Source organism: Neoarius graeffei, chromosome 22, assembly GCF_027579695.1.
Source record: "Neoarius graeffei isolate fNeoGra1 chromosome 22, fNeoGra1.pri, whole genome shotgun sequence".
NCBI classification, from domain to species: Eukaryota; Metazoa; Chordata; class Actinopteri; order Siluriformes; family Ariidae; genus Neoarius; species Neoarius graeffei.
Window position 1 is genome coordinate 3,047,498 of NC_083590.1, and position 72,089 is coordinate 3,119,586.

The 72,089-nt window shown below is 40.4% G+C and overlaps 1 protein-coding gene across 1 annotated transcript; it reads left to right on the plus strand.

The window, feature by feature from the left end:
* The first annotated feature begins 28,286 nt into the window (after positions 1–28,286).
* On the plus strand, positions 28,287–46,279 carry LOC132870535 (GTPase IMAP family member 8-like). Its single transcript, XM_060904209.1, has 6 exons — positions 28,287–28,509; positions 38,065–38,115; positions 38,464–39,072; positions 41,127–41,876; positions 42,809–43,441; positions 43,733–46,279. Coding segments are annotated over exons 2-6 (3,753 nt in total). The 5' UTR covers positions 28,287–28,509; positions 38,065–38,114; the 3' UTR covers positions 45,493–46,279.
* Positions 46,280–72,089: the final 25,810 nt, after the last annotated feature.

Here is a 72,089-nt window from a genome sequence, read left to right on the forward strand (position 1 = left end):
CGCTTTATTTTAGTTCTGGTGGACTATGCAACGCGATATCCAGAAGCAGTGCCTCTTCGCAATATCTCAGCACACAGTATTGCGGAAGTGCTCTTCCGCTTTATTTCTCGGGTCGGGATTCCGAAAGAAATCCTGGCAGACCAAAGCACTACATTAATGTCACACACACTGCGCGAACTGTATGCGTTACTGGGGATTAAGCCTATCCGCACCAGTGTCTATCACCCACAAACGGAGGGCTTAGCCGGGCGATGGGGGTATGTGGTAGTGGGGGCGTGGCCAAGCAGCAGTCTGTGAATGGAGGGTGGGGTCGGGGAAGGTAAGTGGCTAAGTCATTCCATCTGCTGTCAATTATTGTGTGTGTGTTTGTTACAGGGATGGAGCATAAAAGGAGAGAGTGCAGAGAAAAGGGGTCTCTCCCCGACCACAACGCATGAGTGAGTGAGAGAGAGAAAGAAAGCAAGCAAGCAAGCTGAAAAGCTCAATAAAGAGTGTGTGTAAACACCAACTCTCGCCTGCCGTGCTTTTGTGCTCCACCCACATCAGGAACTGTTACACTGACTTTGATTGTCGTTTCTACTGTGCAGACTCTGGCTCCAAACGTGACGACATGGTGAAGGAATTTTCAGTTCAGTTCTATCGAATGGGAGGCAATAGAGCCACACCATCCATGTTTTCTACAGTTGATGGATGATACCATCAGGAGGTCATTTTACATGAATACAAAAATAACATGGCCACAATGAGTGTAATAACCATAAATTTAGCATTCAGAAGTAAATGCTCATCCAGGACAGATGGAGGAATCTCGCTCTTAAATAGTAAATCACACAAGAAATTATTTTTGGCGATTAAAAACTCACACTCGGCGGCACGGTGGTGTAGTGGTTAGCGCTGTCGCCTCACAGCAAGAAGGTCCTGGGTTCGAGCCCCGGGGCCGGTGAGGGCTTTTCTGTGCGGAGTTTGCATGTTCTCCCCGTGTCCGCGTGGGTTTCCTCCGGGTGTTCCGGTTTCCCCCACAGTCCAAAGACATGCAGGTTAGGTTAACTGGTGACTCTAAATTGAGCGTAGGTGTGAATGTGAGTGTGAATGGTTGTCTGTGTCTATGTGTCAGCCCTGTGATGACCTGGCGACTTGTCCAGGGTGTACCCCGCCTTTCGCCCGTAGTCAGCTGGGATAGGCTCCAGCTTGCCTGCGACCCTGTAGAAGGATAAAGCGGCTAGAGATAATGAGATGAGATGAGAAAAACTCGCACTCCATTTTCATGTAATTATTCAACCTGAACAGACTTACATAATGTTTTTTTCTAATGTTAGATTTGTGTAAGACTGATTTGACATTTTGAACTCTGTGGAATGTGTACGTTAGGAAATGGAATCAATTACCAAGAATTGATTACATCAGCCACATCTGACCCGAACTCTCATTTAGAGGGGAAGTTACAAGTCGTTTTCCATGACTACAAATACCATGCCATCCCCCCAGGATTCCGCGGGCCTTTTTTGTGATTGTTGTGGGCTAAAATGTCTGAATATTGCGGGGGGGGTTCCAAAAAATTGTGATGAAAGTTGCGGTGTTTTTTAGGTTTTTGTTGCGATTACATTGCGGGAGGAAGTGAAAGTTGTGAGAAATTGTTGATTTTCTCTTTTTGTGATTAAAATTGAGTGATATGTTAAATATTAAGTTATTACTGAAAAACTATTGATTAAAAAAACAAAGACACTGAGAAATGGTCCTATAAACATCTTTACCAATATAAAAGATTACCAGGACTACAAAAATGCAGAAAAATAGGCTTTACTTATCCAAATGCACCTGTTGGTTCAAAAGTTAAAGTGCATAGAACTAAGATAAACTTATGTACTAATATAAACTTATAAACTAATAAAATAAATACCTCAGGCTTCATAGAAGAAAAAAACAATTTGAACAGAATCTCACAGTATGATGCTGAAGCTGCCTAAACAATGGAAAATAAAATACCATTTTGGCAAAAATGTTGGCATCCATTAATTTCTTGTATTAAGTAAAAAATAATGTAAAGTGCACACAGTCCTTCACTGTAAACATAACACACTTTCAGTAACAGAATTTAAGCCTATATAAACACTGACTCGCACATGCTGCTTCTGTTGAACGGAAACACGGAAGTAAGGCGGAAGGTAGTTTGTCGACGTCACCTCAAGACAACGCCAACGATTGGTCAAATTTGCGGGAAAGTTGCGGTGATTGGATATAATTGCAACACCGCCCTGAATTTGCGGGGATTGGTTGAATTTGCGTTGAAGTTGCAAATCGCAACATCACGAAATTCTGGAGGGTCTGACCATGCATGTATTAACCAGAGATTTAATCCAAGAGTAATTAATTAAATCATCAGCTCTAACCTGGATATTGTTAATGAGTGATCATCCCTGAGAGTTTGGCTGTACGTCAGCAGGGCTGCAATCAGGACCAATAATTTAGTGAGATCCATACTGCAGAAATCCCACCACTTCTACAGCAGATGACTACATCAGGAGAAATATATATTAATCGTCATTAATCACCAAACACAGATCAGCGCCTGCTGCGTGGAGATGCCAATCTAAGAGCCGAGTTATAGACGAAGAACCAGATATGAAAAAAAAATTGTAAGAAGTTTCTGGTTTTATCAGTTCATTCTGTATCAGAACTTTGTGCTGGATTAAGTGTAAAGCATAATTAATTATAATGTCTTATTGTGCAGACTGAGCTATACCTAATTATCTAATGAGGATAATGCTAACTAGACTGCATTTCTGCAGAGAAAATGCAAAGTGTGCTTGCTGAGCTGTGGCAGAACAGCTATCATGCTAGCATGCTAAAAGCTAGCATGCCAATATGCTAATTCCAACATGCTAACAACTAGCATGCTAATAGTTAGCATATTAACATGCTAACAGCATACTAACATGCTAAAAGCTACCATGTTAACATGTTAATGCTAACATGCTAATAGATAACATGTTAACAGCTAGCATACTAACATGCTAATGATTAACATGCTATTTGCTAAAATTCTAACACTTTAAGGCTAATATGCTGATAGCTATCATGCTAACAGCTTAACATACTAATAGCTAGTATGCTAACTTTTAGCATGCGAACACACTGAGGGTGACATGCTAACAGCTAACATGCTAATAGTTAGCATGCTAACATGCTCAGGCGAACTCGCTAACAGCAAACATGCGAACTCTGCATGCTACCATGCTAATCCTAACATGTTAACAGCTCTCATGATAACATGCTAATAGTGAACATGCTAACAACTCGCGAGCTAACAGCAGGCATGAGATCGTAATGGGTAGCATGCTAACAGCTAGAATGGTAACACGTGAATGCTTATATGCTAATTGCTATCATGTGTGCGTGTACATATTCCTAATAAAGTGGCCATTGAGTTGAAGTTGATTTGCTGTCAAAGTCTCAAATGAGCAGATCCTTGCCAAATGCATCATCACCTATGGGGGAAGGGAGGAATGACTCAGTCAAGCTTCCATTGATTAGCGGCAAAATGGAGAAAAACTGGATGGATGAAAGGCGAGAGAAAGCCGAGTGTGGGTCAGAACCGATATCATGTGTGTGATGGTGATTTGGCCTGAGGTGCCGTATGAAGTTTGGTGGATGTGTGGTGAAGTGTTACTGAGCAAAACTCCATTCATTTGAATGGGGCCAAAAATCAATGGAAGCCTATGGAGGTAAAAAGGGATGCGTGAAAACCAAGGAAAAGACGAGTGCAGGTCTGAGATGAGGGGATGGATCTGTGCGGGGACTTGGCCTGAGGCATCAAGTGAAGTTTCTTGAAGTTTGGTCACTTGGTTAAAAAAATTGAATGAGAGTGAAAGTTTTTCTCCTGCAACTCCATTCATTTTCAATGGGGCCAAAAATCAATGCAAGCCTATGGAGGAAAAAGGGATGAGCAAAAAGAAAGGAAAAATATGAGTGCGGGTCATAACCGATTGCATGTATGTGTCGGGGGAGTTGGCCTGAAGTATCACATGAGGTTTGGTGCATCTGCGATGGAGCGTGTCCGAGTAGGACGATTCGATTCATGAGCCCTATTCATTCTCTATGGGAAAAAACCAAAAGAAAAACGACAAGAACAAGAGAACGGGCATGTTGATCCAAAAGCTGTATACAAGCACACTACACCACTTTGGGCCAGATGTCTCAGAATTGGAACGGTGTCTCTATCTCAAACGCCCTAGGAGGAGTAGTGGATCCAAAAAACGTGTCGGAATAAGGCAGAATAAATACACTTAAGAAGAACAATAGTGTGCTTGCCTTTGAGCAAGCACACGAATTAGATAATAAGCAAAACCAAACCTTAACATTCAAATGTTGAACCCATGCACTTAACTGCCAGAGATGAAATCTGGGGGGGAGACCAGTCTTACCAAATGCTCCTTTAACTTACTTCCACAGTCTGAAGTTATCTCAGATCATTATCTCATCTCATTCAAACTATGTCTGAGTAATAATATATGCACCTCACCACGCTACTGTATTAAACGTACATTCACGTCAACCACTGCACAGAGCTTTATAAATGATCTCCCAGAGCTGTCAACTTTGATTGGGTCACTGTCAGCCCCTGCAGAACTTGATCAGGCAACTGAATGCTTAGAGTCAACATTCCGCCATACCTTAGATAATGTAGCTCCTCTAAAAAGGAAAATGGTCAGAGACAAAAAATTGGCACCCTGGTATAATGATGACACTCGCACATTAAAACAGACCACTCGAAAATTGGAACATAAATGGCGTCAAACAAAATTGGTAGTGTTCAAATTAGTGTGGAAGGAGAGCTTCCTGAAGTATAGAAAAGCTCTAAGTGCTGCGAGATCAACATATCTCTCCTCCATAATAGAAGATAACAAAAATAATCCTAGATTCCTATTTAATATTGTAGCAAAATTAACCAGGAATAAGTCCACTATAGACACATGCACACCTGCAGTATGTAGTAGCAACGACTTCATGAAATTTTTTAATGACAAAATTGAGAATATCCGACAAAAAATTCAAACTACTAATTTAAGGTCAGACAATGAAAGTGACCTTGTAGTTAACTATATAACTGTATCAGATCATCAGTTAGAATGTTTTACTCCCCTTAAAGAAACTGAATTACTTTCATTAATCTCGGCATCAAAAGCCTCAACTTGTGTACTAGATCCCTTACCGACATCTATTCAAACAGATAATGCCTGGAGTAATTGAACCGCTTCTAAAAATAATAAATTCTTCTCTTATGATTGGCTATGTACCCAAATCCTTTAAACTAGCAGTTATCAAACCCCTGATTAAAAAACCTGACCTTGATCCCTGTCAGCTGTCCAATTATTGGCCAATATCAAACCTCCCCTTTATCTCCAAGATCCTTGAAAAAGCTGTGGCACAGCAGTTATGCTCATATTTACATAGGAATAACATCCATGAAATGTATCAGTCAGGATTTAGACCTCATCATAGCACAGAGACAGCTCTGGTTAAAGTAGTAAACGACCTACTGTTGGCGTCTGATCAGGGCTGTGTCTCGCTACTTGTGTTGCTTGACCTTAGTGCAGCATTTGATACCATTGATCATTCCATTCTTCTGGATAGACTAGAAAATGTTGTGGGAGTTAAGGGAACGGCCCTCTCCTGGCTCAGGTCTTATTTAACTGATCGTTATCAGTATGTTGATATAAATGGTGATATTTCTAGACGTACTGAGGTAAAGTTTGGTGTTCCACAAGGTTCTGCCTTGGGTCCACTGCTTTTTTCTCTATATATGTTACCTCTGGGTGATATTATTCATAAACATTGTATTAGTTTCCACTGTTATGCTGATGACACACAGTTGTATGTCTCTGCAAAACCTGATGAGAGACACCAGCTTTATAGAATTGAGGAATGTGTTCAGGACATTAGACACTGGATGCTTATTAATTTCCTTCTGCTTAACTCTGACAAGACTGAAGTACTTGTACTCGGACCACATACAGCTAGAAGTAAGTTTTCTGATTACACAGTGACTCTGGATGGCCTTTCTGTTTCTTCATGTGCAGCAGTAAAAGACCTCGGAGTGATTATTGACCCCAGTCTTTCATTCGAAACTCACATTGATAACATCACCCGGATAGCTTTCTTTCATCTCAGAAATATTGCAAAGATAAGAAATTTAATGTCATTACATGATGCGGAAAAACTAGCTCATGCTTTCGTTACCTCCAGGTTGGATTATCGTAATGCCTTACTGTCTGGATGTTCCAATAAGTGCATAAACAAGCTCCAGTTAGTTCACAATGCAGCAGCAAGAGTCCTTACTAGAACTAGAAAATAAGACAACATCACGCCTGTCTTATCCACACTGCATTGGCTCCCAATCAAATTTCATATTGATTATAAAATACTACTATTGACCTTTAAAGCACTGAATGGTCTCGCACCACAGTACCTGAGTGAACTTCTGCTCCTCTATGACCCGCCACGCCTACTTAGATCAAAAGGTGCAGGCTATCTGCTGGTACCTCGTATAGTGAAGGCTACATCAGGGGGCTGAGCCTTTTCTTACAAAGCTCCACAGTTATGGAACAGCCTTCCAAGTAGTGTTTGGGAATTAGACACAGTCTCAGCGTTTAAGTCTCGGCTGAAAACATATCTGTTTAGTCAAGCCTTTTGTTAATGGTGTTTATGAGGTAAAGGTGTAGATCTAGAGGGTCCTCAGACATAGAGTGTTTTGGTAAACTGGGATGTATGGATGCTGTCAGTCCCCACTCGCTTGCTCACTCGAGTTTGTTGATGGTGTAGTGGCTGGCTGCTTTATGTCCCAGGACTCCCTCATGCCTGTGTTACCTTCTGGTTCTCCCCTTTTAGTTATGCTGTCATAGTTAGTTGCCGGAGTCCCTGCTTGTGCTCAGTGCAACATGTATACTGTTCCTACTTATTCAGGTGACATTGGGCATACCTAACAACCTGCGTTTTCTTCCCCTCCCCCCCACCCCAAATCTGTCCCTCTGAGTTACATGGAGTCAACAGGAAATCCTTTGGTGGAGAGGGTGGAGACCTCGACTGGCTATCGTAGCCTGCAGGGAATCGGCTGTCAGACATTCTGTCGCATGTCCCAGACCCAGTGAAATGTAACTGAATTGTCTTGGCCAGCCCTAAGGGTCCCATCTGCATCTCATCATTGCTGAGGAGTGTGCTCCCATCACCCAATGAAGCATCCAGCCAGAGCAGGTCATGATATTTTTTAACCATATTAACATGCCATTGTTGTGTATTATGCCTGATGTCAAGACTCTCGTCTCTGCGAGCCTACCACACAGATTTAATACTTGTGTCATTTTTAGGGCATACCTAACAACCTGTGTTTTCTCTCCCCCCCCCCCCCCCCCCAATCTGTCCCTCTGAGTTACATGTTGGTCCTGGGATTGAGATGCTGGTCTCTTCTGCCCCTTGGACCTGCTTGATCCATCCTGGTGCCCTGTGTCTGGTCGGAGTTTTATTGCATCGCTCCTGTGAAGGACGGCCCCATGAGGACAGTTGAGGGTTATACCTGGAGGATGCTCTGGACTCTTACAGTAATGCTTTTATGGCTGAGGACTACAGTTGGCTTGCTAACTTTAGGACTGCAGTTGTCATGAACAGTTTTGCACTCAAGTTTCCATCAATGAAGAGTTATAACATCAACGAAACTGTCTTCATGTTAAAACTGTTAATGTTATAGTCATGCTGTCTGTTGTTGTCCAAATGAGGATGGGTTCCCTTTTGAGTCTGGTTCCTCTCGAGGTTTCTTCCTCATGTCATCTGAGGGAGTTTTTCCTTGCCACCATCGCCACAGGCTTGCTCATTGGGGATAGATTAGGGACAAAATTAGCTCATGTTTTAAGTCGTTCAAATTGTGTAAAGCTGCTTTGCGACAATGTTTATTGTGAAAAGTGCTATACAAATAAACTTGACTTGACTTGACTTGACTTAACCATGGCAATACTGAACATTTTGTCCATTTCTGTCATTGGGCATTTTGGAAGTACGTTGATTGAATAAGTTGAGTAACTTTGTTTTTGTCCCCTGCCATTTTGAATTCTGTTTTCAGAAAGTGTTCAGATTCATGCTTCCAGTTCGAATTCAACTCCAGCACTGTATAACAACTGTCATATTCCTAATATCAGGCCACTGCCGACCCAGAGACAACATCAGAAGCGTCTTACCTGGGCTAAGGAGAGAAAGAACTGGACTGTTGCGCAGTGGTCCAAAGTCCTCTTTTCACATGAAGGTAAATTTTGCATTTAATTTGGAACTCAAGGTCCTGTGATCTGGAGGAAGAACGGAGAGGCACAGAATCCAAAGTGCTTGAAGTCCATACTTGCCAACCCTCCCAATTTTGTCAGGAGGCTCCCGATTTTAGCCTCTGTCTCCCGCCTCCCGATTGTATTTGTTAAAAACTGGATAATCTCCTGGTTTTGGGAAATCCCTACTGCCAAGTTAAAAATACTCCCGATTATGTCTAATCAGAATCGTATGAGAAACACTGCTGACATCAACTGGTTTTTAACCAATCAAGGAACAGTCACTTCCGTAATGTAGGATTTACCCAGGCTGTCTGACATTTTTTACAAGCAGTCATTCATCATGGCCACTAAACCCAATACTACACGACAAAAGTCTCATCTCATCTCATTATCTCTAGCCGCTTTATCCTGTTCTACAGGGTCGCAGGCAAGCTGGAGCCTATCCCAGCTGACTACGGGTGAAAGGCGGGGTAAACCCTGGACAAGTCGCCAGGTCATCACAGGGCTGACACATAGACACAGACAACCATTCACACTCACATTCACACCTACGCTCAATTTAGAGTCACCAGTTAACCTAACCTGCATGTCTTTGGACTGTGGGGGAAACCGGAGCACCCGGAGGAAACCCACGCAGACATGGGGAGAACATGCAAACTCCACACAGAAAGGCCCTCGCCGGCCACGGGGCTCGAACCCGGACCTTCTTGCTGTGAGGCGACAGCGCTAACCACTACACCACCGTGCCGCCCCACAACAAAAATATGAATGCAAATACCAGGTTGCATGGGAGAATTAATTTCCATGGATAAGCAAATGTTCGACCAGCCAGTTACACATTTTAAGGTAAAGATACCTTAAATCAGAATATAATGGACATTTGAGTGTGAAATTAAACTCACCTTCCATACCATTTCAGAAACAAACTGTACAACTTCTAAAGTGTTTAGTGAAATTTTGCAGGACAGAGAATGTGTTTGGTGAGTGTATTTGAATAGTGCGGTCATGCCTTGGTGCTATTTTGAATTTATGTTTGAAAGTTTTAAGTGAAAGTTTACAAGTGAATTATCTGGAAAGTGACTGATTTTGATCGAGTTTTGAGGTTTTAAGTGAAAGATTGCTAGTGAGTGTGTTTTGGTCGTACTAAAATTTTGCATTCGAGTGAATTTCTTTGTGGAGTATATTTTGATAGTATGGTAGTATTTATAGTGCCATTTTTAAATTATGTTTGAAAACTTTCAAAGTTTGCAAATGAGCAAATTCCTTTGCTGCATTCCGATCGGATTTTGATCGGATTTCTAGTGCTTTTTTTAAATTTTGTTGGAAAGTGTTTAGTGAGAGAGATGCATTTTAGTCGTACTAAGACAGTGCAGTATTTATTTAATTGAGTTGTTACTATTTTGGTTAAATCTTAATAAAATTTTATTTAATTTATATATGATATTATAATTCTCTGTATTTTTACATGAGCTTACAGAAGGAAAACACATTTGATGCAATCCAATAATACTTTCAGTCACTGTGACTATTTTAAGAAATGATAAACATTCTTCTAAAGCATCACTTGTGTTATTTTCTGTGGGTCTCTGTATGTATACAATATTCAGGCATGAGATTTTTCAGCTCAGAATATGATTTAAGACTTCCCTTTCATTGTTATTATATTAAAATTCAAGACGAGTATTATTTCAGATTTTTCACTCTGAGCTCTCTCATGCCTGATACATGAATCCCATAACCTATAGTAATTGATAGAACAATATCAACAATTCAAAAACTCTTTAATTGTATAAATTTCAAATGGTTTGCAATTAATTCGGATTCACTGTTTTTATCGTTTCAACCGCACATCAGATCCTCGTCCAATTGAAAATGTCGTTCATGCACTTTTCTCCCCATGAGAATTTTGAAAGTTGGCAAGTATGGAAGTCCAGTGTGATGTTTCAAATGAAATGCAAAATGTTTCAAGTGAAATACAAAATTCAGCATCATCTGAAAAGAGGACTTTGGACCACTGACCAACAGTGCAGTTTTTTCTCTCCCTCACCCAGGTAAGACGCTTCCGATGTTATCTTTGGTTTGGGAGGGACTTGATTTAGGAATGTGACAGTTGTAGCCCCTTTCCTGAAGATGTCTGTGTGTGGTGGCTCTTGGTGCACTGACCTGAGCCTCAGTCCACCCCTTATGAAGCTCTTCCAAGTTCTTGAATCAGCTTTTCTTGATGATCCTCTCAAGGCTGCGCTCATCCCTGCTGCTTGTGCACCTTTTCCAGCCAGCCTTTTCAGCAATGACCTTCTGTGGCTTTCCCTCTTTGTGGAGGGTGTCGATGATCATCTTCTGGACATTTTTTTTTTTTAGATATTTTGACACATTTTGAGATGCACATATGTATAATGGGAAAGAAAGTACACAGTTCTTCACTTCTAGATTTTTATTTATAAGGGCTTCAACTTTTCACCAGCATTCAGAAAACAGGTGGGAAAAAATAAGTACACAATCATTCAGAGAGTAATGAGTAGCCAGGTTTTACTCACAAAATTCATAAGATGATTTAATCAACAAGAAGTGTGGCCATGGGCGTAGCGGATGTGAGGTATGTGGGTACATGTCCCCCGCACTTCCTGTATTTGTGCCCTCTGTCCCCCGCACTTTTTACAGCCATTACAGCCACTCAATTCATTTTTAACATGTGGAAACGTGTTTTTCCAAGCCGCCTCTAAACGCATCATGAGCAGGCGGAGCTGAGGTGGCAAACAAACCCTGCTGTGGTGATCAGAGACGCTTTAGAAAATATTGTACCATCTAAAAAATAATGGGGCCAGTACCGGTTCTTCAGGGCGATGCCATAGAAGAACCTTTTTCAGGGCTTCAAAGAACCGTTCATGTAACAGTTCTTTAAAGAACCATTTATTGAATGGTTATTCAAAGACCTTGTTTTAGTTCCATGAAGCACCTTTTCAAAAGGTTCTTCCAAGAACCTATTCTTAGAAGGATCTTCAAAGAACCCTCAAACAAGGATCTTCAAAGAACCAGTGAATCTAGTTCATCAAAGAACCACTTAAGGTTCATTTTATACAGCACTTGATTTTATGTTAGTTACTTTTTTTTTTTTTACACAATCAATCTATGCTTTTGGAGAAAGAAGACTGACAATGCTTAACACTTTGTCATTTTTATGTTTATTTAAAATTATGCTTAGTTCATCACAGTGATCACCTATATAGATGGGCACAGCCAAAATAGCAATTTTATTATTTCGATACAAACAGGTGTGAACACACACATACAGCAAGTTTTATGAGCAACTGATCCAAGTGTTATTAACTCAATGAACTGATTACAACATACACACCTGCACTACCACACTGACCAGTCAATTGTATTTTACACACAGATGCGAACACACACACACACACACACACACACACACACACACACACACACACACACACACACACACACACAAATCCAACCCTAATCTGAAGTCACAACAAGACATTAACAGTCCACCAGTCACAAGACCTCCTTAAACTACACTCCTACTTAATTTAATGTAGAAGATCCAGAAATGTTGAACTAGTGTGAATATATTTTTTAATTTTTTAATCACATTTTTTAAATATATTTTAAAATAACTTCAATGTCTTCTAAACTTCTAAATGCCAAAGATTGTCCAGATAATTATGTAAAGCAAAGTAGCCTAGGCTATTAGCATCAGGTCAGTTCAGAAGAAACTGCAAGACATTGGAAAAGTATGTGGCAGCATAACAATATCTACATAGTATATTTAAGGAAGAAATACAGATTAATGTAACTTTATCCAAATGATGTATGTAAGCCCTTGGCCCTAACTTGTCAGCCTGAACGATTAGCTCTATACAAAGGCAGTCTGCCTGTGGCGCCAGTTGCCTCACACCAAATCACATTTTTACTGTAGTTAATAAATTGCAATATTTTAGACATGAAAAGCCTCCTGTTTTCCTGCCATACATGTTTGAAATTATGTGGCCTTCCTTCAACCAGAGCATAGCAAGTTGCTTGCACAAGGGCTTATTTGACAAGGGCTATTTGACATGCTTTGCTTAGATAAACTCTTCCCTGCTAGGACCAATGTTGTATCAAGTACCTAGATGCTCATACACACACACACACACACACACACACACACACACACACACACACACACACACACACACACACGTACACATGCGCGCACACACACACACACCCAACCCTACTCTGATGCCAAGCTGTCACCCAGAACACACACACAACCACACTCATACACAAACACACACACATATACAGTACACAAATATCACAAAAATCACTCGAGTGAATTGAATAGTTTCTGAACTGTTAGAGGAACACTAGTTTTCATCAGAAAGATGAAGGCCTCGAGAAAGGCCATTGTCTTTCTGATTTGTTTTGGATAATGGACTTGGTAGACATGGAAAATAGTAAAAGAAATGGCCAAGGCCAAACTGACATCAATGCTACCATCATCTAAAATCATCTCAGAGCCATCCATCTTCACTGTTATGTCTATGCTGGTCAGGGGGTTGGTGCCAGTCATCACAATGGTGGGAGTGGGAGAGATGGGTTCCTGTAAAATTAGACTGCATGTTACAAAATATTACAAACAGTTTAACCAAATGCAAGCAGGCAAACCAACAAACAATGAACCAGCTTTCTTGTAATACATTATCAAATTCTATCATGTGCTCTACCAGTTCTACCATGTGTGACCACAGTATCCAGAGTAACGTGAAAGCAAAAGTATTACATGAAAATAGCATATTAAAGCGATAAGGTAACAAAATGCTATGGCCTATTTTTTAAGGAGGCATTACCTGGTCGTTGACAAAAAGGAATGAAGAATGATGGCAGCAAGACAATGGCTGCATTGATCATATGAGCTATAACAAAACAAAATAAAAAACAGACATCCTTTCAATTCCAGAACCCCACACTGTTTAGTCACTACATAGCATTCTGCTAAATAGAACTCACTTTACTTTTAAACATTACATTATCAAGGTTCCTTGATAATTATTGTATACATTTTGCATTAGGTTTCATTTGCATACTTGTACACAACTTTCAGAAAACTGGCAATACAAAAGATGTCAATGTGAATAATCAGATGAGGTTTTGTGTGGATATCTATAAGTTGAATTATAAACTATTCCCCTCTAATATAGCTCTCCATGGATATATATACTGTATTATAGACATAAACCTCCTGATAAAACATTAAAAGTTACGCTAAATGCAATGCAAACATCGAGACTCACTGCTCTTTAGTGGTACAGATGGGCCAAATTTGGGCATCTGGCTCAAGGACTAGAAGTTTCTACAGCGAAAACTGCATAGTGTTCCTTAAATGAAAAACATACACACCTTTTCTTTCCTGCTCATCCTCACATGATTGCAGTGTCTGAAGGCAGGTGTCTTTTAAAGCACCTGTAGAAAATCAGTGATTCAGAAATCAACAATTCTAAATGGTTTGAAAACAAGCACAATTTATATGTCAGTTGCTGAATCCTCTCTAAGACCTGAGCCCTCACAGACTTCACTGGCTCACACTATTGTGATTGAATTTGTGCTCACTGACCACAGTTACATGCAAGGACTATTACGGTTTTAAACGGAATATTGGCGACATTTGGGTTATGCCAGATACCAGAATACGGCCAAACCGTATTCTGGTATTTGTAATTGATTGATGTCAATCAATCAATTGAGTTTACATGACTTCTGTGCAAACCGAATATCACCACTATTAGTTTAGATTCGGAATAATCCCTGCATGTAACTGTGCTCAATGGCTACACGTTTTTTAAGGGAAAAAAAACTGTACCTTTAGGGGCCTTTTCTAACAACTTTGGTGCAAATTCTCCCATTTTGGCTAGGATGGCTTTATCAGCGTCAATCTGGTGGATTCTTTTCATCTCTCCAAGGAGCTGCAGTAGACAGAAGAAAATTGATGATTGTACAAACAAAGTTGGTTGTTCTTGAGCTAGACAAACGGCAGATTTACTGTAGGGAGCAGTGGCAGTGTAGTCTTAGTGTATGGGTTAGCAAGCTGTAGCCAGAAAAGATGTGAAAATTCTCAGCTGCCACCACTTGCCACCCTTGAGCAAGGCACGGCGGAAGTCTCATCTCATCTCATTATCTCTAGCCGCTTTATCCTTCTACAGGGTTGCAGGCAAGCTGGAGCCTATCCCAGCTGACTACGGGAGAAAGGTGGGGTACACCCTGGACAAGTCGCCAGGTCATCACAGGGCTGACACATAGACACAGACAACCATTCACACTCACATTCACACCTACGGTCAATTTAGAGTCACCAGTTAACCTAACCTGCATGTCTTTGGACTGTGGGGGAAACCGGAGCACCCGGAGGAAACCCACGCGGACACGGGGAGAACATGCAAACTCCACACAGAAAGGCCCTCGCCGGCCCCGGGGCTCGAACCCAGGACCTTCTTGCTGTGAGGCGACAGCGCTAACCACTACACCACCGTGCCGCCCACGGCGGAAGTCACTTTGGATAAAATGTCTAAATACATAAGTAAGAGATAACGTTCTGCGAGGCAGTCATTATTGTGGAATAACTCCCAATAGGGTGAAGCAGCGCAGCCCGAGGCCTACCTGTGGCATCACTCTGAAGGGAGATATTCCACGATAATGACCGCCTCGCAGAATGTTATCCCGCTTATTACACGGCTACCTACTGAAGATATCAATAACATGCACTGAAGCATTGTTTATCATTGCTTTCATTGTCATTTTAATGATTAAGATGGATAATAGCTTCTGTCTGTTATACTTAGCAACGGTCCGTTATCAAGAAATATCAGACCGTAGAACGTTGGGAAAGCCCACTGAAGTGAATGGAGCATTCTACAGCATTACAAAGAGCCGTGTAATAAATACTGTAAATAAAAATTTATTTATATTCTCCAATACATATACTTACAAGATTTGGTCTCATGAGACAGGGAAATTCTTTAAGGACTTCTGCAGTGGTGTGGTTTTGAATGTAGTGCTGGCGATAGGTCTTGGTTCTGTCGAGTCTCTGTAGAATTATGTCAAAACTTGGCCTCGCCTTATGATGCTCCTGCTGCAAAACCTCAATGTGCTGCAGGATGGATCTCAAGTCTTCTGCAGAATCCAAGGAAACCTACAGTGCAGAACCAAAAACAAAAAAGCCAAACTGTTACCTTTGTCATCATCAACACTGATTTTACATACCAGAAGAGCAGAGGGAAGCGGTGATCTGAGTTCAATTTATGCATTTAACCTGCCTCAACAAATGCTGGCGCTCCATTTCTTACCTGTTCACAGCTCCTCTTCTGCAGGCAAACCTCCTCAGTCTCACCTCCCCGCTTTCATCCTGAATGGCGTGCCGAGTACTTCTCTTTCATTTTGGAAACTTCTTCAGAGTTGATTAGTGGTCTTCTTTCTTTCTTAAATTTGTTTTGAAGTGATTCGAGCAAGGCATCCTAAGGAAAAGAAAACAGTTTCAGTCATTTTTCTGAAATTATACTATGTGAATGAATCTGGTGTCTCTCTTGCAGCAAAACATTTCCACAACATGATCTTGACACCCTCATGTAACCATTGCTTCAAAACCATAGTTTGCAGCTGTACATGGGAACAGAGGTCCTAACATCTCAAGACAACGGCCAGCAAGTTAAAGCCTGGGTGCAAAGCCCTCATCTCAATCCTATCAAAAAATTGTGGACAATACTGAAAAAGGTAGCTCTTTTTATTCTGAAATTTAACAAATAATAATAATAATAATAATAATAATAATAATAATAATAAACATTTTAATATTAACTGACCTAAAACAGAAATCCTCTACTCTGATTTAATGATTGACAGTCAGGGAAAAAACCTCTGGTTTCCACTGTATTCAGACCTCATAACCCTAAACTAATTTTGTTACTTACATATCCAGAGCCATATTTCTCCCTGAGAAAAGGGAAGCGAATCAATGTTGATCTCAGTGTTAGAACATATTGAGTGTGAGAGGGATACCTAAGGACATTGACAAAACAGTGTTCAGTGTTTCCCACACACTGACTAAACAAACTATGGTAACACTTTAATTGAAGTTTCAACATAAGAGCGGCATGAACTTGCCATAAACATGACATGACGCGTATCATGTAACATGTAATGACACATTCGTTTTTGTAATGTCTGACCCCCAAACAGGGTAGACTTTACATTACAAAAACCGAATGACACTTAATGACAACAGTCATAAACATCCTGAAGTGTCATTACATGTTCATGATATGTGTCATGTCATGTTTATGGCAGGTTCATGTCGCTCTTATGTTCAAACCTCAAGTAAAGTGTAACCCAAACGATTTATCTGGCTTCTTCGGAAGATCGTGTAGGGAAAACAGGCTTCACAGAAACTCTACCTACATAAATAATTTTGTAATTCAAAATATAATGAAGGATGAGTGACACTTACATAGCTTTTTGACAGAGGTGGTCGAACAAAGCCTGAATGAGGGCGTTTTTCAGTTTGTTCTTCCCTGGATATTTGAACTGTGGATCTTGTGAAATTAAAGCACTTTTGAGAAAAGGCGGGAGGATGATATCATAGGAAACTGGCGTCACTGTCATCGCTGACGTCTCATATCTCACTTGAACTTCATGGCTGTTTTCCCTGTCAATTAGAAAAAATATACATTTACAATAAATTTCATATACTGTAACAACACATTGCATTCTGAGACATCAATGGCTTCCTGAGATTACCTAATTCAATGCCTATCCTAAATGTAAATAACTGTACTGTAGCTCACATTGACAACTTGGCAATTAACATATTGAAATTTGTTTAAGATAAGATAGTACTTTATTCATCCTGAAGGAAATTCAAGAATTACTTAATTTTATTTAATTTAATTACTTACAACTTAAGTTTATCTAGAATAGCCATAAATTGAACTTGGTCCTTAATTTTAGGAAACATTCGTTCGCTCATTCGTTCCGTCATTTTAGTAAGGGTGACGCCATTGACTTCATTTTCTGGATAGAGTGAGAAAAAAATTGGGTTTAGTTTACATGACATATAGACATTTTTATTCTCAAAAAAGAAAAAAAAAATTACCTTACCACTAAACAAATGTTTTATGTGGCCGATGGACTAGTGTTATGAACTGCCTGCCAGCTAGTTCATAAAGATCCAACCGGTGATAATCCAACTCTTCACCAGGTTTAAAGAGAATGTGATTAGCTGTTGGGCTTATTTCATAAGCGTGAAAATGGGCATCAAAGGACAAGGTATTGAGAAGTTCAGCGATAATAAACCAATTTGCTCTGGCATTCAAAATCTGTGTGACTTTTATAAAAAGAGGAATTTCATCCTGGAACAAATCCAGGATGAAACAGTCACCAACAGAGTAGGTCACAGTGTCTATATCAACCTCTTTGCAGGTCCAGAATGTTTCCTCTTCTGTCACATTAGCAAGTCTGAGTTTTGTGAGTTTTTCACAACAATGTCAAGTTCATGATACTTCAAAGGTGAGACTGCTGAGCTTCTCTGTCTCTCAGATTTGTTGCCCGACAGCCAGTCCCAACACTGCCTGAATTGGTTTCTTGTAGCGAGAGAGAGACAGATATTCTTGACGTCACAGTTTATTTCAGCAACTTGTTTAAAGTACAGGTGCTTTGCCTCGTAACGCATGCACCAATGTGCTCTAGGTGGACCAAACTCCTCAATCAATCGAGGGTAATGAAGCAAGAAATGTACCTTTGGAGTGATCTTATTAGGAAACAATCTCCTGAAATCAACCAAAAAGGAGGAAATCAAAAAGTCCAAATAATTGATCCAACTAGCACTTATAGTAGGTGCCAAGATTATTTCTCCAATTTCCCTAAGGCACAGAAAAAGTTGCCATGTCTTGTTGTCTTTTGGAATTTTGTCTCCAATAATAAAGGGAAGTGTCCGGAATAATGTCCACTTTTCAATTGCTTTCCCTGCAAGTCTACCATCTAACACAAGTCTTTCAGAAATTGGGGGAGGCTTACTTGAAGCATCATTCTGTCCAAAAGTGAACCCTGCCAGAGCAACAGAAATATCCTGCACACCAACTACTTTTTCTCGGTGAAGACTTCTCACAAGTAATTTTATGACATGAGGAACAACTCCTTCAAGAAAGTCGTGCATAACATCCGGAGGGAATGCATTAGTTACACTGAAGCTTGGTATCTCACTAAAGGCACACGGACCGGTCACTCCATACAATGAGCTTGTATTTGGGTCTTCAGCTACACACTGTAGGTGGTAACTGTGTACATCTGATGTCCATAAAACACATTCATCTTCATTTGTTTTCTGTGAAAGGTCCTTATAGTGACATAAACAATACCGGCAAACACGCCCACTGCTAAAGGAACCACGAAAACCTGCAAGGGAGTGTGCAGAGAGGTTGTCTGCTGATACTGTAACTATTGTGCCCGTAAAGCGAAGGTGTCTTCCTTCATATAGCACTTCAATGCCATCAGTTTGCAACTTCTGTATATCAGAAATAAGGGGCTCCAAAATTCTGGCTGACCCGTACTGTTTCAACAAGCTATTATAAACAAGGATTGAAAGATGGATATGCTTTAAATTACTCCTGTATTTTGGGTGAACGTTTCCCAGAGTAAAGTAAAATGCAGAAATTTTGTGTACTGTTTTCCTAGATCCTAGAGCAGGGGTCACCAAACTACGGCCCGCGGGCCAGATCCGGCCCGCCACCCCCCTTTGACCGGCCCCCCAGCCCCTCTGCCCCCCATCACTTGAACCGGCCCTATGAGGCAATCCCCAAAAGTGGTCATGGCCTATTTTTTTAAATTGCTTTTTGGCAAATAATAACATGTCTGCATCTTGTATTTTGTTGATTTTATCAATTAACTTTAATGCATAAGATGGGTCTAAATAGACCTGGCAGAGTTTTAAATTTTCTATATCTTTATCATAATACATTTTTTTTGCTCAATACTCCATTAATTCCTCAATTGACTTGTTTATGTCCCCTAGAAAACTTCATTTCATTTTTGGCATCATTGCATTTTATGTAAAAATACCTTTTTTGTTAATACCCCTTTAATGCATAACATGGGTCTAAAAAGACCCGTATTCATTTTCTATGCAATTTCACCAAAGGCTTAGTTTTTCTTAGCTATATTGTAAAATAATCTTGATTCCTCATGCAATAATGCATCTTTTTATGATTTATGGAGTATTTATTCCCAGCACCAATACTTAATTTTCATACTTTATGGTTACTCTTTGAAGTAGAAGACATTTTACATAATTATGTATTATTTAGACACATGGATCTAAAAAGACCCGCTTTCATTTTCTATGTAATACTGTTCAAGGATCAGTTCTTTGCAGTATTTTCTTTGGCAAAAATGTATTTAATCATTCAAAATTACAATTATTTCATATCTGACTTATGATATTTAAATTATTTAAAAGTATAAAACAATACATTGATTCGGAGCATTGCATGAAAAGAGTTTATTCAAAGACTTACTGTAACAAGAACTTATTTTCTGAATGACATATTCAGAAATAATTCTGAATGAATATAATTCTGATTCTATAATTCTGAATGAATTCTGAATGAATTCTGAATGTTTTACATAAAACATGTAAAACAGTAAAATGACTGTGACTGAGATTGTAAAATATGAATACTAAACAGTAAATTGATAATGTCAGTGAACCACTATAAAACAGACCTGGTATGTAAATACACTAAGTAAAACTGCATATAATCATGGGAAAAGGTCAGTATTGACCTACATTGTTACAGCTTTCTCAGTTCTTGCACATTTCACAAATCACCTGAGTGAATTTGTGTTCTTTGCACACAGGCCGTGCACATCGGGAGCATGAGTGAGACACTTTTTTTGTCTCGCGCATAGGGACACAGGCTGCACCTCTTTCTCTTACTCTGCAAGACACGGTTTGGCTCCTGTGGCTGGATGAACTGCCTCTGTAAGCCACACATCTCCATTGCCTGAATGACATGCTTCTGCAGATGGAGACTGGTCTCCAGTCGCCTCCTCATGTGAGGCATGATTAGCTCTTGAGCCAATTCCTTGATGAAGAGGCGCTGGGCATTTGGCACACCACCCATATAATCAGGGTGATGTGCTGTAAAAACAGTGAATGCATTCAGAGCAGCAACATCGACCACATTTTGCCAGAGCACCATAGGCCACCTCCTTGTTCGCCACTTTGATGTGTATGTTTGGACCATCTGGTCCATGAGATCCACGCCTCCTTTGGTTTTATTGTAGTACTGTATGACCTCTGGCTTTTTTTTCATGCTTTCATCCACTGCTGTGTCGTCGTGCATGGTGCTGAGAAGAACAACAGCTTTTTTCTTCTTGGGGACGTAACTCACCATGGTCATGTCCCCACAGAAACCAAATGTGGAACTGTAGCGCTCCCTGGAGTCGGATGGCATGTCATTTTGGAGTTTTGAAGTTCTGATTCTTCACAATCAACAGGTCAACAGTGATCAACAGTGGTCCACAGTATTTGGGTTCCTGACTGGAAACAGTTGCAAATATATTTTAGTTCCTAATGTGAGTCACTTTAGATCCATGTCTGCAATAATAGATCAATTATTTGTCTGTGCTTGTTTATAATATATAAAATAAATAATAGTGTTGTACATAGAAAACTACCTAATTTATGACATTTTAATCCATTTCCTATTTAAAATATAATAATTGTGGAAGTTGTAACTGGAAAAAAACAACAACAACTTACATTTCCATTATAAATGAATGCGGGTCTTTTTAGACCCATGTCTAGAAATTAGTGTAGTAATTCCAAATCCATGTAGAAAAATAAAAAATCACTTTCCTTACATTAAGGAGTACCTAAATAATTACTTTTATAAGTATAATGGGATTAATTGTATTGGTTTTAGAAGTTGTGAGAGTGAATATAACATTAATGCTTGGAATTACATTGGAAATGAATGCGGGTCTATTTAGACCCATGTTATGCATTAGTGGGAGTTCGATAGCTTATGCATCAAAGAGTTAAAATTGATATTTAGTTATAAAATGAACTATTCATATTTTCCGAATTTTCGTCATATGCTCGCGATCAAGCAGTGACAGGCAGCGCATGCGCAAAGAACTGTCAGTGTTCAGGACAGCAAAATGGCTAGCGGTAAGCGAAAAGCTGACAGAGAGTGCAGCGTTTTTAAAGAACAGTGAACCACCGATTATTTTTTCGTTCAGTGTAAGGACCGTGCAGTTTATCTTGTATGTAAAGAAAGTGTGCCGGTTTTCAAAGAATATAATCTGCGTCGTCACTATGAAACCCGCCACAAAGCAGGGTTCGAATTATAAATTTGACCCTATGGGGGTCTCTATTTAAAAAAAAAAAGCAATGCATACTCGCTCTCCTGGACCAGCGCACTTTTGCGCACTGCAGTGCACAGCTTTCACACACAGGCGCGCGCATGCACGCACGCACACACACACGCACACACACACACGGTGTTGCATATATACATATATATATATATATATATATAGTTAAACAAATTATATATATATATATATATATATATATATATATATATATATATATATATATATATATATATATATATATATATTGTTAAACAAAGGAAGATCGTTGTGAGCTAGAGGACAAGTCTTCTTCGGACTTAACTTCACATTCGATTTCGCAGGCTGCAAATTTCAGTTTGCGCGCATCCCAGCCGGCACCTAGACGTCGAATATTCCTCTAATGCTCATCTAAACAGTGTCTAAACGTCTATAGTTATTTACTCGACGCCACACAGACGACTATCCATAAACGTTGCATAGAGGTTGCATAGGAGATGGCTAAAAGACGTCGAAAACATATCTAATAACTACGTCACTTACAGCGCATGAGCGGAAATGCAGGCAAACACACGTGAGTGCAGAAATTGAAATACACCAAAGAAAATTACAAGAAGAAGAATCCAGCAAATCCAAGAATAATACAGGTAAACAACCTTCAGTCTCAAAACACATATTAAGCTTAGTATTTAGTTGACTACTTGACAGAGAAAAAAGTTGCCATTACTAAACTGTTTTAGAGATATTTTAGATAAATTAATGATAATGAGTTCAGCAGCAATGTCACATTTTGATTTAGAAAATACAACACCTAATGATCGTTTTCATACATGTATATAAATCATAATTTTATCTGTATGAGAATCTTGCCAAATTACCTCTAGCATGTCAATAGGTAGTAGAACTTATAGAATAAAGATATTGTGATCCGCAAATCGCGTATATATCCCGATTATCGCCTACCTAGAAATTACTATTTATTTGCAATCTGCAGTCCAAATTATCAATCAAAAACTTGTAGAAGCTTCTCCCAATGACATTTAAAGTGCCAGTTCAGACAACTGAGTAGTTAGTATGTGTTAGGAGTGCCAGAAGCTGCTGTAATTAAGGTCTAAGGCCTAACAAACACCTCAGTCAATGCTAACAACCCAAGTTGACACACAGTGAAGTCAGTGCTCTTCAGTAAATACTGCTGGTTATATAAGCATAATAAATTGTAATTAATAAATTCATCAAGACTCGTCTCCATATTTTTGTATTAAGTTGTGTTTTTGCTTGTGAATACATAGAATCTACATGTATACAGTAACTAGATCTACTTTCTTGTTTAAAAAAATTACATAAGACCTTGTATTAAAGTGTAGATCTACATGTAAAACTAATTAAAATTATATAAAATTTGTACTTTATTTTTTAGAGACTGATTTAGTGAGGAATTGGTGCTTTCTTTGATGTAACCAAATATGAAGTAAAATTATGCCTTGTTAGTTTAGATACCCCTTCCCCCCTTGCCTGCATGCACATCCATTCCTTAACAGCATGTTGCCTTTTTTCTTTGAAAAACCAGGTTTGAGCATCAAAACAGCATGTCCAGTTACAAGAAGCTCTGGAGAAAACGAAAAGCACAAATAGATGCATTAGCGTTAAGGATACCTTCTTTTGTTGTAGGTTCTAGTATAGGCTTTTGTTATTAGTTGTTATTGAGATGTGCATTTTGTTTTAATAGTTGTAAGAGTTCTGTTAAAATTGTTGTTCTATAGTATATTTGGTTGAAACCTGCTTTAACTGGTCGAACATTCTAAATTTGAAATTTGACCATTTGGCCTCTAAAAGCTTTCAGTGGATGTAAGAATATTACTTTAGGTTTTGTTATATTTGGTTTAGTTAGCATTATTTTTTACATTTTAATGTACTTTGAATTGGTGCTTCACTGAAATATTTGATATATTGCTATGTAATGATAGCTTGTATGTATGTTTGAAGCACTGAAATATTTGATATATTGCTATGTAATGATAGCTTGTATGTATGTTTTATGTAAGGTTGGCTTTTGATTCTTTGATTAGGAGTATAAATAAAATACTGTTACTTTAACCTGTCGTTCTGTTTCATTTGCTATTTAATGAGATATTTTAAGCCTGAATTAGACGACTAAGCAACGTTCATATTTAGATGTCTAAAACAAGTAAATCGTAGATGTATATTAGACGACCAAACTTAGAGGTTTAATAGAGGACTAAACTTAGACGTATATTAGACGTCTAGTCCTAAACGTATACTAGAATTCCATGGTAGACGTTTACTAGACAACTTTTAGAGGTTTAAGTTAGACGTTTATTAGATGTTGTTTAGAGGTCTTGTGCCCGCTGGGATAGTGGTGTGGTGGTGAAGTACAGCCGTACATGTTGCGGTTTAATAACACGTTCAATACAAAGTTATGGCTGCATGGTGATCGGAAATGAAATGAGTTTTATTTATATTTATATGGTGATATAGGCTATTCAAGCTTATTATGGTGATATATGACGTATTTGAGAGACTTCCACAGAAAATTAAGTTTGCTTCTTTCATGGGAGCCTGAGGGAATGGGAGCTCAGCTCCCATTGGCTCCCACGTAATTCGAACTATGCCACAAAGAGTATGCTAGTTTGCGAGGGCAAACAAGAGAAGACAGGATTCGGAGGATGAAATGCGGACTGGCTGCACAACAGAATGTATTCCTTCACCAAACCCAGATCAACCAGGCTGCTGTCCGAGCTAGCTATAAGGTAGCTCACCTACTAGCTACCCATGGAAAGCCGTTTACTGATGGGGACTTTGTTAAAGTATGCATGCTTGCTGTGGCCGAGGAGGTGTGTCCCGACAAGAAGGATGCGCTCAACGTGGTGAGTCTCTCCGCACCTACTATGACCAGGCGAACCGAAGATTTGGGGGACAACGTGTATGACCAGCTGAATGAGAGAGCGTCAGAATTCGAGTTTTTTGCTTTGGCCATGGATGAGAGCAATGACGTGCAGGACACAGCACAACTGCTGTGATTTATTGATCTATTGCTCATATTATTATAATTTCACTGTTTTTTTTAAATGTATTTATTTTATAGGCCTATTTATTTGACCTTTATTAAGTGCTGCATACAATTATTATTAATATTATTAATAATATCAACAGGCTTACCTACAATTTATAATTTTCCACTCACCTTTGTCAGTGTCAATCACCTCAACTAGGCAGATGTTTCTTACCTTGACAGCTTTGATATTATTTTTATTAGAAAATAAATAAATGCAATATCTGTGGTATTTCAAATTAAAACAAAGTGTGAAGACTTGATTACTACTTTTGCAAACCACTGGTAAAGATAAACAAATATGTGCCAGGAATCAAGTGTTGATATAGTAGTATGGATACAGTAGTGGGGATGGCCGTGCCAGGCTAGTAATCTCTACTACACAATGAGGCCTGCTGGTGGTCATATTTGTCTGGGTTATACAATTCTATGTGATATAGCTGACCCGACCCCGGCCCCCCATCACAGTCAGGAACGACAATGTGGCCCCCAGAGAAAAAAGTTTGGTGACCCCTGTCCTAGAGGGTTAACAATCTCAAATTCATTGTTATAAAAGTGAAGTCTCAAAAAGAAATCACTATCCCAATGAGAATCCTTACATATAGTCCCATCACAGAAATCTTCCAAACATCCATCATCAACTACGGTCCGACTGATTATGTGCTCTAGAGTGGACTTTTCTCCTAGTATTACTTTCAGTGTCTCTAACAAGGGAGCATATTGATAAGTATGCTTTTTACCATTTTCTTCAATATTAAGAGTACATTCAACAGATTCAATCAAATTTAGATGTTCAATGCAGTATTTTTCTAGTTTGTAGGGAGTATTCACTGCGTTAAAACATTGTTCAAATAGAGTATCCTCACTAAACATAGACAGGGGCAAAGTACTAACATCAACTCCACGTTCTTCTAAGAATTTTTCAAATATTTCTGTGAAAGAAACTTGGAAAAAGATTAGCAGTGTTTCAAACCCATAAATAACATCTGTTGGTACACATTTTTGAATAACATATTTTTCCTGAAGATACAAAGCAAATATCGCCAACCGTCTTGTGAGTGTTTCAATTAGTGCATTTAAAAGTTCTGATGTAGATACTTGAGAAGCCTGTTCAATTTCTCCACTGGGAGGAGTCTCTGTTGCTTCCAAATATCCTTGACAGTTTCTGTGTTTTTTGCGGATGTGGTTCTGTAATGATTTCACTCTTGAAAATGTACGTGGGCAGCCATCAAGTCCACAAGTAACTGAAAATGCCTCTAGGTTTTCATGAAAAAGCTTCAGGTGCTTTAAAAGTTTGTTGTGAGTGGGTTTTTTGATTGGACAAAACGTGCACTGAAAAATGTTGTCCATTCATATGGGCCTACCAATGAAACTGTCCTTTGCATGCCCTAGTCCAGCTTCTTCAAGCCATTCACAAACTTGTGACACTGACCATAAATGTGCCATACCTGTTGAAAATATAAACATGAATTAGAAAAATCATTCAATTTACTTATGAATACCAAAAACATGTAAGCAGCAACATAACTTAGAAAAACGTTGCTTGGTTTTGAAATGCAGCTATTCAGCTACTCACAAAATGGCGCCCGACCTGTTTGCTATAGCTAGCGATAGCTAAGAATATTCAACTTTTCATTTTGTAAAATTGGGATATAAACTTCGTTTCGTCACCCCCACAAATGGCTAATGTTTTTGGTTGATAAGGAGATTAAACTGGTGTAGAACAAGCACTCTTACAAACACTTACCGAAAGGTTAATATGTTAATAAAATCTTCTGGCAGCTTCCACAAAACGCGGCCTCCTCCTCCAGCAGAAATTCAGGCGAAAAGGCAGAGTGGAGAGAACATTCCGCGAGACGGCGGTTGCGTGCAAGAATGTTCAGAGCAGATTCTGGAATGTTCGGCTCAGAGAGGCTGCTCTGACACTCAATGTCTTTGAAATAATTTGCCTTTTAGGCATTATTTGTGCAGGAAAAATTATGCACAAACTGTTTTAGAAATACTAAACAACTATTGCTGGTGACCTGATCACAGTATCCCAATGCCTAATTTGTGCGTAGGTGTGTTCAGTGTGCATCATGACACCGCAAGTAGGCGTAGATATATCCAAATAACTAGAAAATTATTGTTGTTTGAGCAGTGAAGACAGATTTGTGTAAAAATAGCCTATGTGCATTGACCAGCAAATGGTAAGAGAATGCCAGGCTCTGAAGAACCATTTCCAATGTGAAGAACCTTTCGCATAATGTAATAGTTCATCACAGAGTTTTGACTCTCCATGGAACCATCCAGAGATTTGAAGAACCACTGAAGCACCTTTATTTTTTAGAGTGTATGAGTATATGTGGTGTGATTCAGATCTGGGCAGCGCTTCTGTATGTTCAGCAAACCAGCCAAGAGGCGAAAGACTTTACACAGTTTTTTCCAAACAAACCGTGTAAGTTGAGTAATGCTGTTGAACGTCGATAATGTTGAGCTAAAAGATGACAAATAGATGTCAGTTTAGTTAGTTAAGCTAGCTAGCTAACTTAGAGGCGGTAGTAACTAGTTACATTTACTTGAGTAACTTTTTGGATAAATTGTACTCTTAAGAGTTGCTTTGTTGCAAAATACGTTTGACTTTTACTTGAGTAATATTATTCTAAAGTAACAATACTCTTACTTGAGTAACGTTACTATTTTGGCTACTCTAAGATTACTCACTTCTGGGTAGAAAATAAGAATATAAATGTATTTGTGTTCCTTTGACTGTTATTTTTGTAAAGATTTAATTCATTTTGTGGTAGTTAAAGTTTAAAGTACATGAATTTGCTGATTATTATTACTGTATTCCTAATTCTATTTCAAAATGTTGCTTTCCACATATTTTTTAATCTTTATTGCCACAACAGAAAGAGCAGGGTGAGAGAGGAGACAGTGGACCAGAGGCCAACAGGGAGGATTATGCAGGGTCACAGGTGAGAAGAGAATATAACTAGCTATGTCACTACTACTATTCTTTATTCTATTTATAATTTTTACTTTATAGGATTTATAGATTTTGACAGTATATCATTTTAAAGAACTAAAGTCGGTTCCCTGGTGCTGTGCTGTTTGTGGTTATGTGGTTCTTTAGCTGCTGAGGTGCAATTGAATGCGAGAGGATGATAAATCACTCAATAGACCTCTGAACAATTTGTCCCCCTCACTTCTAAAATGATGGCCACGCCCCTGAGTGTGACGTTTCCCCGGACAGTTAAAGTTGCTTTCACTTTCCATTTCAGCGCTGTTACGAAATGGCGTCGAGTAAAGGTAAGCAGCAACACATCTTTTATTCAGAGTACTATATCACACGCTTTAAAATGTTAAAAGTTTTCATCATTTGTTAAAACTCGTTTCACTCTTCAGCCATATACGGGTTTTATAGGACTATTTTATAAGATCAGCCATGTCAGTATTTTTCTCCAGACTCCTCTGAGAAAGTTACTGAACCGCTTCCTGTTTTTCACTGAACTCAGAAGAGTCGTCCGAGAATCTTAGTCCTGAGGCCTGTGTCCGGGATTTAAAACAAGAAAAATAATTATGCAGATGTCACCTCGTACTGGGAAAAAAACCCCTCTGATCTGATGCCCTTTGATCAGGAGGACAGAGTGACAAGAGGAGCTTTGTGATCATGCGTCTAACAAGCGAGAGCAGAATGAAAAAACAGGCCGAGGTTCAAGGAGCATTTAGAAACCAGAGTTAAAGCAGGTAATGTGTCAAATTAGAGGAGCGCTGGACTGGAACTGATCTGATACTGAGGGATGGAATTGTCTCTTTTTGCAGTTAATTTTAACTCCCTCTCATATATATACAGTGCTGAGCGTAAATGAGTGCACCCCCTTTGAAAAGTAACATTTTAAACAATATCTCAATGAACACAAACAGTTTCCAAAATGTTGACAAGACAAAGTTTAATATAACATCTGTTTAACTTATAACGGGAAAGTAAGGTTAATAATATAACTTAGATTACACATTTTTCAGTTTTACTCAAATTAGGGTGGTGCAAAAATGAGTACACCCCACAACAAAAACTACTACATCTAGCACTTTGTATGGCCTCCATGATTTTTAATGACAGCACCAAGTGTTCTAGGCATGGAATGAACAAGTTGGTGACAGTTTGCAACATCAATCTTTTTCCATTCTTCAACAATGACCTCTTTTAGTGACTGGGTGCTGGATGGAGAGTGATGCTCAACTTGTCTCTTCAGAATTCCCCATAGGTGTTCGATTGGGTTCAGATCAGGAGACATACTTGGCCACTGAATCACTTTCACCCTGTTCTTCTTCAGAAATCCAACAGTGGCCTTAGATGTGTGTTTAGTCATGTTGGAAAAGTGCACAATGACCAAGGGCACGGAGTGATGGTAGCATCTTCTCTTTCAGTATAGAGCAATACATCTGTGAATTCATGATGCCATCAGTGAAATGCAGCTCCCCGACACCAGCAGCACTCATGCAGCCCCACATAAGGACACTGCCACCACCATGTTTCACTGTAGGCACCATGCAGTTTTCTTTGTATTCCTCACCTTTGCGATGCCATACAGTTTTGAAGCCATCAGTTCCAAAAACATTTATCTTGGTCTCATCATATCAGAGTATAGAGTCCCAGTAGTCTTCATCTTTGTCAGCATGGGCCCTGGAAAACTCTAGGCAGGCTTTTTTTTTGTGCCTGGGCTTTTCGTGGACGGCATCCATGCATGCCATTCCTCTGCAGTGTACGCCATATTGTGTCACAGGAAATAGTCACCCCAGTTTGGCTTTCTACTTCTTTAGATAACTGCAGTGAACTTGCATGCCAATTTTCTTCAGCCCTTCTCATCAGAAGACGCTCCTGTCGAGGTGTTAACTTCCGTGGACGACCTGGACATCTCTGTGAGATGGTTGCAGTTCCATCTTTCTTAAATTTTTGTACCACTTTTGCTACAGTATTCTGACTGATAAGTAAAGCTTTGCTGATCTCCTTGTAGCCTTCACCTTTGTGGTGTAAAGAAATTATTTTCTTTGGGGAATTCTGAAGAGACAAGTTGAGCATCGCTCTCCATCCAGCATCCAGTCACTAAAAGAGGTCGTTGTTGAAGACTGGAAAAAGATTGATGTTGCAAAATGTTGCCAACTTGTTCATTCCATGCCTAGAAGACTTGGTGCTGTCATTAAAAATCATGGAGGCCATGCAAAGTACTAGATGTAGTAGTTTTTGTTGTGGGGTGTACTCATTTTTGCACCACCCTAATTTGAGTAAAACTGAAAAATATGTAATCTAAGTTATATTTGGCATGAAATTTCAAAATGTCTCACTTTCGACATTTGATATGTTGTCTATTTTCTATTGTGAATACAATATCAGTTTTTGAGATTTGTAAATTATTGCATTTCGTTTTTATTTACAATTTGTACTTTGTCCCAACTTTTTTGGAATTGGGGTTGTAGAAGTCATATTTTTAATTTGTAACCTCTTAATACTTAAAACATTATAAGCCCATTTCTTTAATATTAATTTATTTCATAAGTGCTATGACACGTTCATAAAACGCTACCCAGCTTTTTTCAGTAGGATGAGCACACAGAGTTGCATTGATGTAGCTTTATGTAGTTTCTGAGAAAACTTATCCAGATTGAGTCCAATTGTACAAAGTCCAGTAATGAAAATCAAGGGCCATAACTTTGAAAATAATAATTTATTGTAAATGATTTTCAAACACAACTTAAATCATGACCAGTAATATAAGCATATAAAGTTTCATTGATGTAGCTCATGTAGTTTCTGAGAAAACTCATCCATATTGAAACAGACGGATGGACTCCATTCCTACAGTGGGGAAAATAATTATTTGATCCCCTGCTAATTTTGTAAGTTTGCCTGGTTACAAAGAAATGAGCAGTCTATAATTTTTATGGTACTTTTATTTTCACAAGTAGAGACAGAATAGGTGGCACGGTGGTGTAGTGGTTAGCGCTGTTGCCTCACAGCAAGAGGGTCCGGGTTCGAGCCCCGTGGCCGGCGAGGGCCTTTCTGTGCGGAGTTTGCATGTTCTCCCCGTGTCCGCGTGGGTTTCCTCCAGGTGCTCCGGTTTCCCCCACAGTCCAAAGACATGCAGGTTAGGTTAACTGGTGACTCTAAATTGAGCGTAGGTGTGAATGTGAGTGTGAATGGTTGTCTGTGTCTATGTGTCAGCCCTGTGATGACCTGGCGACTTGTCCAGGGTGTACTCCGCCTTTCGCCCGTAGTCAGCTGGGATAGGCTCCAGCTCGCCTGCGACCCTGTAGAACAGGATAAAGCAGCTAGAGATAATTAGATGAGATGAGATGAGACAGAATATCATCAAAAAAGTCCACATATAAAGGTTATAAATTCATTTGTATTTGATTGAACGCAATAAACATTTGATCGCCGACAAACCAGCAAGAATTCTGGCTACCACAGACCAGTTACTGTCTGTGCCCATGAGCCACACAGATTAGTCTGTCACTTTAAGAAAGTACTCCTAAGTTCTACTTGTTATGGTTATAAGACACCTGTCAACAGAATGAACCTCTTCCAACCTCTCCACCACCATGGGCAAGACCAAAGAACTTTCAAAGGACATCAGAAACAAGATTGTAGACCTGCACAAGGCTGGAATGGGCTACAAGACCATCAGCAAGAACCTTGGTGAGAAGGAGACAACTCTTGGTGCAATTATTAGAAAATGGAAGAAATATAAAATGACCAACAATCGCCCTCGGCCTGGCGCTCCATGCAAGCTCTCACCTCATGGGGTAAGGATGATCATGAGAAGAGTGAGGGATCAGCCCAGAACTACATGGGAGGAGCTTGTTAAAGATCTCAAGGCAGCTGGGACCATAGTCACCAAGAAAACCATGGAGCACTTGCATGTGACGTCACAGCTGATCCAGATTGTGACAGACGTCATCGTGTCGGTCAAATGCCATATTCCGCCTTCTACTTCTACTTCTGCTTTTACTTCTACCTTTTCTTCTGGAAAACCCTACTATATACAATTCTACTACAGCGGCTGTGGCTACAAGCTCTCCCTACCTGTGCACATTTTTTATGTTTTTTGTGTGCATTTTTGCGTGTTGTTCGTCTGTACCGGACTTCAATATCCACTACAACCTTATGGACTTACTGGACATTGGTTTCCAGCAGAAAATGATGGTTTGTAGCGATTTCCATCGCATGCACAACATTCCGGACGAGAAAAAAAAAACATTCCGGACGAGATAGCGAGCGAGACCAGCGGGGTCTCCGTGGATTGTTATTGGAAGCAAAGCGAAGGAGGCGGCGCCGGGAGCCGAAGCAAAAGCGAGGCTACAGGCAGAGCCGGCCTGTTGACTAAGCTCAGAAAACAGCTACTCAAACCTCCACTGCCAAGCCTCTACCTCTCCAACGCCAGATCCATGTAAACAAGACGGACGATTTGGAATTACCTTATTCTATTCTATAATCGGCTGGTCAGTGCTATACTCAATACTTAAGTGACTTACCCATACAATGAGGATTATTTTCTTGTTTACAAGATGCCACATCTGAGTCGCTGACAAATCCTGAATTTCTGTAAAGAAAACTGTCCAGAGATTTATAGGCACGCAGTGCTTCACCACTGAACAGCGAGGGAAAGTTAATGAGGTAATCATACACGTCCGGGTATTCCGCTGGCAGTTCAAAATCCGGTCGTGAAAACTCCATCCGGTAAGCCATAAGGGTCACAAATCTGTAGATCGTTTATTTGAGACATATATCTAGTTATCTGTTCATTAGAAAAATGAGCTGTGTAGTCCGTCGGTTGAAATTGATCCATTCTGTACACGAGTGCAGCAGTATTCAGCGGTGTTTTTGACCGACAAGATGGGGGCTGTGTACTTTCCGGTCACGTGACTGCAAGATCTCTATTGGTAACATACTATGCCGTAATGGATTGAAATCCTGCAGTGCCCGCAAGGTCCCTCTACTCAAGAAGGCACATGTACAGCCCCATCTGAAGTTTGCCAGTGAGCACCTAAATGATTCAGAGAAGGCTCGGGAGAAGGTGATGTGGTCAGATGAATCCAAAATTGAACTCTTTGGCATCAACTCAACTCATTATGTTTGGAGGGAGAGAAATGCTGAATACAATCCCAAGAACACCATCCCCACCATCACGCACAAAGGTGGAAACATTATACTTTGGGGCTGTTTCTCTGCTAAGGGTACAGGACGACTTCACTGCATGGAGGGGCTGATGGACGGGGCCATGTACCGTAAGATCTTGGAAGAGAACCTCCTTCCCTCAGTCAGAGCACTGAAGATGGGTCATGGATAGGTCTTTCAGGATGACAGTGACCCAAAACATACAGCCAAAGCAACAACGGAGTGGCTCAAGAAGAAGCACATTAAGGTCGCGGAGTGGCCTAGCCAGTCTCCAGACCTTTAATCCTATAGAAAATTTGTGGAGGGAGCTGAAACTTCGAGTTGCCAAGCGACAGCCTCAAAACCTTCAAAATTTGGAGAGGATCTGTAAAGAGAAGTGGACCAAAATCCCTCCTGAGATGTGTGCAAACCTGGTGACCAACTACAAGAAATTTCTGTGCTTGCCAGCAAGGGTTTCTCCACCAAGTACTAAGTCATGTTTTGTTGAGGGACCAAATACTTATTTCACTCGATCAAATGCAAATTAATTTATAACCTTTAATATGTGTATTTTTTCTGGAATTTTTTCTTGATATTCTCTCTCTATTTGTTAAAATAAAAGTGCCATAAAAATTATAGACCCTTATTTCTTTGTAACCAGGCAAACTTACAAAATCTGCAGGGGATAAAATAATTATTTCCCCACTGTATATCCTTCTGTGCACTTCATGGCGGAGGATAATAACCCAACAATATGACCCATCAGCCTTTACCCAGCGTTTGGGTTGAAAAAACAACCCAGCATTTTCGAGGGTACTGTTCAGTCATGGCTTAAACAATTCAGTAGGGCTCCAGATAAAGCTGTCATCTATAAGAGTGATGTAAAAGGACATTGGCTTGCAGCATTGAGCGATGTAGAAGTCATATTTTTAATTTTGCTGAATGTTTACGGGTATAGCAACAGGGATCAAAAGAAGTTACTGTGAGCAAATATCAATGATGTCAAAGTTTTTAAAGCAAAATATTTAACAGAATTTATTTTTGTTGGAGGAAACGTTAACATCAGTCCTGACTGGCTGGCTGGACTGGTCCTCATCTCATTATATTGATCACCATTTTAATGAAACAGTGGATATAAAAAGTATACACACCCTGTTAAAATGATCGGTTTTTCTGATGTAAAAAAATGAGACCACAATAAATAATTTAAAAAATTTTCCCACCTTTAATGTGACCTATAACCTGTACAAGTCAATTGAAAATCAAACAAATCTATTCGGGGGAAAAACATAAAAAAAAAAAATTTACAATGAGCTGGTTGCATAAATGTACACACCCTTAAACTAATACTTTGTTGAAGCACCTTTTGATTTAATTACAGCATTCAGTCTTTTTGGGTTCACACCTGCCATCGATTAAAATGACTCTGATTAACCCCAAATAAAGATCAGACATTTACTCAGTTGCATCCTCCAGCAAAAGCCAGGGTTCACAGAGAGCTTACAAAGCATCAGAGGGATCTCATTGTTGAAAGGTATCAGTCAGGAGACGGGTACAAAAACATTTCCATGCCATTAGATATACCGTACCATGGAGCACAGTGAGGACTGTCATCAAGAAGTGGAGAAAAGATGGGACAACAGTGACATTACCGAGAACTGGACGTCCCTTCAAAATTGGTGAAAAGACAAGACGAAAACTGGTCAGTGAGGATGATGAGAGGCCTACAGCAACACTGAAGGAGCTGCAGGAATTTCTGGCAAGTACTGGTTGTGAACTACATGTGACAAACAATCTCCCGTATTCTCCATATGTCTGGACTATGAGGTAGGGTCAAAGAAAAACATCCAGGCCCAGCTAAATTTTGCAAAAAAATACATCAACTCTCCCAAAAGCATGTGGGAAAATGTGTTCTGGTCTGTTGAACTTTTTGTCTACAATTCCAAAAGGTACAATGGTGCTTGAAAGTTTGTGAACCCTTTAGAATTTTCTATATTTCAGCATAAATATGACCTAAAACATCATCAGATTTTCACACAAGTCCTAAAAGTAGATAAAGAGAACCCAGTTAAACAAATGAGACAAAAATATTATACTTGGTCATTTATTTATTGTGGAAAGTGATCCAATATTACATATCTGTGAGTGGCAAAAGTATGTGAACCTTTGCTTTCAGTATCTGGTGTGACCCCCTTGTGCAGCAATAACTGAAACTAAACGTTTGCGGTAACTGTTGATCAGTCCTGCACACCAGCTTGGAGGAATTTTAGCCCGTTCCTCCGTACAGAACAGCTTCAACTCTGGGATGTTGGTGGATTTCCTCACATGAACTGCTTGCTTCAGGTCCTTCCACAACATTTCCATTGGATTAAGGTCAGGACTTTGACTTGGCCATTCCAAAACATTAACTTTATTCTTCTTTAACCATTCTTTGGTAGAATGACTTGTGTGCTTAGGGACGTTGTCTTGCTGCATGACCCACCTTCTCTTGAGATTCAGTTCATGGACAGATATCCTGACATTTTCCTTTAGAATTCACTGGTATAAGTCAGAATTCATTGTTCCATCAATGATGGCAAGCCGTCCTGGCCCAGATGCAACAAAACAGGCCCAAACCATGATACTACCACCACCATGTTTCACAGATGGGATAAGGGTCTTATGCTGGAATGCAGTGTTTTCCTTTCTCCAAACATAACGCTTCTCATTTAAACCAAAAAGTTCTATTTTGGTCTCATCCATCCACAAAACATTTTTCCAATAGCCTTCTGGCTTGTCCACATGATCTTTAGCAAAATGTGGATGAGCAGCAATGTTCTTTTTGGAGAGCAGTGGCTTTCTCCTTGCAATCCTGCCATGCACACCATTGTTGTTCAGTGTTCTCCTGATGGTGGACTCATGAACATTAACATTAGCCAATGTGAGAGAGGCCTTCAGTTGCTTAGAAGTTAACCTGGGGTCCTTTGTGATCTCGCCGACTATTACACGCCTTGCTCTTGGAGTGATCTTTGTTGGTCGCCCACTCCTGGGGAGGGTAACAATGGTCTTGAATTTCCTCCATTTGTACACAATCTGTGTGACTGTGGATTGGTGGAGTCCAAACTCTTTAGAGATGGTTTTGTAACCTTTTCCAGCCTGATGAGCATCAACAACGCTTTTTCTGAGGTCCTCAGAAATCTCCTTTGTTCGTGCCATGATACACTTCCACAAACATGTGTTGTGAAGATCAGACTTTGATAGATCCCTGTTCTTTAAATAAAACAGGGTGCCCACCCACTCCTGATTGTCATCCCATTGATTGAAAACACCTGACTCTAATTTCACCTTCAAATTAACTGCTAATCCTAGAGGTTCACATACTTTTGCCACTCACAGATATGTAATATTGGATCATTTTCCTCAATAAATAAATGACCAACTATAATTTTTTTTGTCTCATTTGTTTAACTGGGTTCTCTTTATCTACTTTTAGGACTTGTGTGAAAATCTGATGATGCTTTAGGTCATATTTATGCAGAAATGTAGAAATTCTAAAGGGTTCACAAACTTTCAAGCACCACTGTATGTTTGGCACTGCGCATCACCAAAAGAACACCATACCCACGGTGAAGCATGATGGTGGCAGCATCATGTTTTGGGGTTGTTTTTCTTCAGCTGGAACAGGGGCTTTAGTCAAGGTGGAGGGAATTATGAACAGTTCTAAATACCAGTCAATTTTGACCCAAAACCTTCAGGTGTCTGCTAGAAAACTGAAGATGAAGAGGAATTTCATCTTTCAGCACGACAATGACCCCAAGCATACATCAAAATCAACAAAAGAATGGCTTCACCAGAATAAAATTAAAGTTTTGGAATGGCCTAGCCAGAGCCCAGACCAAAACCCAATTGAAAATCTGTGGGGTGACCTGAAGAGGGCTGTGCACAACAGATGCCCTCGCAATCTGACAGATTTGGAGCGCTTTTGCAAGGAAGAGTGGGCAAATATTGCCAAGTCTAGATGTGGCAGGCTGATAGACTCCGACCTAAAAAGACTGAATGCTGTAATTAAATCAAAAGGTGCTTCAGCAAAGTATTAGTTTAAGGGTGTGCACACTTATGCAACCAACTTATTGTACGTTTTTTACTTTTTATGTTTTCCCCCAACAGATTTGTTTGTTTTTCAGTTGTCCAGGTTATAGGTCACATTTAAGGTGGGAAAAGTTTTGAAATTATTTATCGTGGTCTCATTTTTTTACATCAGAAAAACCAATCATTTTAATGGGGTGTGTATACTTTTTATATCCACTGCAAGTGATTTTTGCCAGTTAAATGCTTTAATAACGGAACTTTTAGATCTAGAATAGAATATAGCTGAAAGCAGTGATGAGGGGACCAAGCATATCAGCAGGCAATAGTTGCCATGGAAACATATGTTGTCAAGGCTGTATGCAATGCAAGGTCAATTGACCAAACCTTGGCTGAGATATGAGCTCACGTCCTGTTTGGTGGCTTTGCTGCTGAATTTGTTCAGCTGTAATGGACGAATGGTTTTGAAAATAAAAACTGAACCTTTGTCTGAAGATGATCTGTGCCACATTTGGTGAAAATTGAACAAAATTTGTGGCCTGTGAATGTTTTTTAAACCTTTAGATACAATCCAATATGGCTCTGCATCAGTTAGGCTGACGAGACAAATTGCTGTATCTACCCCTTGGGATCCCCTACAGTATTACCAGACACAAGGATTATTTTAAAGGCAAATTAAGCAAAATGCATTTTTATTTATTGCAGCGTCTCCTGGTAGTCAAATGACACAATTTTTCTGCTCCTTCAAAATGGGGTCCCAAGTTCATGTACACAGTTTGGCTTTGATACATCAAAGCATTGCTGGGATATGAGCTCACTTCCTGTTTGATGGCTTGACTGCTGATTTTGATTGGCTGTAATGGGAGAACACTTTGGTGAATCAAAAAGCCAACAATTGATGTTTGCGATTCTTGGTCTGAAGATAGTCTCTGCCAAATTTCATAAAGATCGGACAAAATTTGTAACCTGTGGAAACTTAATCATTTTTGATAAAATCCAAAATAATGGAAAATTCCATATGGTGGAAATTGATGTAATGGTGTGTGTTGAACCCAACTTGATAGAATTTTTCTCCCTCACAGGGTTTTTAAGCCCTAAGAGATGTAGAAGCCTGCCGATATTTCCACTCACAAGTGAGTATCATTGACTTCACAATATCAAGAAACAATACTGTCATTTGTCTGATGATTTATAATTCTATGAATGAATAAATGTTATGTTTTACAGAACTATATTTGAACAATGTTGTTCAGAAATGTGCCTTAGTTGTTGGATTGTCAAAATACCAATTCAGTGTTGTCCCTGAAATCAGCTTAATCCCTAATCAATTAGTTTAACCTTGTGTTGTCTTAAGGGTCTCTCTCTCTCTCTCTCACACACACACACACACACACACACACACACACACAGATCAGACATGGCATTAAACCACCTGCTTGATATCGTGATCATTCATATTTTGTTTCCTAATAATGTTTCAGTGTCTGAAGTGAGAATTGTGCTGCTGGGGGAAAACGTTCTCCTGGCCAACAGAGTGGGAAACTTCATCCTGGGCAGATCTGCATTTGAGACTGAACTTCATTTTTCTTCAGTAAAGCTGCACACTGAGAGAGCCAGTGGTCACGTGGCGGGAAGAACCATCATCATCATCAACACGCCTCATCTCTATAATCCACATCTCTCTCAGGAGGAACTGACTCAGAGAGTAAAGGAGTGCATTTCTCTCGCTCATCCTGGACCTCATGTGTTTCTGTTAGTGCTTCAGTCAGAAAAATTCACACATGAGCAACACGACAGAGTCAGAAGCATTTTGGAAACTTACAGCCCACTGTCTTGGAAACGCTCAATAGTGATAACTATCGGTGAAGACCATGGATTCATCAGTGAATGTGAATTTAGACACCACAGAATTCAGAATGTATCTAAATTCAATAAACATCAGGTCCTTCAGCTTTTGTGGAAAATAGATGCAGTGGTGAAGGAGACCGGGGGAAGTGCGCTACAAGAGAAGAAACACTCAGGAACACTGAGAAGACCTCAAGAACATTTAAGTGAAAAAACAGTAAAGGAACAACTGGAGGAGAGTAAAGGTACGTGTAATTTATGGTTTTCAGTCATGACCATGAGATGTTAAAGATCTAGTAAAATCTACAATTAAAGCTAGTTTCCCACACTTCAGTGCATGCTATCTCTTGCAGCTTCCTCAAAAATGTTCTTTATTGATTGGGTCAACTTGTAAATTAATTAAAGAAAGCATTTTATCGCGATACAATTAAATACGTACAGCAGAATGTGGAAGAAGGTTGGAATAGGCAGTAAAAACTCTGATTTAAAACTTTCACAAAGAAGGACATCAGTGGAAGAAATTAACATTCAAGTTGAATAAATCTACAATTTCTTTCCACTTCAGAGTTTCCCCTCAGCAGTGGGGGGAAGAAAATTGGAATTAAGCTCAAGGCTTTGTGAGAATGTAGTAAAGAACATGTAGTGTATTACAGTGTCAGTAAATGTAAGTCCAGAGGGAACTTTGTAGTCCTAATAATAATAGTATTATTATAGTAATGTACTTCTCGGAATAAAAAATGATCAGGTCTGCAAAAAGACCTGATGATCCGTCACCTGTTTCAGTCTATATGAGAGTAACTCCTGATACTGATACTAATGTCTTGTGTAAAGGAGTCTCAGCCACCTTTTTCTAAATTATTAATTAATTCATTTATAATAATAATAATAATAATAATAATAATAATTTTCAGCTATATTACATGTCAGTGTTTCCAAGCAGAGATGATTTGTGTTAAATAAGTGCACACCTCACAATCACAGTGGAGTTCGAGTATCTTCTGTTCAGATCTCTGTACTCTCATACATTATGGTGACACTAAATACTAGGGAAGTAAACAAAGACTTTATTTGGAGTGAACAGATAATGCAGCCTAAATGGATATAGATATGGACATTCAGATGGAGTATATTTTGGGTTAAAAATGCATTGAGATCCTCATCTCATCTCATTATCTGTAGCCGCTTTATCCTGTTCTACAGGGTCGCAGGCGAGCTGGATCCTATCCCAGCTGACTACGGGTGAAAGGCGGGGTACACCCTGGACAAGTCGCCAGGTCATCACAGGGCTGACACATAGACACAGACAACCATTCACACTCACATTCACACCTACGCTCAATTTAGAGTCACCAGTTAACCTAACCTGCATGTCTTTGGACTGTGGGGGAAACCGGAGCACCCGGAGGAAACCCACGCGGACACGGGGAGAACATGCAAACTCCGCACAGAAAGGCCCTCGCCGGCCACGGGGCTCGAACCCGGACCTTCTTGCTGTGAGGCGACAGCGCTAACCACTACACCACCGTGCCACCCCTAAAAGCAAAATCATACATTTCAATTTCTTTTACAAATACATAGAAAATAAAACATTCTCACAATAATTCCAGCTTCTTCAACTTAGTATTTAAAGAAACAAAATACATTTCACATCATGTAAATATCAGGACACATGACCTTGACCCATGAAATTCAAAACCTATTGCATACAGTGCAGTACAAACTCTGAATACTTTTAACACTTTAAAATCCTATTCATTGGTTTAATGAACTTGCTCTATTGATACTATTTATTAATTCCTATTTATGAATCAATCAACTATATGGCCTGTTTCTCAAAGGGCTACAACAATAATAATAATAATAATAATAATAATAATAATAATAATAATAATAATAATAATAATAATGGTTTATTCAGTGACATTTGAAAGAATATATAAAACTTGCCAGAAAGTTCCATAGGACATCTGGTTCAAAAATTAAACAGTTAAATTATATAATAAATTGAATAAATATATTTTTTAAAGTTGTTATAATTTGTGACTAAAATGGATTCCTCTTCCAGAAGTCCTGTTTTGTCCCCCCCCCCCCCCCCCCCACCCCACCCCACTGATTTTCAGTGTTTCCAGGGCAGAGTAATGGGCTTCTCATAAAAACCTTCTGGTACAGACCACGCCCACTTTCAGTGTAAATCCAAATATGAATATTTTTAGCAGTAAACAGATACAGATAAAGATAATGGTATTGGATTACACCCAGTACATGCACTGTAGCTTTGAATGTGTTTTTTCTTTTGCAGTGTCTGATCTGAGGATTATTCTGTTGGGAAAAAGTCTCTCCGACACCGGCAGCGTGGGAAACTACATCCTGGGCAGATCTGCGTTTGGGACTGAAGGGTCTCAACATTCAGTATCACTTCAGTGTGGGAGAGTTAGAGGACATGTGAAGGGAAGAACCATCACCATCGTCAATGCACCTCATCTTTTTCAACAAACCCTCTCGAGTCGTCAGCTCACACAGTGTATTAAAGAGTGTGTGTCTCTGTCGGATCCTGGACCTCATGTGATCATGCTAATTGTACAGCCAGAAGATTTCACTGAAGCAGGCAAAAGAAGAGTGGATCGCATTCTTTCACATCTGTCTGAGGAGGCTCATAATTACACCATGGTGCTAACGACAAAGAACATAGAAATCAGCACCAGTGTAGATCAAGATCAGGAAACTGTCATACAGGAGATCATTGCCAAATGTAATTACAGACATTTAAATTTCAGTGAATGCAGCCAGGATGCTCTTGTGAAGAAGATGGAAGAGATGGTCAAGGTGAATAAAGGAAACCTTATCTGTGAGGTATATGAAGAAGCTGACTCTGCAGTAGGCCAAAAACCATCTGAGCAATTCAGAGGCCAACTGGAAAATCAAGAAACAGTAACACTGGGAGAGTATTTTAAAACAAAAATAAGAGGACTGTTTGGTCAAGCACGCACACATCCCACATGTGATAAAATTAATCAAGGTGGATTCAGTGTGATAAAGAAGGAACACAGTGGTAAGTACCCACCACACAATTACAAATTATCCTTTTTCAGTATTCCAGTATTTTCCAGTAAACTCATAAAAGGTAACATGGTAACAGGAAACTTTTAGCTTATGATCCAGTCAACTTACAAATTACTGACTGCTCACACTCCAGTGTGGAGGAATTGAGGACCCTGGTGATCAGGCCTAGTGATAAATCTAGTGAATTTTTGACCACATGTTAGTGATTAGTGATTGCTCATTTCCAGTATTCCCAATGACCAATCACTGATCAACAGTACACTGATTGGTCAATCACTGATCGACATGGTTCCCACTGACCAATCACTGATCAAAAGCTCTTTTTACCTGTGTTTTTTAAAACACATCTTTCACCTCAGGAAATGAGTAATGAAATTATAAGCTCATTATAAACTAAAGCACATTCTGCACTCAGGTTAAGACTGTAGAATTCTGCTTGCTCTCTTTCTAGCATTCAAGTCAAGTGAAGTTTATTTGTGTAGCACTTTTAAAGCTAGACGGCCTTTCAATTTCATAAAATCGGTGAAATTTAGTTCCCTCTGAAATTTGGTGATTGTGATATCTGTTTATTTCTGTAATATCTCACAAAATATCAGGCCATTCTGTGGCTGGGAAGTTATTTAATTTGAGGGGATTAAAGCAAATAATGTGCATGAAATCGCTCGCTTGGCGCAGTCAAGCAGACAGAGGAAGTCCGTGTGCGCATGCGCAGGTTTACCTTCTTCTTCTTCTTTTGGGTTTTACAGCAGCTGGCATCCACAGTGTTGCATTACTGCCATCTACAGGTTTACCTTTGAGCGTGCACTGACAGTTCCATCATTCTGTTGCTAAACGAACAGCTCCTGATGCTGTTGTAATATTGTAATTGTCAACACAATTAATTTGTTTGTTTGTTTGTTTGTTTGTTTGTTTTAATTGTAGAATTAAAACATTTGAACCTAGTGCTGCTGGGAATGGAAGAATTAACAGCCTCAGTGTCTAAAATATTTTTGGGTAAAAAGTCCTCACTGGTCCAGTCAGAGTCCAGCTCCGAGTGTGTGGTAAGGAAGGGAGAAGTGTGTGGACACCTGATAACGCTGGTGGAGATGCCCGCTCTCTACAACACTCTGCTCTCAGAACAGGAAGTGATGTGTCTGACTCGACACTGTGTCTCTGTCTGTGATCCTGGAGTCCATGTTTTCTTTATCATGGTTCCTGAAGGTCTCACTGATGAAGATAAAGCAGAAATAAAGATGATTCAGAGGGTCTTCGGCTCCAGAATTAATGACCATGTCATATTCCTCATCAACCAGCAGTCGCAGAAGAAACAGATAGATCAGACTCTTCAGTCTGTGATAAAGACACATGGAGGACGATCTAGATTCTACAGCAGCAAAACAAAAGCAGATGATCTATTTATCTGTGTTAAAGATCTTCTTAAAAACAACAACAATCGTCCGTACACGATGGCCATGTACAATGATGCCCAGGTTGAAACACAGCTGCGGTACAAAAGAGAAATTGAAAATCTGCAACAACAAGTGACTGAACTCAAGAGGAGGACTCAAACAGAAGGTAAAGTGATTATCAATTTAAAATAGAGTACTTATCAGTCTGTTTGCTTTTCTCAGAACGAAAAGGACAGCTGTTACTTGCATTTATCAGAAACTGTTTATAAATAAACATTTTGTTGGACAGCATCATCATTAGCATGTCAAAAGGAATTAAATTTGCAGATGTAATTTTACTTTTTGACAGTTCAGATGAGAAAATAAGGACAAAACCCATGACATTATTTTATAATAACTCGAGCAGCTTTATTCATGTTTGTCTCTTTTAAAGATTAATGGCCTTTTTTTTGTACAGATTTATCAAAAAGCCCTGACGCTCTCAGAATTGTGCTGTTGGGGAAGACAGGAGTTGGGAAGAGCGCATCAGGAAACACCATTCTGGGGAAAAACGTATTTAAAGAAATGATGTCATTTCAGTCAGTTACCACTGCGTGCCAGAAAGAGACAGAAGAGCTCGGTGGGAGACGGATTACTGTGATCGACACTCCAGGACTGTTTGACACAAATATCAATAATGAAGAAACCAAGAAAGAGATTGTTAAATGCATATCGATGGCAGCACCTGGTCCTCACGTGTTACTGCTGGTGCTGAAAATTGGACAACGCTACACCCAGGAGGAGAGAGAGGCAGTGAACATCATTGAAAAGACTTTTGATAGAAAATCTAACACATACACCATCGTACTCTTCACCTGGGGTGATGTGCTTAATGAACACCCATTTGAACAGTATATGAAAACTGCTGGGCCAGAATTAAACAAACTTCTGTCAGCCTGTGGTAAACGATATCAGGTGTTCAGCAACCGTGATAAATCCAGCAACACTCAGGTGTCAGAGCTCCTGGATAAAATCGACTCAATGGTGAAGGTAAACGGCGGGGGCTGCTACACTAATGAGATGTTCCAGGAGGTCGAGGAAGCTCTAGAAGAAGAAAAGGAGAGAATACTGAAAGAGAGAGAGGAGCAGATAGAGAGAGAGAAAGAAGAACTGAAGACCAAACATGAAACTGAAATGGAGGACATGAGGAGAGAGATGCAGGAACAAAAAGAAAGACAAAAGGCAGAGGAGAGAAGAAAAGAGGAAGAATTTCAACAGAGAGAAGAGCAAATAAAAAGAGATATGGAAAAAAGGGAACAACAGGTAAGAGAGGACTTTCAGAAGAGAAGAGAAGACGATGACATGAAGATGAAGGAATGGATGCAACAAATAAACAGAGAGAGAGAGGAGAGCAAGAAACAGTGGGAGAGACAAAGACGGGAAGATCAGAAACAGAGAGATCAGGAGGAGGAGGAAAGGAAGAGGAAAGAACAAGAGTGGAAGGAGAAACAGACAGCGGAGAATACAAAGTTTCAAAAAGAAAAAGAAGAGATGAAAATTCAAAAAGAAGAAGAATTAAAGAAACTACAACAGGAGTATGAACAGAAGGCAGCAGAAGAAGACAGGAGAAGAAGGGATTTAGAAGAAAAGATAAAGGATGCAGAGGAAAGTAAAAAGAAGGAACTACGGGATCTTCAGTTATCTCAGCAACGAGAGTGGGAGCAGAGGATGAAGGAGGAGGAGAGGAGAAACAAACAGCAGAAGGTCTGGGAGGAAAGAATTGCTGCTATGGATAAGTGGAGTTTAGAGCAGATTAGGAAGCAGAGGCAATATGAGTGGGAAAGACAGAAAGAAAAGGAGGAGAGAGATTTAAGAGAGAAGGAAAGAAAAGAGAAAGAAGAACAAGAAAGGAAAAGAATAGAAAATGAATTGAATGAAAAGATCAGAAATATGGAGGAACAGCTAAAGGCACAAAGAGAAAAAGATGAGCGAGAAAGAAAGGAAAAGGAGGAAGAACTCAAAAAGGAAATGGAGGAAAAACTACAGAAACAACAGGAAGATTTCAGAAAGGAGAAAGAAGAAGAAGAAAGAAAACACAAGGAAGAGGAGGAGAGAAATCTTGCCTTCATTACAGAGCAACACAAGAAAGAACTGGAGACCCAGAAAGCACAGACAGAAGCAGCAGCCAGGAAACAGGCAGAGGAAGAAATTAAAGCTCAACTTGATGGAAAAAGTTAAAGAGGCAAAGCATGAAGGGTTTGAAGCGGGCTGTGCACACGTCGAGTCAGAAAGAACAACACCAGGCAGAGTTGTGGATTGAATTGTTAATGCTTGTTCCAATAAGAAAAAAAAAAGAAAACTGAATGAAAGCTTGTTTGAAATTCATTCAGACTTGATGTTTTTTAATCTACATTTTTTAGTTAATATCAGTTTATCAGTAGATTAACATGTGATTTATATCAACAGCATTATGCTTTGTTTCAGGCCGGTTTGCCTCTATTTTAATTACATTGTGAGTTTTTGTAACATAAAATTAGATTCTGTATTTTTTAATATAAATATCTTATTTCTGTTTCTGCGGTTACTGATCTACTGGGGTTTAAATCTGAAGCACAACGACACAGTTACACTCCATATTCCTTTATTTTACCTCCAAATGGACCATTAATCAATCAGAGATGCACAACATGGACAAAAGTCCCTGAATATACTGTAATATACAACCCCGATTCCAAAAAAGTTGGGACAAAGTAAAAATTGTAAATAAAAACGGAATGCAATAATTTACAAATCTCAAAAACTGATATTGTATTCACAATAGAACATAGACAACATATCAAATGTCGAAAGTGAGACATTTTGAAATTTCATGCCAAGTATTGGCTCATTTGAAATTTCATGACAGCAACACATCTCAAAAAAGTTGGGACAGGGCAATAAGAGGCTGGAAAAGTTAAAGGTACAAAAAAGGAACAGCTGGAGGACCAAATTGCAACTCATTAGGTCAATTGGCAATAGGTCATTAACATGACTGGGTATAAAAAGAGCATCTTGGAGTGGCAGCGGCTCTCAGAAGTAAAGATGGGAAGAGGATCACCAATCCCCCTAATTCTGCGCCGACAAATAGTGGAGCAATATCAGAAAGGAGTTCGACAGTGTAAAATTGCAAAGAGTTTGAACATATCATCATCTACAGTGCATAATATCATCAAAAGATTCAGAGAATCTGGAAGAATCTCTGTGCGTAAGGGTCAAGGCCGGAAAACCATACTGGGTGCCCGTGATCTTCGGGCCCTTAGACGGCACTGCATCACATACAGGCATGCTTCTGTATTGGAAATCACAAAATGGGCTCAGGAATATTTCCAGAGAACATTATCTGTGAACACAATTCACCGTGCCATCCGCCGTTGCCAGCTAAAACTCTATAGTTCAAAGAAGAAGCCGTATCTAAACATGATCCAGAAGCGCAGACGTCTTCTCTGGGCCAAGGCTCATTTAAAATGGACTGTGGCAAAGTGGAAAACTGTTCTGTGGTCAGACGAATCAAAATGTGAAGTTCTTTATGGAAATCAGGGACGCCGTGTCATTCGGACTAAAGAGGAGAAGGACGACCCAAGTTGTTATCAGCGCTCAGTTCAGAAGCCTGCATCTCTGATGGTATGGGGTTGCATTAGTGCGTGTGGCATGGGCAGCTTACACATCTGGAAAGACACCATCAATGCTGAAAGGTATATCCAGGTTCTAGAGCAACATATGCTCCCATCCAGACGACATCTCTTTCAGGGAAGACCTTGCATTTCCCAACATGACAATGCCAAACCACATACTGCATCAATTACAGCATCATGGCTGCGTAGAAGAAGGGTCCGGGTACTGAACTGGCCAGCCTGCAATCCAGATCTTTCACCCACAGAAAACATTTGGCGCATCATAAAACGGAAGATATGACAAAAAAGACCTAAGACAGTTGAGCAACTTGAATCCTACATTAGACAAGGATGGGTTAACATTCCTATCCCTAAACTTGAGCAACTTGTCTCCTCAGTCCCCAGACGTTTACAGACTGTTGTAAAGAGAAAAGGGGATGTCTCACAGTGGGAAACATGGCCTTGTCCCAACTTTTTTGAGATGTGTTGTTGTCATGAAATTTAAAATCACCTAATTTTTCTCTTTAAATGATGCATTTTCTCAGTTTAAACATTTGATATGTCATCTATGTTCTATTCTGAATAAAATATGGAATTTTGAAACTTCCACATCATTGCATTCCGTTTTTATTTACAATTTGTACTTTGTCCCAACTTTTTTGGAATCGGGGTTGTAGTTGTGTTTGTTGTGTGCATTAATATGGAGTTCACGCACTCTTCACTGCTGTAACAGACCAATTCACAGATACCAACATCACTAACAAGAAATTCACAGCACAGAGAGAAACACAGATTGTTACCACTGATCGTGTATATCAGTGGAGAAAACGGATATTTATCTCCAATTTGCAGAAATGTTTGTATTTAAAAGCAACCAGCTGAATGCATAAACAAATATTATTTGGTTATTATACAACATTTACAGAAGTGTAGTTGCTCTGCAGTGTGCTCCATGTCCATAGAACAACAAACTGCCTTTAAATGCAGTGGAAGAGTTTTATTACCTCCCCGGGGCGGAGTCCACCAGGGGGCGAGGCATTGTTTTCAGTCGGGTTTGTTTGTTTGTTTGTATGTTTCTTTGTTTTTGTTTTTTGTTAATGATACTACAGGAAAACAGCTGGACCAATCTTCATGGTCCCCTCTATACTGAAATATCTTAAATAGCGACTCACACAATACTTTCAGCTCGGTTCTTGTTCTTGTTTGTCACAGATAAAATAATTGCAAATTATGTATGTAAACAAAGTGCTGTAATCTTTGAAATAAACATTTTTAATTGCTATGCTTACTATTACACTGTGTACACAATTATTAGGCAAGTTGTATTCCTGATGATTAATTTTTATCGTTGAACAAATACAGTGCTCTCAGTCAATCCAAATTGTTAATAAACCTAAAACCAGAATGATTAACAAAGGAAAGGGGAGTTTAGGCCTTCTCAGGGGAATATATAAGTGTGCACAATTATTAGGCAACATTTAGTGTGCAGAATTATTATGCAACTAAATGAAAAGCTTAAAGTTTCCCATCTCACTTGTTTATTTTAATTTTCAGTGTAACAAATAAACAACTCAGAATTAACAAATAAACACTTCTAGCATTTCAAAAATATTCAGTGACCAATATAGCCACCCTTCTTTTCAATAACTGCCATGAGCCTTCCATCCAGTCTGTTAGTTTTTTAATTGGTTGACGATCAACTTTTTGTGCAGGAGCAACCACGGCCTCCCAAATGCTATTCAGAGTGGTGTATTGTCTTCCCTCGCTGTAAATCTCATGCTTAAGAAGGGGCCACAAGTACTCAATAGGGTTTAAGTCAGGTGAGGAAGGGGGCCATGTCATTACTTTGTCATCTTTAAGGCCTTTGTGGGCTCGCCAAGCAGTGGAGTACTTGGGTGCATGTGATGGTGCATTGTTCTGCATAACAATCATGGCCTTCTTGAATGATGCAGACTTCTTCCCATACCACTGCTTGAAGAATGTATCTTTTAGAAACTGGCAGTTTGGAAGTTGATGTTAAGTCCATCTTCAACCTGAAATGGTCAAACTAGCTCATCCTTAATAATAGCAGCCCATGCCATTACCCCTCCACCACCTTGCTGGTGTCTGAGTCAAAGTGTCCTGTGTCCATTAGTTATCCAGCTATGGGCCCATCCATCTGGTCTATCCAGAGTCACTCTCATTTCATCCGTCCATAAAACCTTTGGAAAATCTGTCTTCAGATATTTCTTGGCCCAATCTTGACATTTCAACTTGTGAGTCTTGTTTAGTGGTGGTCGCGTTTCAGCCTTCCTTACCTTGGCCATGTCTCTGAGCACCGAACACCTTGTCCTTCTGGACACTCCAGGTCGGTTGCAGTTCTAGAATATTGTGGCACTGGAGGATAATGGGTTCCTGGTAGCTTCATGTTTAATCCTTCTCAAGTCTTTTGCGGTAAATTTGTGTCTTTTCTTCTCCACACATTTTTTGCGACCCTGTTGACTATTTGCAACAAAACGTTTGATTGTTTTGTGCTCACATTTCTATAGCTTAGCTATTTCAAGAGTGCTGCATCCCTCTGATAGGCATTTTACAATTTTTGTCTTTTCAGTGTCTGTTAAATCTCTTTTTTGGCCCATTTTGCCTGAGATAAAGAAGCTGCCTAATAATTATGCACACCTTAATATAGGGTATTAATTACTTTAGGTCACACCCTCCCTCATTACACAAATAAATACCACCTGAGAATGCTTAAATCCAATTAGCATTCAAGTGTATCTAGCTTGCGGTTGGAAAACATGCATAGAAATAATGGTAGGGTCAGAGTACTCACTTGCCTAATAATTGTGCACACAGTGTATTATAAATATTAATTTTATACATTTTAAAATTATTCATATTCAAATCTCCAAATTTGATAATGTCATCACATTTAAAATGTTGTTATGAATGATTTCATTCCTGGCCATCTGAAAGACACACAGAGACACATTAATAAACAGCCAGTAATTAGATGCAGGTGTTACATGTTTATTCCATGTTCCCTGTTGGTTCAGCCTGACTCCTTGCTGTTAACAGCTGACGCTCGGCCACGCCCTCACTGCCACAATCTCGTTATAACTGTATTCCAAAACTTTGGTTCCCTATAAAAAAAAAAATAAATTAAAAAATTAACTTCAACTTACATTCACACCTACGGTCAATTTAGAGTCACCAGTTAACCTAACCTGCATGTCTTTGGACTGTAGGGGAAACCGGAGCACCCGGAGGAAACCCACGCGGACACGGGGAGAACATGCAAACTCCACACAGAAAGTCCCTCGCCGGCCACGGGGCTCGAACCCAGGACCTTCTTGCTGTGAGGCGACAGCGCTAACCACTACACCACCGTGCCGCCCATTATTATTATTATTATTATTATTATTATTATTATTATTACGGTGGCACGGTGGTGTAGTGGTTAGCGCTGTCGCCTCACAGCAAGAAGGTCCTGGGTTCGAGCCCCGGGGCCGGCGAGGGCCTTTCTGTGCGTAGTTTGCATGTTCTCCCCGTGTCCGCGTGGGTTTCCTCCGGGTGCTCCGGTTTCCCCCACAGTCCAAAGACATGCAGGTTAGGTTAACTGGTGACTCTAAATTGAGCGTAGGTGTGAATGTGAGTGTGAATGGTTGTCTGTGTCTATGTGTCAGCCCTGTGATGACCTGGCGACTTGTCCAGGGTGTACCCCGCCTTTCGCCCATAGTCAGCTGGGATAGGCTCCAGCTTGCCTGTGACCCTGTAGAAGGATAAAGCGGCTAGAGATAATGAGATGAGATTATTATTACCACCTCACCTGGGACAGAGTCCACCAGGGGGCGAGGTATTGCTTTTGGTGAGGTTTCTTTGTTTGTTTTGTTAATGATACTGTAGGAAAACAGCTGGACCAATCTTTATGAAACTTTCAGGATAGATGGGCATTGGTCTCAAATAGAACCTCCAACACTTTGAGGGTCATCTGGTCAAGGTCACCAAAAAGGTCAAAATCTTTTTTTCGTGATATCATCCTTCATATTCATTCAGATGTGTTCTGATTGGCTGAGAGCAGTACAGTGTGTTCTGATTGGCTGGGAGCAGTACGGTGTGTTCTGATTGGCTGAGAGCAGTACAGTGTACGAATGAGAATGAGAATCAGAACCTAGTTTATTGGCCAAGTATGTTCACACACAAGGTCAAAATCAAGGTCAAGGTCACCAAAAAGGTCAATTTTGTTTTTCTTTTTTTGCAATATCTTCCTTCATATTCATCATAAGTGCTACCGGGCGAGGTTCGTTTTGTCTGGCAACACTAGCTATTCCTTGTACAGTTTGCTTATGTAAGCTCATCAACTGATTAAATGTTCCTTTGTGTGTCTTCTCAAGCATTACTAGTGTTTCTGCACAAAGTTAATATCATGTATTATTGTTGTTGTTATATGTGGGGTGATTGCTGTTCGTCTAACTCCATTATGTTCAGGTTTATTGTTATTTTTTTAATAAACAGATCCCATTCTCATCTTGTTCTGTGAACACTAAGTGGAGTTGTGCTGTCGAGGGGATTTGAATACAAGTGTACTATATAGGGAATGAGATATTGATCTTATATAGTGCACGATGTATGTGCCCATCAGTTCAGCTTCCTATTCTCCAGATCATTACACTATACACTATATCAAAGAAGAAGTGTGGAGATGTAGTGCACGAAACTGTATATTCAGTACAGGGTCATTAGTGATTTGGTTCACTACTCGACAAAGGGTATGACATAATGACTTCTACTGTACACCATGTGTAGTGCACTATGTGTCCAATAGGAAATGTTTTGAGGTTCAGCTCATTACTTATGTATATAAGTGCACAACACAATATATCAAGGCCTAATCCCAATTCCCCCCTTAATCCTACCACCTGGCCTGACCCCTCCATTTTGTGTGCTACCGCCTTGGCTAGGGTGCCCCATTTCTTTTGAGGATCGAAGGGTAGTAGGCATCTCACTCTCCAAATGGGGCATATCTGGATCCAGACTCCAAACGGAATGGGAGAAGAAAATTCCCAGAATGTTTTGCAAACTGAACACAATGTAACATCCAACATGGCTACCAGTACAGGGAAAGGATTGGGATTGGGCCAAAATAATTGGATCTACACCTATGCGAACAGCTATTCAGGGATCTGATCCCTCTTTCCTAGGTAGCTTTATACATATAATGTGTTTTACACCCTGTGCAGTGTTTCCCATACATTGACGAGACTATGGTGGCCCGCCATAGTCTAATTTGGGCCGCCATAGTCTCAGTCTGCACCCGCATGCACGGCGACACTGACGCACCAGGCCTGACATTGCGTGCGTTGCCTATCTGAGACAGTGTGAGGAGACAACTCTGATAAGCTACATCCTGCCTGCATCTACGTGTTAAAGTAAGTTTATACAACTTTATGTAGCCTTTGACATGATTGAGAAGGTGACATTTAGGCTACGCTATTGTGCTTTATAGGCGTATGGAGAGCGCATTGATCAGACCCTCCAGGATTTCTCGATGTTGCGATTCGCAAATTCAACCAATCTCTGCGAATTCAGGGCGGTGTTGCAATTATATCCAATCACCGCAACTTTCCCGCAAATTTGACCAATCATTGGCGTCATCTTGAGGTGACGTCGACAAACTACCTTTCGCCTTACTTCCGTGTTTACATTCAAGAGAAGCAGCATGTGTGCAGTGTTGCCAGATTGGGTGGTTTTAAGTGCATTTTGGCCGGTTTTGAACATATTTTGGGCTGGAAAACGTCAGCAGTATCTGGCAACACTGCATGTGCGAGTCAGTGTTTATATAGGCTTAAATTATTTTACTGAAAGTGTGTTATGTTTACAGTGAAGGACTGTGTGCACTTTACTTTTTTTTTTACTTAATACAAGAAATTAATGGATGCCAACATTTTTGCCAAAATGGTATTTTATTTTCCATTGTTTAGCAGAGACTCAGATTGTTGGCGCGCCCGTGTCTAAGACGCACTATTTCGAATAATGAACGCATTGTTGAGAGGGGCAGGGGCCAATATGGACGTGAGCATTTTATACCCTATTTGGAACGTTTCGTGGCGTATTACCAGTGTAGGAAATGGGTGCCCGCCCCACCGCCCATCGCGGTCATTTTGCAGCAAGGGCGGAATGAATTTATAAGTTGCCAGCCCCACGGGCGGTCCCTCTTTGAGGGGGTTCATCGTTCTCTCGATATTTCATCATATTGAAGGACTTTTCAAGACATTTTTACTAGATTCTGTTGGTTTGTTTACCGACGCGGGCGTGGCCATATTGTTTTCACTTAGAAATGAAACGAGCGCTCTGATTGGCTGTTGCTTCAGAGGTTCAGCCAATCAGAGAGCTCGATACACACAGCTCAGTGAAATCCACCCCAAGTCTCCCCAAGTCACATCTATGTCTGTGACTTTGAAAACTAGCGTCCTATCACATGAGTTTTGTCAAAATATCACATAAAATTGATTGTTAATTGTTCCAAATATCTGAAAATGTTGTATGACTATCTTGGGATAAAACCACCTGAACCAAAGACCTCTCAAAAACGAAAACAAACTGAAGAGAGAAAGAAAGCACAACAAAAATATGATAAAGATAAGAGAAGGAGAACTGTTGTGGACAGTTGGAAGCAAGAGTTTGACTGGCTGGTATCCGATGACAACAAACAAACTATCTACTGTAAGGTGTGTAGAGCTGCATATGGGCCCTTGTCTAAACGAAAACCCCCAGACAGACTTAGGAAATATGCCAATGGAGCTTTTGTCACTGGTTCTATCAATCTGAAGCATGATGGTCTGGCTGATCTCAAGCAACATAGGTCACATATACAGTGGTGCTTGAAAGTTTGTGAAACCTTTTGAATTTTCTGTATTTCTGCATACATATGACCTAAAACATCATCAGATTTTCACACAAGTCCTAAAAGTAGATAAAGAGAATCCAGATAAACAAATGAGACAAAAGTATTATACTTGGTCATTTATTTATTGAGGAAAATGATCCAATATTATATATCTGTGAGTGGCAAAAGTATGTGAACCTCTAGGATTAGCAGTTAATTTGAAGGTGAAATTAGAGTCAGGTGTTTTCAATCAATGGGATGACAATCAGGTGTGAGTGGGCACCCTGTTTTATTTAAAGAACAGGGATCTAGCAAAGTCTGATCTTCACAACACATGTTTGTGAAAGTGTGTCATGGCACAAACAAAGGAGATTTCTGAGGACCTCAGAAAAAGCGTTGTTGATGCTCAGCAGGCTAGAAAAGGTTACAAAACCATCTCTAAAGAGTTTGGATTCCACCAATCCACAGTCAGACAGATTGTGTACAAATGGAGGAAATTCAAGATCACTCCAAGAGCAAGGCGTGTAATAGTTGGCAAGGTCACAGAGGACCCCAGGGTAACTTCTAAGCAACTGAAGGCCTCTCTCACATTGGCTAATGTTAATGTTCATGAGCCCACTATTAGAGAACACTGAACAACAATGGTGTGCATGGCAGGGCTGCAAGGAAAAAGCCACTGCTCTCCAAAAAGAACATTGCTGCTCATCTTCAGTTTGCTAAAGATCATGTGGACAAGCCAGAAGGCTATTGGAGGAATGTTTTGTGGACATATGAGACCAAAATAGAACTTTTTGGTTTAAATGAGAAGCGTTATGTTTGGAGAAAGGAAAACACTGCATTCCAGCATAAGAACCCTATCCCATCTGTGAAACATGGTGGTGGTAGTATCATGGTTTGGGTTTCTTTTGCTGCATCTGGCCCAGGACAGCTTGCTATCAGTGATGGAACAATTAATTCTGAATTATACCAGCAAATTCTAAAGGAAAATGTCAGGACATCTGTCCATGAACTGAATCTCAAGAGAAGGTGGGTCATGCAGCAAGACAACAACCCTAAGCACACAAGTCGTTCTACCAAAGAATGGTTAAAGAAAAATAACATGAATGATTTGGAATGGCCAAGTCAAAGTCCTGACCTTAATCTGATCGAAATGTTGTGGAAGGACCTGAAGCGAGCAGTTCATGTGAGGAAACCCACCAACATCCCAGAGTTGAAGCTGTTCTGTATGGAGGAATGGGCTAAAATTCCTCCAAGCCAGTGTGCAGGACTGATCAACAGTTACCACAAACGTTGAGTTGCAGTTATTGCTGCACAAGGGGGTCACAACAGATACTGAAAGCAAAGGTTCACATACTTTTGCCAGTCACAGATATGTAATATTGGATCATTTTCCTCAATAAACAAATGACCAAGTATAATATTTTTGTCTCTTTTGTTTAACTGGGTTCTCTTTATCTACTTTTAGGACTTGTGTGAAAATCTGATGATGTTTTAGATCTTATTTTTGCAGAAATATAGAAAATTCTAAAGGGTTCACAAACTTTCAAGCACCACTCTATATTTATATACATAAACACCAGTAATAAATCATAAAACTAAATTGAATATATGAAATTACATGCATGATACAAATCAAATCAAATCAAATTTATTTGTATAGCGCTTTTAACAATAAACATTGTCGCAAAGCAGCTTTACAGAATTTGAATGACTTAAAACATGAGCTAATTTTATCCCTAATCTATCCCCAATGATGAAGCCTGTGGCGACGCTGGCAAGGAAAAACTCCCTCAGACGACATGAGGAAGAAACCTCGAGAGGAACCAGACTCAAAAGGGAACCCATCCTCATTTGGGCAACAACAGACAGCCTGACTATAATATTAACAGTTTTAACAGGTATAACCCTCAACTGTCCTCATGGGGCCGTTCTTCACAGGAGCGGTGCGATAAAACTCCCACCAGACATAGGGCACCAGGATGGATCGAGCAGGTCCGAGGGGCAGAAGAGGCCAGCATCTCAATCCCAGGATCAACATGTAACTCAGAGGGACAGATTGGGGGGGGGAGAGAGAGAGAAAGAAAACACGTTGTTAGGTATGCCCTAAAAATGACAAGTATTAAATCTGTGTGGTAGGCTCGCAGAGACGAGAGTCTTTACATCAGGCATAACACACAACAATGGCATGTTAATATGGTAAAATATATCATGACCTGCTCTGGCTGGATGCTTGATTGGGTGATGGGAGCACACTCCTCAGCAATGATGAGATGCAGATGGGACCCTTAGGGCTGGCCAAGACAATTCAGTTACATTTCACCAGGTCTGGGACATACGACAGAAGTCTGACGGCCGATTCCCTGCAGGCTACGATAGCCAGTCGAGGTCTCCACCCTCTCCACCAAAAGATTTCCTGTTGACTCCATGTAACTCAGAGGGACAGATTTGGGGTGGGGGGGAGGGAAAGAAAACACAGGTGGTTAGGTATGCCCAATGTCATCTGAATAAGTAGGAACAGTATACATATTGCACCAAGTACAAGCAGGGACTCCGGCAACTAACTATGACAGCATAACTAAAAGGAGAGAGCCAGAAGGTAACACAGGCATGAGGGAGCCCCGGGACATAAAGCAGCAGCCACTACACCATCAACAAACTCGAGTGAGCAAGCGAGTGGGGACTGACAGCATCCATACCTCCCAGTTTACCAAAACACTCTATGTCTGAGGACCCTCCAGATCTACTCCTTTACCTCATAAACACCATTAACAAAAGGCTTGACTAAACAGATATGTTTTCAGCCGAGACTTAAATGCTGAGACTGTGTCTGATTCCCGAACATTACTTGGAAGGCTGTTCCATAACAGCGGGGCTTTGTAAGAAAAGGCTCTGCCCCCTGATGTAGCCTTCACTATACGAGGTACCAGCAGATAGCCTGCACCTTTTGATCTAAGTAGGCGTGGCGGGTCATAAAGGAGCAGAAGTTCACTCAGGTACTGTGGTGCGAGACCATTTAGTGCTTTAAAGGTCAATAGTAGTATTTTATAATCAATACGAAATTTGATTGGGAGCCAATGCAGTGTGGATAAGACAGGCGTGATGTGGTCATATTTTCTAGTTCTAGTAAGGACTCTTGCTGCTGCATTTTGAACTACAACATTACATGCATTGACTCTTTTACAATTTTTCGAAAATTATGTGATATTATGGTGGATTATAGTTGAAATTGGGGCAGGCAACTTTTGAGCAGGGCAGGCAACTTTTCAGAGTTGCCTGCCCTGTGGTCTGGCTGATATTTTCCATGAATTTCCTACACTGGTATTACTTGACTTCATGGTCTCAATATTGAAAATCTTGCACAAATATGCAACTTCCAACATAATTATCTGGATATTCAACAGATTTCAGCATCAGATGAATTTGTTTTGACCGCCGCCATATTGAATATACGTCGGACCCGTTCATGTATTTATGCCGCCCCATTTGTAGCATCCCAAGCGAGTAAAACCTGATCCAAGTCTTTCGCTAGGTGGCATCTTATGGTCTATGTACGAATATTCGAAAGAAACAAAAAAACATGGATAAGAAAAAAAAGAAAAATACATCTATTTTGTCATTCTTCGGCAGAAAGAGAGTACATTCACCTGAACAAAACTGATACCCCTGATACCCAAGGTAATTAGTCATACTAGATTTACAACTGTTGGATCATTAGTATCAGACATTATTAATTTTCAAACTTCATAGCCTGAATTTGAACCCAAGATTGAAGATTCAGCATCCCATCTGATTCTCTGAAATTAGAAGTACAGATGATTAGAGACGAGCAGAATTAGACCGTCACAGTATGCAAAAAACAAACCCATTCTTGTGCTATAATTTACAAGGAGGAGATAATATAGATGTGATATATAGTGGCCTGTGGTTGAATTCCAAAATATTGCCACTGATTAAACAATATCTCAATATATTTGGTTGAAGCATTGATTTTTGTCATCTACATTGCTTCATATGGCTCTTAATACCAAAAAAAAAACAGAATTGAGAAGAAAAAAACAGCCCCTGGGCTGCCCCAGCTGTTCATTGGGCTTGCTTCGCTCACTAGGTTCGCTTCAACTGAAGGATAATCACTGGGCCCCCCATTGTAGAAATGGGCCCCTGTTTTTTTTCCCAGGAGGGGCCCTGCGGGCCCCTTGACCTGCAAAACAGTCTGAGTCTCTGGTTTAGGCAGCTTCAGCATCATACTGTGAGATTCTGTTCAAATTGTTTTTTTTTCTTCTATGAAGCCTGAGCCATTTATTTTATTAGTTTATAATTATTGTTTAATTTAGTCTTCAGGAGAGACTGCCTGCACACAGTACTAGTATTAATAGTTTTTTTTCTTACATGAAAGCTGAGACATTTATATTATATTTTAAGGTAACTTCATGTTGTGCTGTGAGGTTCTATGCACTTTAACTTTTGAACCAACAGGTGCATTTGGATAAGTAAAGCCTATTTTTCTGCATTTTTGTAGTCCTGGTAATCTTTTATATTGGTAAAGTTGTTTATAGGACCATTTCTCAGTGTCTGTTTTTTTTTATCAATAGTTTTTCAGTAATAACTTAATATTTAACATATCACTCAATTTCAGGGCCGTGCAAAGACCTTTGGAGGGGCAGGGGCTCAACATTCAAAAAAGGGCACTTGGAACAAATTTTTCACACAAGTTAACTTTATTCAAAACTAAATTTCAATTGCAAATGAACATTCTGTGTGTGTGTGTGTGTGTGTGTGTGTGTGTGTGTGTGTGTGTGTGTGTGTGTGTGTGTGTGTGAGATCCATCTAAATGCTGCAGTATTCTTCAAAGCAGCAGTCTTTGGTTTGCCATGTTCTTGAAAATGTCTATGACAACACTGTATTCAATATGGATATCTTTCTCAATTGCCAGCAGAAGGAGGGCTGACAGCCTTTCTTCATGACAAAGGCTGCGGAGTTTTGTCTTCACTAGCTGTAACTTTGAAAAGGAACGCTCTACCGTTGCAGTTGACACAGGAAGTGTTCCATATATTTTCAGCAGCCCAGCCAGCTCTGGAAAAACCAAGTCGGCATTGTTCTCCTTGAGCACAGAAAGCATGGATGCCACACTGGGGAGGCAAGAGTAGGAGGAGTGAAAGACTTTAAGTTCCGTCAGTAATTTCTCCTCTTCCTCAATCTCATAAAACTCACAAAGCTTCCTGACAGATGCTAGTGCTTCTTCTGGACTTTTCCGTGTTTGCCAGTTGTTTTGTTCAGTGAGGTGTTGCAAAGCACGCAACACTTCCCATGTAGTAAGTTTTCGAAGCTGCTAGAATATGTTATTAACGCCGTCGTTCAAACTAAAGTTTCCGAATCTGCCACGTTAAAGGGATAGTTCGGGATTTTTGACATGAATCTGTATGGCATCCCCATCAATAGTGTCGTGCAAACACACTGACTTACCCCTGACAGCATCCTGTGAGTCCAGTTCTTGTCCAGTTTTGGTCCAGACGAAAGTAGTCCGGCAAGTTTGTTGGGGTCACGAAAGTAAAACGTTTTTCGTCTCAAAACAGTATGTGTTCAAAAGAGTGATATATTTGCATCACAAAACCATTGTCAAATAAAAAGTCAGACCTCGAAATCGCTTGGCACTATTTTCTCTCCCTTCTTATCACTGCGCGCTGCCGCCAGGTGACAGCGAAACGCAGACCCACTAAGCTGGTGGGAGACCAAGGCTGCACTCTATCCATGGCTTACACACGTGATGGCACGGAGGATGTGTATAGTGGCAGCATCTGTCCCCCCAGAGAGGATCTTTTCAAAAGCAGGACAGATTATAACTGAGAGGAGAAATAGAATCAGAATTAACTAGTTAATTGCAGCAATTAAAGGAATAGGTAGGAAAAGGAAGGCGCAAAGACACCGCGTAGCGCCTGAAAACGGGTTTTCAGGCGCTGCGCACCCATTTTCAGGCGCTGCGGGGTGTCTTTGCGCCTGCAGCGGTGCTTTGCCTGTGCTGTGGCTGAAAATAGTTCCAGATATAAATTGGTCTAGTAAATCCCTTCGTGTTAATTTGCATTGATATGTGTACTCGATGTGAATCTACAAGTCATGAGAAATAATTATAAAAAATCTTCCGAAAGAGCCGGCTCCTTATAGTAAGAAGAGCCAAAAGAGCCGAAATTCCCATCACTAGTAAACAATGAATGAAACAGCCGTGGCTGTCACCTGGCGGCAGCGCGCAGTGATAAGAAGGGAGAGAAAATAGTGCCAAGCGATTTCGAGGTCTGACTTTTTATTTTACAATGGTTTTGTGATGCAAATATATCACTCTTTTGAACACATACTGTTTTGAGACGAAAAACGTTTTACTTTCGTGACCCCAACAAACTTGCCGGACTACTTTCGTCTGGACCAAAACCGGACAAGAACTGGACTCACAGGATGCTGTCAGGGGTAAGTCAGTGTGTTTGCATGACACTGTTGATGGGGATGCCATACAGATTCATGTCAAAAATCCTGAACTATCCCTTTAATGAAATGGATGGAGCAAACGGTTTAAATATAGCCTAGGCGGCTTCATTAAATGATAAACAACCCTACGCATTTACTGTTGTGTTCTAAGCTGCACAATATTGCAGCATGTTCAGATAAGAAATGAAAGGAGACTTTCAGTGTGACCTCACCATGCCGTTCCTCGCACTGTCTCCCACTGCCACCCGCCTGCATGCGCTTTCTGCACGGAGGCGCACTGAATGCATGGCGTCACGGATTGATGCCCGCATTTACATAGAAAAACGTTATTTTATAAATCTATAATTTCATATATTATTGTCAAATTGTAGAGAATATTGATGTTGGAGCTAACTTATCTTTTACAAATATTAAAAAAAAAAACAACAACAACAAAACAGTCCCTATGAAAAGGGCACTTTGGACAGCAAACAGAAAAGGGGCAGGGGCTAGAGCACCTGTAGCACTGGTTCATTGCACGTGGGTGCTCAATTTTAATCACAAAAAGAGAAAATTGCAACAATTTCTCGTAACCTTCACTTCCTCCTGCAATGTAATCGCAACAAAAACCTAAAAAACACCGCAACTTTCATCGCAATTTTTTGGAACCCCCCGCAATGTCAGACATTCTAGCCCGCAACAATCACAAAAAAGGCCCGCGAAATCCTGGGGGGACTGATTGATGGATGATGTTAAGTGTATTGTTTCAGTAAAATTACTTTGTCCATTTCGTACTGGCAAACCTACCTTTTCTGTAAGGCAACAGTAGGCTATTTTGAGGCAATATTAGTTAGCCCTATGTAATTATCTAATTCGTCAAATTAACTTTATCATCCTACCAGGATCAGGTCGTTTCCAAATTCACCGGCGAAGTGCTTCCTGCTTGACATTGTATGTGCGCAGTCTATCCAAGTGATGGAGACGTGAAGTGACAGCAGTGATAAACTAATCTCGGTCTGCATGTACATGTTAAAAGGGAAAAGTAGTCTATTCTAACAGAGAGCAAACTTCGATGCCACTTTTGAGAATTAGTGCTGGTAGCCTTAACGCGATTTGTTACTGGTCAGACGGAAGACATTAAATTATTTTTAGCCTTTTCTAATAGGCTACCGTCTAAAGGTGAAGCTATTAGGCCACATAATTAAGGGAATGTAATGTTAGTTACCTACTTAATTAAATTAACTTCTTGACTCGAATTTGATCGTTTTCAAATTTACTGATGAAGAGCGTTTCTCCACTAACGTAGGCCTTAATGCAACGCGGTGAATGTCAGGTGACGATGTCAGCCTTATTGTAGACGCTACAGCTGGAACAGAAAATCTCCGATCCTTATTAAACTGATGCTAAATTTGTTTTGTTAATTCAGATCATGAGCATTTTGAATTATTTCAAAAAGAGGGATCAAAATTCACCTCAGGATGAAGAGGTAGTGACTGAGGTCGGCCTAGCATCAACTGCTTGCTGTCTTTGTCAGGATGTCAAATTGGTAGAACACTCCTCGCAAGTGAGTGCGATGAATGGGGGCAGATAAACCCATTACTCAGCCACTCGGCAGCGATTGCCCTTGTTGTGCCGGTGTCGAGCGTGAATTGTGAAAGAGACTTTTTCCACAATGAACAGGGTAAGGACATCTGCAGGCAAACCAGTGATGTGAATTTCAATTTACATTTACCCATTGTTTTTATGCTCAAATCCCACCTCAGTTCAATCTCACTTTCACTTAATTAAATATTTCAGAGTGAGCTCTACAATCACATGACTCATTGTAGTAACAAGTTGTTTGCCATTTTAGGTCAAAACAGACCTTCGGAACAGACTGCAAGGACAGCACCTGGCCGCCTGCTTGAGGATTTCCATTAACGGGCCACAACCAGAAGACATAAATTATGAAAGGGCACTCGAACTCTTTTTCTCAAAGCCAAGAAAAATCAAATGCACAAGTGCAGGGTGTGGTCTTTGTAAATAGGGCAGGCATTTGTCAGGGTCACTTTTGACAGACAGCAGAGCTAGAAGTCCTTGTTTTGTAGGACTTTTTGTAGGAGTTCAGGGTGTGAAGTATTGTAGGATGTTTGGTTTGGTTTGGTTGCTATCTGTAATATGTTCTTCTTGTAGGACTGCCCTCTGTAGCAACATGCTAAAATCAAATACAAGGTGCATAACCAATACCAACGAATTTGTTCTTTGTTAGTCTTAGTTTAGTAGTATTAGTAGGCTAAACAACCCCCGCGCACCCCTGCAATTCAACCGGACATGCGCGCCACGCTCCCAACAACCACCTGCGCACCCCTGCAATTCAGCTGGACACGTGCGCCACGCACGTCACGCTCCCCCCCCATGGGCTGCCCCCATAGTCTCCAAAATTTCTGTGGGAAACATTGCTGTGTAGTGCACTATATGTCCAACAAGCTGCCATTTGTGTTCAGCTCCTTACTTTCTACACAAGTGCACGTTCACAGGGTATGAAATGGATTGGAATATGGATTGGATTATGATGTCCGTTCCCTATTTTGTTCCCGATACTGTATATCCACTGGGGAGCTCTTTGGGGTTCAGCTCTATATTCCCGATATAAGTGAAGGTGTATGCAATAACTTCTACACCCTATATAGTGCACGGAGCATCCAATACAGAGCCATTTAGGAGTCACATGCTTATTCGCTATATAAGTACACTACGTAGTTTATGAAATAATGACTTCCACTCCCTAGATAGTGCAATATATATCCAATAGGGGGTCATTTGGGGTTTATCACTCTATTTTTTATTTAAATGCACCCTTTGAAGTACACTGTATCTTTAGTACTGACCCTTTTTGGTGTCACATCCATATTTGTGATATAACTGCCCTAGAAATTTATGAAATATTGACTTCTACCACCTATGTAGTACACTATATGTCCAATATGGAGCCATTCGGGAGTCACATGCTTATTCTCTATATAAGTACACTATATACTTATAGTATAGTACTTATAGTATAGTGTACTCGGGCGCTGTGGTGTGGCTGCCCACTGCTCTGGGTGCGTGCACGTGTTCGCTGCTTCAGATCGGTTAAATGCAGAGGATGAATCTCACTGTGCTTGAAGTGTGCATGTGACGAATAAAGGTTTCTTCTTAAATTCAACATAGCTAAAAACCGAATAGGCGATAAGTATAATATTTAATTGCAATTAATTGCCGAGTCACGATATAAGATTACTAAAACTGAAAACACGTTAATTAAGAAATAAAGCAAGTTTAAAACTGACTTCAGTTCTGCTTTAATGGGAACAGGTTTAATGGGAACAGGTTTAATGGTTCCATTAGGATTTCCTTTGATCCCTGAAGGTTCCCATTACTATCAACGCCACCAGAAACCATTCGAGCCTTCAGGGGTGGATTACTGACATCAGAATACAATAATAAGGAACAACATTCGATTAAACCACCAGGAGCACATTAACTCATTAGGAGAGACTTTTTAATGGTTTCAGATGATTTACTCCAGCAGGGATTCATCAAACCCTCTGTGAGAAAACACTGCAGTGGCGCCGTATTATTATTTTAATACAGTATTATACATATCTCGTGTTTTGGGATGGAGCCTGTTTTTAAATCCCAAACCTGTGTAAAATCCTGTGGTAATAAACTCTTTACACATTATTTAGCACCGCATGAGGCCGGTTTAGCTTGTTAGCCGATTAGCATTTATTTTACCTCAGTGCGTCCAGGCGCGAGGCAGTGAGAGAGAGCGCGCATGCGCCGTTGCTATGACAGATTAAACACTGCCCGGCGCGCGCTGTGCTGGAGAGGCTAGACAAGTCCAAGGCGGTCATTAGCATTAGCATTAGCTAACAGATACAGCTCATAAACTCGGACACAGGCAGGTATTTCGAATCCGAAATTAAAATATTTTACAGTAAATTAGTTTATTTAATTAACAGTTTCACATAAAACGAGCAGTGGCGGTGTGTTTAGCGAGTTTCTCCTCAGCCTCATGAAGGTCAGCAGCGAATCTCTCTCCTTCTGATTTATATGGCGGTTGACAGCTGTTTCGGTGTATTAGCGCCACCGCTGGACTGGAGTGTGGAACAGGAGCTGCTTCTTATCTAGAAATTAAATACGTTTTAATAATCCTGTGTTTTTCAAAAAAGTAAACAAATAAGATAAAATTTTCCCATTACTTCTTTGTAAGATATTTCTGACATTAAAGGGTGTATTATTGGCCTCGACTTAAGCAATAAAATTCTGTCTCTCTCGATAGTATTTTTGACAATGAATAAGAACATGCTCTACAGTGGGTGGCACGGTGGTGTAGTGGTTAGCGCTGTCGCCTCACAGCAAGAAGGTCCTGGGTTCGAGCCTGTGTGGAGTTTGCATGTTCTCCCCGTGTCCGCGTGGGTTTCCTCTGGGTGCTCCGGTTTCCCCCACAGTCCAAAGACATGCAGGTTAGGTTAACTGGTGACTCTAAATTGACCGTAGGTGTGAATGTGAGTGTGAATGGTTGTCTATGTGTCAGCCCTGTGATGACCTGGCGACTTGTCCAGGGTGTACCCCGCCTTTCGCCCGTAGTCAGCTGGGATAGGCTCCAGCTTGCCTGCGACCCTGTAGAACAGGATAAAGCGGCTACAGATAATGAGATGAGATGAGATAATGAAATGAGATGAGATGCTCTCCAGTCTCTGGGCTTTGTGATGCACAATACTCGCAGTTACCATCAGCATGCCTACTCATAATAAAGAGAGTACTGTCAAGATGGGAGTGCTCAATTCTCAGCCTGGCCAATACCACTTCCTCCTGTCTTGCATTAAGTGAACCAATAGCTCTATGTATTTCAGGCTGAATGTTAAAAAGATGCCTCCCAGAAGATCCATTCTCCCAAAGGTGCTGCCATCTCCTATGTACTCTGGCCTTAATGATGCTTTTGACTTCAGCCTTACTATACTGTATATTAGTATCTATATTGTCCCTACTTGCCGCTCTTTTGTCATATTTGTCAGCCAACTCGTTCCCCTCCACCCCTACATGAGCTGGAACCCATAAAAAGGAAAGTTTAAAACCTGCCTTCATTAACACACTTGTCAACTGTAAAATGTCAAGAAGAATGTCGTTCCTGGATGTGGAATATGAGTTCTGAATACTCACAAGAGCAGAGCTAGAGTCAGATGCTATGACCTGTGCCTATCCCCATTACCCTCTATCCAGAGCAGGGCAAACCATATGGCTACCAGCTCTGTTGTATACACAGCCAGGTCATCAGTTATTCTCTTTTTAATGGCCAACCCCAGCTCGGGTACCACATAGGCCACTCCCACCCTTTTATCAGGACCCTTTGAGGCATCTGTATATATGAACATACTCTTGCTGTAATGTTCATGACTGTACCCATCAACTCTCCACTTGTCCACCTCACACTCCTGCCTTTCTTCAAGTAGCCCCAGGTCTACTTTAGCTTGTTCAAAGGTCCAAGGGGGAACTGTAGAATATGATACTGTAGGGCAGATATTAAAGCCACTTAATCCCATATTCATAACCCAATCCCTGACTGTCCACCCAAAGCTTTTCCCTCCCTCATACAGTCGCTCTTGGCAATATCTCAGGACTGGCTGAGTAATGTGGCCATCATTGTGACCCCTGAGGTTAGCCCAGTACACCAGGGCAAGCTGCTGTCTTCTTAAATATAAGGGCATTTCCCCAACCTCAATTTGAATGGCTGCCACTGGTGATGTTTTAGCTGCTCCGCAGCAGATTCTCAAAGCTTGGTTGTGTATCACATCTAGTTTGCGCAACAATGACTTGGAAGCCGACCCATAGGCTATACACCCATAGTCTAATCCTGACCTCATGAGGCCAGTATAGATTGATCTCAGTGCTGCACCAGATGCATCCCATTCAACCTCACACAGGCACCTCATTACATTTAGAATTTTTTTACACCTATCCACCATTTTCTGGATGTGGAACGCCCACGTCAACTTCCTGTCAAACCATACTCCCAAGTACTTAAAAAAACCTGACTCTTTCCAGCTCTCTGCCTGCCAGGTAAATTTTAAGTTCAGGACTAATACTTCCCCTAGAGAAAATCATAACTTTTGTTTTCTCCACTGAGATCCTAAATCCCCACTGAACCGCCCATTGCTGAACTTCATTATCTGCACACTGCATTTTATTTATAATGAAACCCAAATTCCTCCCCTTCCACATGGCTCCATCATCAGCAAACAAGGCTACACCATCAGGCTCCTGTACATTCTTAAATATTTGATCTATCATTATATTAAACAGTAATGGACTAACAATACTTCCCTGAGGAGTATCATTTTCTGCTACATAGCTGGAGCTTACGTCCCCATTTATTTTAACCCTTAGCCGTCTGTCAGTCAGGAAAGCCTCCACCCACTGGAGCATTCTACCCCCAACCCCTAATTGCTGCAGCTTGATTAACAAACCTTTTGTCCAAAGCATGTCATAAGCCTTTTCAATATCAAAAAATATTGCTACTACTGATTCTTTATTTACTTGGGCTCTCCTTATGAAGTCTTCTAGACACACTACTGGATCCATGGTACCTCTACCTCTCCTAAAGCCACTCTGGTAGCTTTGGAGAAGTCCCTTAGTCTCTAGCCAGTAGGTCAGCCTATCATTTACCATCTTTTCCATGGTTTTTCCCACCTGGGAAGTCAAAGCTATTGGTCGGTAACTACTTGGGTTATGAGGATCTTTACTAGGTTTCCTGATTGGTACAATCAAAGACTCTTTCCATTCCCTAGGAATCACCCCCTCTACCCATATTTTATTGAATAGCAGCAATAGCTTGTCTTTTCCCCTATCACTGAGCCTACTCAACATTTCATAACAGATAGAGTCCTTCCCTGGAGCAGACTTCCTTATTTCCTCAGGACATTGTTTAACTCTAATCTTGTAAACAGGGCACTCAAACTGCTTTCTTCCTGACCAACACTCACATTCTCAGTGTATTTTAAGGTTGTTTCTTCCCTTCCTTTCCACCAGACTTAGGTTATCAGAGCTATGCACTCTAGCTAATGTTTTAGCTATAACCTCTGTCTTATCTTTGCTAGTAGCTGCAACATTCTCTCCATCAATAATCAAGGGGTAGTCATAGCTTCTGTTAATGCCATTCATTTTCTTAATCGTACCCCACACTCTTTCAATGTGGGTAGTATGTCTTTGGGATAGCCTCCCCTGCCGCAGCCACTATACTTTCACTAATTCCCTTACACATCTCTTCCACACCCACATCATCATCCACCAATGATAGCCACTCATAACTCAACTCTGTATACTTCTCCCAATTAGCTTTTTCTAGTATCCATCTGCCCCCTCTTGTCACCCCATCGTTTAGCACCTCCACCCCCACCTGAACCCTAATAGGGAAGTGATCACTCCCAATTGTATTACTATCAAGCACCTCCCACCCACACTTATCAGCCATGTCCCTGGAAACTATGGTCAAATCTATTGCTGATTCTGTCCCTCTGGAAATGTCTATCCTAGTGGCAGACCCATCATTTATACAAACTAATCCTTCTTCCCCCATGAACTCCTCCAAGACATTACCATTACCATCATCCCTATCCCCCCATAAAATGCTATGTGCATTAAAGTCACCACACCAAATTATTTTCCCAGACATATCCTTAAAAATTTCTTCAAGTGATCTCATTTCTAACTGCCTCCAAGGATTATAAAAGTTAACAATTAAAACTTTACCAACATCACACCAAACTTTAACAATAATATATTCCATGTCATCTCCTTTCCTTACCTCCCTTAACTGTACCCCCCTCTGAATGAAGGTAACAGCATCTCCACCCATACCAGAGTCCCTGTCCCTTCTCACTGAAATAAACCCTTTAATAACAAAGTCCAGCCTAGGTATCAGCCAGGATTCCCGAATGCAAATAATATCAGGCATTACATCAAGGTTCTCAGTGTACTTCTTAAATTCCTGGCCATTGGAAATCAAACTCCTTGCATTCCACTGAAGGATATGCCACACCATTAATACGATACTAAAGGTCCTGAACATGATTGATAAAGAGAGGACTCCTCAACAGTAGCGTCTTGTTCATTAAGAGCATCCACAACACTTGTCCATTCCAACCCTTGCATGTTCAAAAGCTTCCTGGCAGACTTAACTATGATTTTTATCCTGTCTGTTCTGCTACTTGTTTGAGCCGCTTTATTAATGACATCGGCCATAAAAAACACAAAGTCCCATTTCTTAACAATCAGTGAATCTTCTTGAATCTTTTTGCATGTCGTTCACTCTCCTTTCGATCTGCCATTATCATTCTTTGCCACATTAACTGGTTTAGGTACTTGCTTAACTGCCTCGGCATAGGACTTTCCTTGCTCAACTTTAATTCTCTGAACTTCTCTCATTCGTTTATACACCTCACAGCCTCCATACGCTGCACTGTGATTACCACCACAATTGCAACATTTTGGAATTGACCCTTCCGCACATTCCCCATAATTATGTTCTCCTCCGCACTTACTGCATCTTAATTTCCCTTTACATTCTGCCGCTATATGCCCATACCTTTGGCACTTGAAACATCTCAATGGAGGAGGGATATACGCCCTTACATCAAAACTCATAAACCCTATAAACACTTTTTGGGGAAGCATGATTTCATCAAATGTAAGCAAAACCGACAGACTGTCGCTCAACACCCCATCCCTTTTCATTTTTAGGCGCTTAAGCCTCTTTTACTTTGACCTTTCTAATACTAGCCATTAGGTCTTCCATTGAATCCTCAACAGGGATCTGTAGGTAAAGCGCCACAGTCTCTTTAAGAACTACATTTCCCATCAGCCAACTTCCGCGTTGACCTACGTCACGCCTGGGCGGGATTTCCTATGTCACATCCTCCATGATTCCATAAGAAACTAAGGCACGCTACTCTCTCCCTCTTTGGCTTCTGTAACCACGCGGGAACAGACATAAAAAGAGGCACTCTCTTATCGGACTATCCGAAACCACGACTTCTTTCTTGCAAGAAGAAAGATTCAGCGCGTTTTTTCTTTCTGTTTACCTTTGGCCATGGTAGACTCCAGAATCGCGCGATTTTTAACTCAGTTGAGTTACAACCAGTTTTATTCATTATACGTACGTACAGACTGCAGCCCAAGCAGTTTAATTTAAGAGTTAGAAGCGACCGGATCCTTCTAATTTTAAAAGCTGTGCACATAGTTTTTAATCAGAGATTTTCTTTTCATCACGAGTGACCACGCATCGGACCAAGAAATCCTCTGCTTTCCACGGAAGCGACTCACGTGCTCCACAATGGTGAAACTCCAAAAGTCTCGGAACATCTCATAATCTTGTGCAGAGGCGAGATACTAAGTAAGACTGGCAAATTTTGGGCATAATAAAACTAGTCTTAGGAATTAGCTTTATTGAAGTAGTGTGAATTTAAACTCAGGAACGGTTTAATTGTTTACACTGTAGACACACAGCGTGTTAAATTGATGATTGTTCTATTTTGTTTTAATCTCTCAATTGTTTAATAAATATGCTTTGCATGCTTTCTCTATTCCTTACTAAGATCCTTAATTTCCTTATTACACATTTTGATCGCATCAAGATTTCAGTGGATTCAGTACTGTTATAAGCTAGTGAAATTAGCCTACAGCTAATTCTCTTGTCCCATTAGCATCCAGGGCTAAGGGTATTGTCTCAAGGGAACACGTGGCAGCCCTCCTCCACAGGCCTCACAAACACACCTTAGCTAGCTTTCCTTTGTCTTAGCTTAGCTACACAAGGCCTCACACCCACAAACACACCTTAGTTAGCAACAGAGCTAATCCTTTGTTCTACTTAGATAACATTCCTTTGTCTTAGCTAGCAACCAAGCTAGGCCTCCACCACGTGGACACACACACACACAAACAGATCTTAGCTAGCAACTAAAGCTAACTCTTTTGTTCTACTTAGAAACACGTGGTCACCTCCCCCTACACTCTCTCACACGCACACGCTCATTAAGTATATATCATATTTGTATATATTTCAACTGTTATTCATTTTTTATCTTTGTTATAATAAATTTCATTTATTATTGAAACTGTGTATTTGTTGTGCTTAATATTCTTTGAAGTCATCCAAGCTCAAAAGAATTCAAAGGTGCATATGAGTTATGTAATACGGTAAGTGATCATAATAATTTGGAATATACCATAATTTAGCTGTTTCGTAATTTATTATTAAGCACCAAAATTAATAGAACGATTCAATGAGACTGATTCAATGAGAACGATTCAATGAGACTGATTTAATGATTTAATGAGACTGATTTAATGAGATTGATCACTTAAGACCAATTGCACCTACAGATCCCAGTTATTACTCCCCTAATCATTTTTTTATCCTGGCCTACCACATACTTTACATTCTGCCCAGCAAATTTAGTAATTTTACTGTTCTCATTAATTGTGCCTCATCCATACATTCTACCAGAAGTGACCCACTCCTTGTTTTAATGGCACGCACAACTTCTCCTAACTCCTCATACACCTTCCTCGTCAACTGGATAGGACTCCAACCCGTAAACGAATCACCCTCTTTAACCAACGTAATAAATACCTTATACGATTCCTTCCTCACCGATGTATTCATATTCTCATTAATACTGTTATTAATCCCCTTCGATTTTTTTACGCTTGGGACCGCCATCCTCACCAAACCTGCGCTCAGATTCATCCATCCCACACTTCCTACTCTGACACTTCCCACAAGCAACTCCTGACCATTCACCACACCCAACGCCCGTCCTCCATGTCACAAACCAAACCGACCACGCCCCGGAAGCAAGCAGCGAAACAAACAGTAATAACACATTTAACAGAGCTGTCTACGTCAACACCGCGTCAGAGTGAGGAGCAGCCCGCTCCTCCTCCCTCTCTCGGGCATTCCCTTGGGGATTTCCCGTTAGACCAATCGCAAGACGAGACTCTGTGGCATGCGTTTGACCAAGTGAGAGTAATCAATGGTCAAACTCTTCAACCAAGCGTGGCACCGACCTTTCCTGATTTTGCTATTATTAAAGATAGATTGTACCGAGTGATGCAGGACACTCAAACTAATGAATGAATAACCCAGTTGTTAATCCCAAAGAGCCGTAGGGAACTCGTATTCCATGCGGCTCACTTTAATCCCATGGCTGAATACTTGGGGCAGGATAAAACACTAGCCCGAATAATGGCCCGGTTCTATTGGCCAGGGATTCATGGGGATGTCCTTCGGTGGTGTGCAGCATGCCGTGAATGCCAGTTAGTAAATCCTGTGGCCACTCCAAAAGCGCCGTTGCATCCTCTTCCTCTAATCGAGACCCCGTTTGAGCGAATTGGGATGGATCTCGTCGGGCCATTAGATCGGTCAGCACGGGGATATCGCTTTATTTTAGTTCTGGTGGACTATGCAACGCGATATCCGGAAGCAGTGCCTCTTCGCAATATCTCAGCACACAGTATTGCGGAAGTGCTCTTCCGCTTTATCTCTCGGGTCGGGATTCGTAAAGAAATCCTGGCAGACCAAAGCACTACATTTATGTCACACACACTGCGCGAACTGTATGGGTTACTGGGGATTAAGCCTATCCGCACCAGTGTCTATCACCCACAAACGGAGGGCTTAGCCGGGCGATGGGGGTATGTGGTAGTGGGGGCGTGGCCAAGCAGCAGTCAGTGAATGGAGGGTGGGGTCGGGGAAGGTAAGTGGCTAAGTCATTCCACCTGCTGTCAATTATTGTGTGTGTTTGTTACAGGGATGGAGCATAAAAGGAGAGAGTGCAGAGAAAAGGGGT

Bases quoted from the DNA above. Each gene is read 5' to 3' on its own strand.
- LOC132870535 (XM_060904209.1), top strand. The intron at 41,877-42,808 runs GTAAGTACCCAC...TTTTAATTGTAG, and splicing joins GATAAAGAAGGAACACAGTG to AATTAAAACATTTGAACCTA. The intron at 43,442-43,732 runs GTAAAGTGATTA...TTTTTTGTACAG, and splicing joins GAGGAGGACTCAAACAGAAG to ATTTATCAAAAAGCCCTGAC.